The 72,089-nt window shown below is 30.7% G+C and overlaps 1 protein-coding gene across 1 annotated transcript; it reads right to left on the reverse strand.

Moving 5' to 3' along the window:
• Nucleotides 1-1,462: 1,462 nt before the first annotated feature.
• LOC148299612 (uncharacterized) lies at nt 1,463-48,720 on the reverse strand. The gene is made up of 6 exons (XM_088275886.1): nt 48,361-48,720; nt 11,090-11,295; nt 3,599-3,734; nt 2,607-2,740; nt 2,233-2,461; nt 1,463-1,750 (listed from the first exon to the last, which is right to left on the reverse strand). The coding sequence occupies exons 1-6, from the start codon at nt 48,437-48,439 to the stop codon at nt 1,668-1,670; spliced, it is 867 nt and encodes a 288-aa protein (XP_088132012.1). The 5' UTR covers nt 48,440-48,720; the 3' UTR covers nt 1,463-1,667.
• Nucleotides 48,721-72,089: the final 23,369 nt, after the last annotated feature.

The raw sequence follows: 72,089 nt of genomic DNA on the forward strand, positions 1-72,089 counted from the left end.
TTTACAAATGACAAATATGATACGTATGACGCCATTTGCAAAAATCATAACATCTTCAGAAAGGGTGATTAATTTTGCACCACCCTGTATATTTTGTATATACATGGAACAAAATCGAATAAAAATCAATAAAAAACTGATCATTCGTATGTCGGAAATTATGGGTTCATCTCCTCCCTTAGGAGTTATCTGTATTTATAATCTTAACATAGATGACGAAGAATTTGGAAGTCTTGTTTCATTTCGAATGTGTAAGACTGTACTAGGGATGAATAAAAATATTGAGAATAGTTATTTAAGGCAGTTTGGACGTGTGGAGCGAATAGATAACGAGAGAGTGACCAAGAAAGTATATTTGTCAAATGCAAAGGGGAGGACGGCCAAAAAATACTTATTACGACTAGATGCACGGTTGTAAAGAAAGCTAGGAGTGTATGTCAGGACAGACGATTGAGGTGTTCTATCCTCTCTGACTACCCCTGCAGAGAAACGGCGTGATGGTAGTAGAAGTAGGTAACAGTCAATAGTAAGTTAACGATTATAAAGTAATAACAGGTCGTCAGCCCTGTACACACCCAGACTTCCATATTCTTCTTCATATATGTTGGAATTATCGATATTTAAAAAAAAATAAACTTATGGTATTTCTTTGTGACAAATTATTAAATTATATGGTCAAATGAATGTATTTTAATAAATAATGATATGCAACGTTCATCAATTAACACAAGCCCACCCTTTAGGGATAATTCTTAAAATTTACAATTTATCTGATATCAATATTTTCACGCACATGAAAATTATTTTAATTTTCCATAACAATTTCTTCATCATATACATACATCACATTTTTTTATACAAGGGAAAATGGATAGTCATTGGCACCACCCAATTATTGGCCCTCCTGCTTACTAATAAGAATGTTATTTCATATCACATATGTAACTCAAAACATGTTGTAATTTTAAAAAATTCCTTTTTTATTGAAAAAAACACTTTTCAGCAATATTTTTTTAATAAATATTTTTGCTTATCAAATAACCACATTAATTATGTTTTTAAAATGTGGTTTTTATTGGATGTGTAACATATTTTTGAATGAAATTTTAAGTTAGAAGAAGATATTAGTAAGATAAATTTATGTTGTGGGGTTAGTGATATATCCTCGGAATTCTCCGACAAACATTTCAATCGTTAAATTCAGCAAACATTTTTAATAAAACAAATATGTCCGTGAAATCCACCAACATTTTGATTGCGACAATATTTTCGTCAATCTACTAGAACTGACAAATTTCCTAGGTACGAGTATGTATAACAATTCGCGATGGTTTATTATAAAAGGCATATTTCTTAACATACGTAGACTATGTTTGTCTGCCTTTCATCAGACACATCGCCAGAAGATATATATACATATAATGAAATGTATCTAAATGATTTTGTACTTTTAACGCCGTTGAATACCATTTGTTTGTAGAATATTAATTGCCAATATTTATCAAACTGAAGGTGCCAATAACTTTACTTTTTACCCTATATTTATATCAATATAATACATAAATAATCTACATATACCTATTTTGCACCTGACATGTCTATATCGGTGTACTCTGTAGGTCGGTTTTTTCCAATTATTCGGGAAATCGATGTGTCCGAACGAATAATTATGTTATTACCAACACTATAATTACTAACGTTGAAATTATTCCTGTTGATGTCTTGTACCGTTGTGAACATCCACTTTTTACTGTAAAAAAGAAATAAGTTAAATGTTAACTGGGAATTTATTTTCTTGAGATAATACAGGTCATCAAAAAAGAATGCCAACATTTAAAATAACAGTTATTAAAAAAAAATATTCTTCTTCGTTTAGTATGTTCATAACATACTACGCATTTTTCTATACATTTTAAGATCAAAAACCATTGAATTACTCCTAGCATTTTTTTGAGTAACAGTTTTTTTTAAATTTTGCATTATTTTTCAATGACCCGGTAGTTGACAGTACACGTGTGCGCTTTACCTCGTGAGAGTTGTGTATTAACGGGCGAAAAGCGCTTGGCGACATGCTGGGAAAGACGTGGAATCTGTGACTCAGCTGGCAGCGAGTTACAAGCTGCGTACTACGATATCCATACAAACATGAACTAGGGTCTTTCAGTATCCCCATCAGATCACGTGTAATTTTTGGATGATCACTAAGAGAAAGGTTATACGAGTGGTACAAACCTAAGATGAGGGCTTCTCTATTGTCCAGCAGCGGCGCCGCTCTTTCAAGAACTGACTCCTGCTTGGCGGACCACAGCATGGGAGAAATGTGCGCCGTGCATCGTGCGCGAAGGGGCCCACCGCTGAAGTGCTTCGGCCGCAGCTGCACGCTTAGCCCCAGCATGGACGTCAGCAGCCCGTACTGATGGACCAGTGGCCTGTATTCCACCAGGTCATCTGGATTTATGATCTAAAAAACATAGACGGCCAAAAGTATAAGCAAATCCAAGCCAATCATCGTTTTATCACGCTAACTGAAGTACCAGACGGTAATATTCCGTTTCATATCAAATTGAGACACTTAAGACACACAAACAAAAGTGCAGTGTTTGTACCTTTTCATCGTTTAGAAACCACTGTAAAATGGCTGCAGGATGAGATCGTCCTGAGGTGCAGTTTAGAAGTAGCATGTCCCCAGTTTGATATAAATCTTCTTGACCAGAGATGTGTGGTCCTTCCTTTGGTAGATCTAAATATGAACACAAAAGTATTAAGCAATATTGTAGTAAGAGAGGTACAGTTGTCAGTCTTTAAAGTTTGTATTTTTTTTTCATAAATTGATTTAGCAATCACTTTTTGGTAAAATCTATCCATTTTTAATTTAAGTTTTACTTAAAAAATACCACTCTTTCTCAAAATCTATTGTGATACGCGTTTTGATGCATTCCGCATCATTTTCTAACACCGTACGGTGCTTGAATTTATCTGTAGAGATATTCCCATTAACAGGTGAAAATACAGTTGGAATTTTTATCTGTTCATGAGAATATCTTATTAATCTCAATCAAACCCAGACAACTATATTCTTCTTCATCTGTGTTGAGATGTCAATATAAATAACTCCTAAATGAACTCACCCAGATTTGTGAACAATGATTTTGACACACTCAAAATATTTAAGTTGATATAAATATATATACTAGTATGGCGGTGTATTGAAAATTCTGTGACTTTTAATCCTAGTGCTACTATTGAGTGATTCTTAATAACAGCATAATTATAATAATTTTGGATAGTTTATATGGCGCCATTTTCATAAAAAAAACTACCTCAAGCACAGGCCACAAGGCAAACACAAACAGGCCACAAGGCTTGCAACAAGATGAAGAAGAAGAAGAAGAAGAAGACTACCTCAAGGGTGCGTCACTGTGATTGAATTGGCGGAAAAGAGATCGTGGAAATGATTTAGCAAACACATGCGTTTTTTTTTCTTTTTTCTAAGGATAATTTTATTCTCACACTAACCACTGGTAGAAGAGCATTCCGCGCCATCAGATCCGCAACAGCAAAAGCACATATTGTTAGCGTAAAAACAACTTTGACTTACATACAACTTCCAGTCTTCCTTCTTTCTGAGCTGATGCAAAACTTGGGGCTTCCGCGGATACTTCACATCGATATACTCCAGAAGACCGCAACGTCAGTCCTTTTAATGTCACCTTTTGGTCATCTGAATTATGATGCTGGAATAAAAAAAATAAATAAATAACTTAAAAAGTTCACTGGCTCTTTGTATGTGGAGACATGAAATAAAGACGGTCACGAAAAATAACTCCCACAAGTTGGACAGACAAAATAAGATCAACGAATCATTGATTCCGAAAGCACTCTAGATTGAAAGCTCTGTAAAGATAAAGAAAAATATTTATATATTTTAAAGCAGTATTTAAATATTATAGGTTTTAATTTTTCTACTGATGTTCCTTGTTACGAATTGCATATATTTAAAAGGGTCTATGATCAATAAAACTAACTTGAATCAACCATAAATACTGCCACGAACTTGTACACGTAGCGACGTATGAATCATGAGTTCCAAAAAATTTAGTAGTGTGATTGTCAATCGTGGGTAGAATGGTGAATTTACACTTGTTTAAAGTGATAACTTAACCAGCCCATGAAAGGTCATAAGCATTGTATGTACCCAGACTTCTATCTTCTTCTTCATCTTTGTTAAGATGTCGAAATGTAACTTAAGAAGATTTTCGATTTTGGACTATGAACACTAGTATTTTTATTTGTATTGGTAAGATGTGAGTTACTAAGGAGAGATAATTGATAATTTCTCAGAATTAATAATTCCTTCTTACTACATCAGGAATAAAACCAGTTTGCCAGTTGCTACCCTTAATTAATGAGTTGACAGAGTGGTCCTTTGTATTTGAAGCCACAGGGGATGTTTTGTAGGTACATTTACACAGGAGTGCAATTAAAATTTGAATCAAAGATGAGGAATGGAAAAAAACCTTTGACAGAACCACTCATAATTTGAAATGAATCAGTAAATACACATAACTAACTAACTAACTAACCAATCATCATACTGCTTCCCGAAGGGGTAGGCAGAGAGAATAGGACGCCATACCAATCTGTCTTTGAAAACTTTCGCAAAATCTCTTTCACTTTCATGCATTTTCTGATACATATCCGTCAATTATTCCGACTCCTCACCTATCATTCTCATATACATATATTTAAAATATTTGCTTTTAATTAATTTTTCACTTTGTAAATACCACTAGTGGTATTAACTAAGTGAAACATTAATTAAAAATGGATAGATTTTACCACAAAGTGACTGCCGAATCAATCAATGAAATTAAAATATTTGATTAGGGCAAGTTTTCATCGGTCTTTTTCTTTTGTTTTTAATATCATTTATGTAAAAAATATGTATTTACGAATACACAAAAAAAAAATAAAATTAAAAAACACAATTTACATACTATTTTTTTGGAGAGACCCACCAAACCACCTTATGTGTCATGTCTGTGGAGTTCATTTTACATACATTTTGTTTGTTATTATTATTTTTATCTATTTTGAAATAATACATAAATTCTGATTCTATTACTAACAACATTATTCTGAGAAACTGATTAACTTTTCCTTTTCAACTCATTTGATTCACGTGTCCAAAGTATATCAACACACCTTTCTTAATTTTATCGATAATGCTTATCTCAGCTTCCTTAAGCTCCAATATTCTTCCCTTATATCAACATTCAGCAGTGTTATATTCATTAAACGAGTGTTTCCTTGCTTACTTTTATAGATACAAACGAAATTGGAATGACTTGAGATTAAATATGTATTTTTATCGAATCTAGAAGCTTTTAGGTAATTAGAACTGGATAAGAAATCATCGTATTAAAAATAAAGGACTCTGCCAGGAACATTTTTGCATTTAATCACTCACATCCTTGCAATGATATATAATAATTAATTAGAGCAGTGTTTCTCAAAATTTTTCGGTATGGAACCATTTTAAAACACTGAATATTTTACGAAATAATTCATTTCTGGTTTGTAGTAATTATTATTATGTATGCCAAATACTTGAAAGTGGTCAGGTTAGGAGTCGTAACCATCGGCGGGTATGTATGAGGAGATGCATGAACGTGGAAGAGGCGAATAATGTTTGCAAGGACAGAGTGGTGTGGTGCTCTATTCTCTCTGCCTACCCCTGCGGGGAAGCGGTGTGATGGTTAGTTAGTTTTTTTTAGTAATTATTTAATTATAATCATTTGTTGAAAAACATTAAAAATATGCAAACTTTAAACAGTGTACAAAAAAACACGTAATAACACAATACTCAAAATAATCTGTATTACATACATCCGAATTAAAGGGTCTCTGCTTAATAAAAGCTTTCTCAGTTCAACCATAGATGACTGTTGTGAACTAAATGATAAAGCGTCATGAGATTGATGATATATATACATATGTATTCCAAAAAGTGATGTGGTTGTCAGTCATGAGCAGAATGGTGAATATTATACGTCTGTAAAGTGATCACTTAACCAACCTGACAGATTAAAATCCCTGTAAATCTCCAGACATTCGTATTCTCCTTTATCTATATTAAGATGTCAAAATGTAAAAATAACTCCTACATAAGTGGAGAAACCCAGATTTGTGAACAATTATTTGAACATACTAAAAATGTTGTAAATAAAACTGGATTGTTTCTTGAATGTTTTCGCAGATATTTTGTGGTACATTTTATAAAATTTATAAAATAAAACTACTTTGTTTTAAACCACTTTTTATTGGTACACTTTGTCCAACCGGTTTCGACAAGAAACTTGTCACCATCAGGGTTTTTGTAATTATTCTTAAACATTGAAATACTCAGAGTAAGGTTATAGTTAATAACATTTCCCTTACGATGCCAAAAACTTCCACGCACTCCGTACACCATATTATAAAACTGTATTGATTCCACTTTAAATTTATAATGCTGTTTGCATTTAATGAGAGGTATGTATGGTATACATTTTATTTATTTTTAATTTTTTATCATGGGTAGAATTGGGAATATTGCACGTGTGTGAAGTGATCACGTTACCAGCATATGAGAGGATATGTAGAATACCTGTAAATACACACACTTCCCTATTTGTATTAATCTATATTGATATGTCAAAAATGAAATTAAAGTCTATTGCGTACCTACGTATGTTAAAAAATATCATGCTTTGGAAACGATGAAACCTCTATTTTTATTTATGTAATAAATCTACTTCTAAGGGATGGAAGAATGTTGAATTCGTTAGAAATTTCATAAATATTTTCACCAAGAATTTCACCGAAATTGGAATTACATCTTACGTTATATTAAATGCTCTATCATTTCGACAAATAAGCGCGCTTTTTGAAGAAACCACATTTCAACCAAGTTTTTTTTTATTGATAACTAAACATAGACGAAGAAATCTATCGAGGTATGATATGATATGACATTAAAATTCTGCAATATTATCAATTATCTCTCCTTTGAAACGGACAAATTATCTGTACAAATAAAAACGCTTATATTCGTAATTAATACCCCGAAATCTTAAATTGCCTAATTTACATTTTGAAATATCAATTTGGATGAGGAAGAATAAAGAAATCTGAACATTTAAAGAGCTAACGACCTGACATAGGCTGGTTCAGTGATGCTACCCATGACTGACACTTTTACATTTTTTAATTAAATATCGGAAATATCATGACGCTTACGTGTGAGTTCGCTGGAGCCACCTATGGCTGGTTTGAAAAATGTTTTTTTTAGTAGAATTGCTTTTTATTTCACGAAACTATTGTCAAGAAATTTCAAGGTAGATTTTTTTTGTTTGTAAATATAAATAATATGTGGGGACTCTGGAACTGTTATTATGATCTATTTATTAAAATTAAATTTAATAAATGAAATTAAACGTAAACTCAATAAAACTTTTCCATAAATTAAATGTATTTATAATTATAATATACCTATTGTTAAAAACACAACAAGGCAGGGGTTGAAAACCATGATTTTAAATAATTTGTGCATATTGTGTATATAAATATTGTAGCATCGAGTATCGTCTAGCTTACCACCAGTATGATAATGTCAGCAATAGCAAAACCTGATCACTGGTCAAACAAAATACAAGTGAAAAAAATAAATACCGATATTTTATTTTATAAACTACAGTTCCATCAAAAAATGTTAGGAAAAAACTTAAATCTAATTAAAAGGTTGATATATTTTTTAATGGTGTTTCTTAAAACATTGATGGTAACTAACCAATAGTAATTTTCATGGATTGAAATTTCAGGATGTGTAGCATCCTTTATCTAACTAGAAAATCCTTTTTCGAGAATCTATGGGGTTATAAAGCGAAAAGGTTGAAGGAATTATTTTGGGAAAGAGAGTTCGTTCAACACCATAAACCATGGGGTAAGTCCAATTCTGGTGATCGATGTATTAGATGTCCCATTCCAATGATTCACTAAGACCCCATTGATCAAGAACTTGTCCAAGGTTTTATATTTTCCACTTTTAGAATACACCTTTGAAAGTAGTGAGAGATTTCATAATTTATAAAACTGTGTTTTTCTTAAAAGCGCTTTATTTTAAAATACGCAATTTACTGTCTTCGCAGACTATATATCACAGTCGGTTTTCTTCCTTTTGCCGGTAGTGATCTCTTCCTTTCACAAAGTTTTTCTGCAGAATTCTCATCACCAAAAGATAATTAATTTAAGTGTTCATAAAACGCAATTAATTTATCACAACGAAAGCAAAAAAAAAACAAACTAACAAGCTTTTTTATTTATTATTTTAATTTTTATAATTAAATTTCATTTTCTGAACATTTCTACGTACAATCTTAAATATTAAATACTCAGTTCTCTCCAATAAAAGGACTGAGTTCTTGTGTTTGGAGAAGGACTTATACTTTTAAGTTATGTTTGTTGGTAATAAAATTTTATTTTATTGAAATTATTATATTTTTTTCGTGTTTTTTTCTATCTTAGATTGACATATCGCTCACTCCTTTCAACAACGTCATAATTTAAAATAACTTGATTTTTCAGGAGATCTTTTTAAACCTTTAAAAATATTTAGAATGTTTTAAAAAAATAATTAAAAAATAAATTTTCTTCAAAATGAAAAACAACACTTTCTGCCCTGTAAAGGGTAAATATTTAGTTGAAAATATGCCGCTTTTGCTAGGATATAGTATATTATCTGGACATTCCGAAAGCATGCACAACTAAAAATTGATGATTTTTGATATATGACGTTGTTAAAAGGAGTGAGCTAAATATAAAATTCATTTAATTTCTTTTTTAGCATTTTAAAGTCATCAATTTTTTTTTATGTCTGTATAAGGTTATGTAAATACTTAGTTCCTAAACATTTAAAGTTCTGTTGGAATTGTTTGGTTTTGCATTTTGGTATTGTAAAAATAATGTTTTCATCTCAAAGATGAATTTTTATTTACATAGATTTAAGTAATCTTCACCCTTAAATAGTTCGAGAATAGCAATTTTTAAAAATTGTTTCTACTTTTGGGACTTTGAATATTGAAAACAATAATTCTGTTGGATTAGTTTATTTTCTTTTTAAAATTACTTTAATTATTGTTCTCTGAACTGTTTCAATAGGGTTCAAGGCGTTGTTGTAAGGTCCTTCCCATCCAATAATGCCATACTGTAGTAACGAGCGAACAATTGCATACCTACCATCTACCTAAGCTAACCTACCAACTCACCGCTTCCATGCAGGGGTAGGCAGAGAGAATAGAACGTAACAACAATCTGATCAAATCTTTGCAAACAATCTTCTTTTCTCTTACATTCATGCATCTCCTCATACATAACCGCCGATTATTCCTACTCCTGATCTGACCAAGTATTTTAAAATACTTAATCATTCCAAGCTTTCCTCGGCCTTCTTCTGATTCTATTACTAGCCATATTTGTCTGAAAATATTGTTTTTTTTAAATTCACTCAGTTTTATTCACATGGCCAAACCATCAAAATACTACTTTCTTAATTTTATCGATAAAGCTTGTCTCAGCTTTGTATTATTTCCCTAAATCACCATTCTGACACCTATCATACATCGTTTTGCCTTATATCTTCACACATTTCAGCAACAGCGAAATTGGCATTGCACAATGGAGTCCTGATTCCAACCCTTATATATGAAAGCATAGAATTAGCAAAAGAAGGATGAAAGTAACTTATAAATAAATATTCTCAGTGCATCTAGGTTGGTCTATATTTCATTATGTAATAATTAAAATTAATGAACTGTCTCTAAGGGAAATAATTAAAATTAGACTCATTTAAATATAGCCATCAATAAGGATTACAGGATAAGCGCTTTATTCTTAGCAACTTATTGAATTTAAACAGTTAACTTAATTCCTTCACATAACTCCATTTTAAGGCGTATTCGTTCTTACCATGCCTCTCTCAAGTTTCGTGGTAAATTAAATTATAAATTTCAAATGAATGAATCACTCCTTAAAGTTCAGCATGAAATGGTGCTTCAGGTACTGCGTGTTTGTAAAATATGGCCAAAATCGACTTAAAATATAGAATAAAACATAAAAAAAAACCCTGTTAATATCAAAACTTTTCCTCATATTTGTTGAGATGTCAAATAAAAAATCATTTTGTCATAAGTAAATGTTTTGGTTTCATTTAGTTTAATTGATATGCGTTATATTTTTGACATCTTAAGATCAAGAAGAATCTGAAAGTCTGGGTATTTACGAGTCTTTCGACCCGTCATAGGCTGGTTTAATTGATAACTTTATACACGCTTAATATTCACCATTCTACACATGATTGACAACCACACAATTTAAATTTTTGGAACCAATATCGAATTTACGAGATTGAACTTACACCGGCTTTGTAATATCATCATAATATTGAACTTGCAACTTCATTGAAAGATCTTTAGAAGACAACTTATATCGATTTGTAAGATCCTTTTCAAATTAAACTTACATCAACTTTATAAGATTGAACTCACATCGACTTTGTTAGCTATTTATCAGATTAAACTTACATCAAATTTGTGAGATTTATATGAGATTGAACTTACATCTACCGTAGAACGGGGCTACTTGAACTTTTATGTGTTACTTGAGCCCAGTACAAAAAAAAATGTATTTGGTTTACAATAACGTATCAACATGATTCATTATTTCCCTGACAGGTGACACTTATACGTTCATTATTGTAGACCAAATAAAGTTTTATTTTTTTTTGTACTGGGCTCAAGTAACACATCAATGTTCAAGTAGCCCCGTTTTACGGTATTTTGTTAGATGCTTGATATTTATAAGATTAAATTTACATGCAATTTGTGAGATTGAACTTATATCGACTTTATAGGATTGTACTTACATCGACTTAAAAATATTGAGCTTACATAGACTTTATAATATTAAACTTACATCGACTTTATAAGATTGTACTTACATCGACTTTATTAGATTGAACTTACATACATCGACTTTATAAGATCGAACTTACATCGACTTTGACTCCGTCCACCTTGTAGCTATGATGCGCCGGATTCAGCTTCGGTATGAACCGGTAGAACTCCACATTGTCCTTGTACCACTTGACAGAATAAAGGAAGTCCCTTTCCAGGTCGAAGCGACACGTGAGCACGGCAGACTCACCGCGCATCCTGTATCCAGGGATAGTCAGGTTTACCGCTCGCAAGCTTATGGACTCTGGAACAAGGAATATTACTTAGGTACAAATGCAGACATAGGGAATATGAGTCTACATCACTCTGCTTTGCAAACAATCTTCGCCTGTTCCACATTTATGCATCTCCTCATATATTCCTGTCGATCCTTCCGACTCCTGACCTGACCACTTATAAGTAATCATTAAACATTGTTAAATTAAACATTATTATTATTTTTAATTTTTTTTTTTTAATTTAATTAATTTTTTTTTATCTATTCGGGAATTGTACAGCTTACATGTTTAAAAAATGATATAAAACAATAGTTACATTAAAAATAATAAACATTACATTACATTAACAAAAAATAGTTACGAAAAAAAGCCAATTAAACAATTCCACATTTATGTTATAAAACTATTAAAAACATTCAGAGATTAAACAAAAAAAGGGTATTATATAAAATAATAGATTAAGCAGGAAGGAAATTAAATATTAAATATTATACTACATCTAACATTACATTAAACATTAAACATTACAAGTAAACAAGTAAACATTGGTAAACAACAAACAAATAATTATTTCAAACATTTGATCATCCCAAATCATACTCGGTTTTCCTCTTTTTTATTTCATTAATTTTATATGTACATATACACAAATTCAAACACATAATTTACACACTTGATGTAAAATTAATAAATAAATAAGTATACATATGATGATAAACCATGTGCGTCGTTTAAATTCATATAATAATGCAATGTAATATTTTATTAGTCATAAAAAATTAATAACCAAATTATTTCTTACATGGAAAAGGTGTTTTTGTTAATTAGGTCGACTGTATCGTTTTATCTATCCATTTTGACATCTTAACAAAGATGAAGAAGTATATGGAAATATAAGTATTTACATGGCTTTTGACCTGTTAACTCAGTGAGGGCTGTTGTAAATTGTTATTTATATTTATCATAATATTTTTAGGTGTGTCCAAATCCTTGTTAGCATCTTGCGTACATCTCTAAATCTAGGATATCTGCTAAATGAAGCATTCACAAACCAGCCGTAGATGGTTTCAGTGAACTCAGGCATAAGGCGTCATGAGATTTATAATACATTTTGGAGTTCCGAAAATTCAAGTAGTGTAGTTGTCAATCATGGGTAGAATGGTGAATGTTACACGTGTGTAAAATGTGTGTATGTAAAGTCAGTGTATGTGTAGGTATCACTTAACCAGCCTATGACGTTCGTAAGCCCTGTAAATGCTTAGACTTCCATTTTTTTATTATTTTTTAAAATTTTTATTTGGGTTAACAACAGCAACATATGTAAAACAAAACAATTAAATGATATTCATCAAACAAGCCGATTGTATTTTATTTATTGTTTCGGCATTAACTTTGTGGTAAGACATGTTACAATGATTAAAGAAAACACTTGTTTTTTACCACTTGAGTTTTACTATAGACTACATGTTTCAGAAGTTAAACTTCCATCATTCAGGTCTGTATAATAACATGTTATTATACAGACCTGAATGATGGAAGATATACTTCTGAAACATGTAGTCTATAATAAAACTCAAGTGGTAAAAAACAAGTGTTTTCTTTAATCATTCAAGCCAATTATAGTGGACCACAGAAACATAAAGATAAGTACAAAATATTTAGTGTAGTTCTAGCAAATGAATGAATGTGTGTGTATGTATGTGTGTGTGTGTGTGTGTGTGTGTGTGTGTGATGTTGATTCTAGTAAGGACATACGTACAATGCAGAGAAGTATAGTTTTTATTTATTTATTATAGGGATGTCAAAATGTATAAATAGCTACTAAGAGGAGAAAGCCCAGATTTGTAAACACGTATTTGGACCCACTCACAATCTGTAAATAGATGTTCGTTATAAGATCACAACATTTTTGAGGGTGTTCAAATACTTGTTTACAACTCCATGTTATCTACTTGGTAGTCAATTTTACATTTTGACATATTTTTATTTATTTATTGAAAACCTTAATAATATTTCACAAAAATAACATTATATATTTGTGTTATCCACTGACACTTCGTGATGGAATTGCATTTTAATATATTATTAGATTAAAACCAATATTTTTAGCCTTTTCACTTTATTCAATATTTACACAATAAAGTGTAAAAGCTAAAAATATTTGTTTTAATCTAATAATATATAACATAATATAATAAAATTTAAAAAAAAATACATTCCAATTAGAGGTTTTCACTTAAGTATTTCTAAAAATAAAAATAAACTGTCATGTACATAAAAGTTTAACTATATAATAAACTTACATTACATGTTTTTATAAAAAAATATAAATTTTCTTAATCAAATAGTCAAATAGACATCAACAATATATTTTTTAAACGTATTAAAAGAAACATAATGGATGTCTGTTTCACTAAGCATTACATAGCGCATATCGCAGGCTCGATTTAAAAATTAATTTTGGTGTGCATTTTAGGGATTTTAAATGAAAAAATTTGTTTCTGGTCTATGCTCCCAGGACTCTAAAATTGATGAGTGATAAGCTCTGGGCAATCTACATAATTATTTATATATTTATACAGGAAAATAAGGTCAGCATTGTTCGTACGCGTTACGAGCTTAGGTAAATTCATAAATTCATTGCTTGGAGCCATCCGTCTAAAATTACAATATAAAATAAATTTTGATTGTATAGATTCTATGCGATTAATATATTTTTTGTATTGGGGTTAACAGACGGGAGATGCAAATTCTAACTGACTACGAACATATCGCTCACTCCTTTCAAGAACGTCATAAATAAAAAATCGTCAATTTTCAGTTGTACATGTTCTCGGAATGCCCAGAAAATGTACTATATCCCAGCAAAAGAGGCATATTTTTAACTTAATATTTACCCGCTACAGGGCAGAAAGTTTTGTTTTTGCATTTTGAAGAAAAGGTATTGTTTAATTATTTTTTTTAAATACACTAAATATTTTTCAAATAGAGAAAAAACCTTCAGGTTTTACCTAAAAAGATCTGTTGCACAGTAAAAAGTTTAATAAGTGGCTTGATATTTATTTTTAACACAATGTATTATATTTTTAAACTTTAAAAACGATCTCCTGAAAAATCAAGTTTTTTGATTTATGACGTTCTTGAAAGGAGTGAGCGATATGTAAAATACGAAATTCCTTGGTATTATCATTAAATTTTTTCCTTATACGAAATAGGAAACCGAACATTTGATTTTTTTGCAATTTTATTAATGATTGCATTAACGTTACAAAGAAAAAGAAGAATAAAGAAAACATAAGTTCTATTACACAAAGTGAATGATGAATGATAAGGAGAGGGTTATTTCACAAAGTTAACAATGCTTTAATATAAAATAAAATAAAAATAATAAAGAAGTCTGAGTATTTGCAGGGCATATGACCTGACATTAAGCTGGTTAAATTATACAATGTAATTATACAAATTAAAGTGAGGTTTTATTTAATTTCAAGTTATTTCTTCCCTATAAGCGAGATAATTTAAATCATATTACGTTATATTATTTTCAGTAATCGCATATACTGTGGGTTTAATTATTCTTGTGTAATATCGTATTATCCACTAATATTCCTTTCAACAAAGGATTTAGTAACCGAGCCAGGATTCTAATTTTCCGAAGCGTTGTGTAATGTTTAGATAAATATTTAGAAACAACCGCGCGTTCATTAATATTGCTAATTTTGTGTGTTCAAATCAAACCCGGCAAACTCCATTGTAATTGAAGTCTCACTTGATCAAGCTTATTAAATGGTGGAAGATAATGTCGTATGTAGCTCGACCTAATTAATATTTATAATGAACCAAGTCATTAACTAACCATCTCGCCGTTTCCCGCAGCGGTAGGCAGAGAGATGGGACCGCCAAACCAATATTTTTTTTACAAATAATCCTCTTCTTTTCCAAATTCAGGCATCTCCTCATAAACTTTTTTTTTGTGAATATATGTTAGGTTACAATCGTTAAAAGCAATAAAAAATGGATTGAAAAAGAACTCCACCGACAAGACACACAAGGTGGCTTGGTGGCTATGCAAAAAAAATATTCTTAATATGTAAAAATTGTGATTTTAATAAATGCATACAAAAATATATATATCTTATTCTCACCCTTATCCGCACCCAATGGTGCATAGGGCACTGCATTGTATTGACGCACTGTTATCTTGATCGTTACTTGCATGAAGGTATGAAAGACCTGCGCTTCAGGGACCAGTCTAGATGGTTTATACATTTAAATCAAATAAATATAAATGTGTAAAACCATTATTATTTATATTCACTCCCCTGGGAATCATAAAACATATGTACCCAGACTTTTATATTCTTTTTCATCCATGTTGAGATGTCAAAAAATGCACTACTTTAATTAATAATTTGTTGAGAACATTATTTTTTACCTTTTTATTAATACCCCTCCTACAGCTCCTGAGAACTTTCCATACCTTTCCGTATATCTCTACATACAAAACACACATTCATTTGTAAGCAAGAGATATTTTCGTTTGAGCGAACTCTACAAAAAATTAATGAAACGAAAAACTGTAATTTATCTAAATAAACATAACTCCTTTTATGTGAGCAAACACATAAAATGTGAGCCATTAAGTACGTTGTAAGCTGAAACATATTTATGTGTACTCAAATACGTTTCAAACTTTAAAAAATATACAAATTTACAACATTTTGAGTGTGTCCAAATACTTGTTCACAAAATCTGGATTATCTCCAATTACAGGAGTTATTTTCATTTTTTTTTTTGACATCTCATCAAAGATGAAGAAGAATATGGATTAAGAATATGAATATCCAGGATTCGGATCTCACATACTAATATAAGAGTTTCTGCTTAATAAAAGCTTCTTTACATCTCACCAATAGATGTCTCTAGTGAAGTTCTAGTGATTCATGAACAAGGTTTCTAAATTGGTTCATATATATAGAACTTCCAAGAATTTGAGTAGTGTGGTTGTCAATAATGGGTGGAATTGGTGAATGTTACACGTGTGTAAAGTGATCACTTAAACCAGCCTATGACGGTCGTAAGCCCCGTAAATGCCCAGACTTCCATATTCTTTTTCATCTTTGATGAGATGTCAAAAAATAATATCCAAATTTGGTTCAAAATATAATTAATTTTTTATTATTTACTCAAATGTGGACTGTAAGAAAAAAGGACTAAAAATAGTTGTATTACTACTACTGCTACTACCATTACGCCGTTTCGGAAGGGTTAGGCAGAGAGGATAGAACGCTACACTTTGTGGTAAGCCATGATGATATTGTAAAAGGAAAACACTTTTTTTTACCATTTGAGTTTATTTTATTATGACGACTAGTTTCGGAAGCTATGCACATCTTCAGGTCTAAATATAAACCGATACTTATGTTTCGACCTGAAGATGGAAGCATATATACATTTCACAATATATTAGTAGTAAAAAAAGGTTTTTTTTTTACAATTTACACATTCACTCACCCCAATGGTGCATAGAGCACTGCATTGTATAAACGCACTGTTATCTTGATCGTTAACGCACGAAGGAAAGGTGATCAGTCCTCCGCTTCAGGTACCAGTCCAGGGAAATATTGAACGGTAGCCGAGCGTGCTGACCATTACACTACGAAGGCGGACATGCACGCCTAAAATTCTTCACAGATACCTATTCTCAAAACTCAGTACACGGCTGCTCTGGGCCCTTGGAAGTTGCCATGTTTCACAGCCTTATAAGAAAACAGGAGCAATGCAGGCATTGTATAGGCGGCATTTGGTCTTCACCGAGTATAGGTCCGATATCCAGACAGCCTTCTGCGTTTGAGACCCTGCGTGTCCTAAACGCACTCTCAGTTTCTTTTGAAGGCTGCCTGAAGGAGCTGAAGGACATCACAAAGAGTCCCAGGACTTTTTTAAATATATATATATATATATATATATATATATATATATATATATATATATATATATATATATATATATATATATATATATATATATCTATATATATATATATATATATATATATATATATATATATATATATATATATATATATATATATACATATATATATACATATATATGTATATATATATATATATATACATATATATATAAATATATATATATATATATATGTATATATATATATATATATGTATATATATATATATATATATATATATATATATATATATATATATAACATATATATATATATATATATATATATATATATATATATTTATATATATAAATATACATATATATATACATATATATATATATATATATATATATAAATAAACATATTACTCTTACACTTACATATATGTACATACGAATTATTGAAAAGAACTCGGTGTCCTCATATTTTATCGAGCACCAGATATAAATGTTGTGTTCCGTACTCGAAAAAAGCATTTGATTGCCTCTGAAAACAATTTACGTTGCGGTCTGAAACTCGCTTCGAGAGCGGTGGGGAGGAGGGGGGGGGGTCTCCCGAGTGGAAATATAATGGAAACAATACTTTTCAGGAAAATCTAACTGAATCTTCCAAGCGAGCGGCTCCTAACCGCCCGCATTAAGCTGCATGAAGTAATTTCATGTATCTAAAGTGACGCAACTTTCGGGGGAAATCAAATTATCGTCGGATCGAGCTTGCTTTTTATTACGCGAGCTTTTATTTGATTCTCCCTTCGCGACTCGCGCTCTAGCGAGTAAAGTACTCACCTAATTGTGAGGCAAGTCTGCGTGTGTCCTCGTCGAAATTATAATAACATACACACACAAGTACATTAATATATCTTCTATCTTCAAACCTTTATCAGCATCCCAATCGTGCATAGGAAACTGCAACTTCTGTTATCTAGATTGTTAACACATGAAGGAAGGGTGATCAGCCTTCCACTTGAGGTACCAGTCCAGGGTAAAATTTAATTAATATTTATATAACTTATATTTGAAGCACTAACTTAGTGATTTCCCATTTCTCAATTAAAATGTAACATTGTTTTAAAATCACTATAAATTTAATATTTATTTTAAAACAATGTTACATTTTAATTAAATCAATAATATTTATTTTCACCCCCCTGGGAATCGAAATAAATTTTGAGTTGGAAACATTGGAAAAATCAAAGAGGCAAGAGAATCAGAAAAGCGAATCCAGAGGGTGGAGGGCTAAAGAAGATGTTCAAAAGAAAAGCTAAATTAATTAATTTCTAACCTATTTTTTTAACTGATGGCTTTATGGTCATACGTATTTCTAAACATATCGTTTTTACCGATATGTGAAGGGACCTGAGAAAATTGCATATACTCGTTCATGTCGGTAGTGTAATGACAAAAGGGTATATCTGTCAAGTTTGTTTCACAAAATGTCTAAAATAGTGTATTTCATAATCTAGAAAAGGATATAGTTGTAGTTACATTACTTATTTCAATTTAGTAAGATATATACAAAAAAAATGCATAAAACAAATGAGTTATTTAATTTCACAAGTTTGTTTTTGCTCTCCTGTAAAATTTGGTCTGAGACAGATATACCCCTTTGCCTTTACACTACCGATATACAGATTTTAATAATAAACGCAATATATGTGCAATAATGGGTAGAATGGTGAACACAAGTGTATGCTCAGACCATCTTATTTTATATAACACAGGAACCATTGATATTAAGTTGAGATATCTATAACATTGATAATATTTATGTATTTTTTATATTATTTTTTATATTAGATGACAGTTGCATTAATTACTTACCTTGTTTATATACAAGGTTTATAGATCATTAAGTAGATTTTCGTTTCTTCTATCTTAAAAAATATGTTTTATTTTAATCTGTGTTGGGAACAGGAGGGATAATCTAGTGTGGTCCAATCAGCAACTTCTCAGCATTTGCTCATTGCTGGGAGGAAACCACGTAAAACTTCTCAGGAAAAGCCGGACTGTTGGCTCATCACTAGGCCTTCCATTCCACTAGAAAAAGGTTCGAAATTTTGTAGCCTAGCTTGGTTTACGGCATTGTTGCCGCGGTACGCTGGTGTGCCATGGTCATTAGTTGGTGTGCCGCGGAAAAAATACTAGTTTTGTGAAAATAACACAATTGGTCCCAAATTTGATTGCGTGTGCTCAGTTAAGTAGGCTTACATTTCGCATTTAACATAATATGTTAAATATGTTACCTTAATATGTAAATATGCACCGCTGAAATTTCTTAATTTGGTAGGTGTACCTTGAAGAGAAAAATTTTGCGGAAAACAGGTTTAAGGTACCCATGTCCTTCCCTATTTTAATCATGTATGATACCGCCTCTCGACAGTTCCTTATAAACTACCAAGGATCCGATGTCGGATGATATTGATAATAATTTAATATTGATAATGTTTCAAAGCATAGCAAATTGATGAAAAAATAAAATAAAAATCGTCAGATTTGTATTATGTCTACTAGGGGTAGGTTGTTTGCTTTATCACCACGTGTCTGCCTCCCTCTTGGTATCCATGGTAACGGGTGACGCTCCCACGATTCCTTTGTCATGTTTTCGGCTTTGGAAATAACCAATGATGCTGGGAAGTAATTGGAAACCACATCAAGCAAATATATCGCTCACTCCTTTCAACAACGTCATAAATAAAACAAAAACTTGATTTTTCAGGAGATCGTTTTCGAAGTTTAAAAATATAATAAAAATAAATATCAAGCCTTTTACTGAACTTTTCACTGTTTAACTGATCTTTTAAGGTAAAACCATAATGTTTTTTCTCAATTTGAAAAATATTTAGGATATTTAAAAAAAATAATAAAACAATACCTTTTCTTCAAAATGCAAAAATAACACTTTCTGCCCTGTAGCGGGTAAATATTAAGTTAAAGATATGCCGCTTTTGCTGGGATAAAGTTCATTTTCTGGACATTCCGAAAACATGAACAACTGAAAATTGACGATATTTAATAGGTATATGACGTTGTTGAGAGTAGTGAGCGATATGAGAAAGTAAAGGAAGAAAGTTATGTGGATTACACTACGATCTCGAAATTTGAGGAATATTTATTTATTGATTTATATTTCATCATACACATAATTACAAACCTCTATTATCCATTCCATTCACCTCCATTATCAATTAATGAAAAACTTTTTGTATAGTAACGTAGTTTTTTTATTACTCAAAGGATAATGGAAGCAGTTTGCGCAATTATATTTCATTCTTATATAAAAATATATTTAAAAAAATATGTGTATGTTTTTAATAGATTTATATTATCCACTGACACTTCGTGATGGAATTGCGTTTTTAATATATTATTAGATTAAAACCAATATTCTTAGCTTTTCCATATTATTTTTATTTGACTAGCGACCGGGTTTCGTCGTTACCGACATCATCAGACTGGACATGCATATGTACGGATTGTTTGGGAAATTGTTTTAACTGATTTTTTTGCAAAAATAATACGAATTAATAATACATTGCTCATGCTGCCCTAACCAATAATCCCATACTGTAGAATGCACTGTCATAAAGCGTACTAACTTTTCAATAATTCTTTATATTTTTTCATACGAGAAATTAAACAATATTTCAATATGTTTTTCAGAAACGAAAAGATTCTTAAAGGATATTTACTGTGAACAGAGTACACACACACACACACATACACACATATATGTATATTCGAACCCTTATCCGCACCACAATGGTGCATAGGGCACTGCATCATATAAACGCAATATTATCATGATTGTAAACACACGAAGGCAAGGTGATCAGCCCTCCACTTCAGGTACCAGACCAGGGTAATACTGAATAAATACTGAAGTGAAAAAATCACTTCTATTTATAAGACACCCTCTGGAAATCGAACCCGAGACCTCCAGAACGGTAGCCGAGCGTGCTGACCATTACACTACGGAGGCGGACATATATATATATATATATATATATATATATATATATATATATATATATATATATATATATATATATATATATATATATATATATATATATATATATATATATATATATATATATATATATATATATATATATATATATATATATATATATATATATATATATATATATATATATATATATATATATATATATATATATATATATATATATATATATATATATATATATATATATATATATATATATATATATATATTTACTTATATAATTCTTCGAACTTATTATGGATTTGCTCTCAATTTTTTGTATTGTGGCCTTGTTGAATGTTGAATTTCTCTTTTCCAATATTATTTATCCGTTTACGTAGAATTTGTGAAACCCCATCCCTTTGAAGATCAAACAATCATTATTGATTATGTCTAATGAATGAGGCCTAGAGAGTCTTCCTTCACGATTCCTCGACCGCAATTTCTTATAAAATGAACATTATAGTCAAAGTACTACACGTATTATATAAAAATATAATGAGAATCAAACTAAACATATTTTAGATGTGTTCTTTGAAAATTAAACAAAAACAAACAACAAAAAACGAAGAGATAAGAAAGGAATGTAAGGTTGAACGAGGAGTAATTGAAAAGATTAAGAAGAGTTCTTTACGGTTCTATGGACATTTTTTTCACTTTTAACAATTTAAATTTATTACCAACCACGTATTTATACAAATGAAAACATATACGGACTTTAGATGTAAATATCCGGGGGAATCTATTTAAACTATGGAACAGCTTCGGCTGGCAGTTGTGCTGCGCCAGGTCAAATGCGAAAGGTGTCGGGTTCCAATCTCAGAGGGGTCATAATAAATATAAGTGGTTTTTCAGCAAACTTAAGAAAAATACTGTCGGGGACTGGTCATCCTTAGGTCATTTATTTTTCAGTTAAATTTTTCTAGGTTTTTTTCCGTGAGTTACTCTCTTTCTATCGTTTATTGCATTCAGTGGTGCATAATGCACTGTATCATATATAACCATTGTTATCTAAATTATTTACATAAATGAAAAGTGATAACCCATATGCTCTACTTATGGAGATTTATTAGATTTCTTTTCGATTTATTCATATGGAAAAACTTGTTTCACTCAACGAATTTGCTCGAGAAACGAATTAAGTACGTTATGCGATACATCACTCTATATAGTAATATTGTTAGAGCTAATACGAGTACCTACATTGATTCTGATCTAATGTGCATGTTTGCCCGACCACTTATCCCAAATAAAATAAAACTTCTTGCCAAACTTGACGCGTTTCCCGAGCGCTGTTTGCCGTAAATATTAGACTTACAATCTGCTAACTGCCGAGGGCTCTCCTCTAGCCCTATCACGGAAGGTCTGACGTAATCAGTCTCCGATTGGTGGGAAAAAACTTCCTAAGTCGAGTTAGGAGCTATTTAACCGAAATTACTCGACTCTTAACTTCCTAAGCCCCATAGGTCCGTATGGCAGAATTGATTTTGGAAGAGAGGCGAGCATTTTATTTTTATTTTACATTTTTTTTATTTTTTATTTTAATTGGAAATTTCATGGTTACATAAATATATTTACATTAATGCGTAAGAAAAAATAGGTATTTGAAACATTCCATTGTTTCAAATACCTCTTTTTTTATTACTCCTTGTTTACTGTTAATCTTTGTTTACAAATAAGGATTTTGCAAATCTTTGACCGGGCATTATTTTTTTTCGCCAAGGCAAGGTAACATTTTGGACTGTGATCAACAGAATAGTTCAGTATTGTAAAGCATAAATTATTATACTAAAATATGAAAAACCTAAAAAGTTACACTTAATAAAAAACTGATCTAAGGCGTAGATATTCGGAAAATTCATAAAAGTGGAAATATCTCGAAAACTGAGGCACTTTTACAAAGCTCATTTTTTCATTTTTTGGTGAGTCATAAGCTGGCCTAACACCCCTTAAAAGGAAAACGTTGGATTATGGGACACCCTGTATACATGCTTTAATAAGTATAAAGATGTTAATTTCATAAAATCTTGAAATATTTTTTTATGTTAATAACGAGAAAAAAAATCAAGTACTCTTAAAAGGAATCAACTTGAAGGAAGTCATAATCACAGTATGTAAAAAAGTTTGAAATGAATTTTAAGATATCACAAATGTACATTTTGCGTAGGAAAATATATATGGATGAATAATTACATAAAATCAACTTAAAATAAAAAAATCATGAATCTATAATATAATTTAAACAAAACATTCAAATTTGATGTATAATTTAATAAAACAAATACTGCCTTACTAAATAAAACGAGCAAAAAATATTAATTTGACATTTTACTGTCTCAATCATAAAAAATACAATAATATAAGTCTCAATCAGATGTTTTGTATTAGTTTGTAAATAATATTTGATATTTTTTTGAAAAATAATATTATTTTCTTTTATAAAACAAATTTTGTTTTAAAAAATATAACCTCAATACTTTTGTATTACATTGAAATAATATATAATGAAATAAAAATCATTATCGATATTTTTAAAAACATTTTCAGGAGGAATGTTTTCATCTCTACTGAAAATAGTATTATTTTTTTCTAACTCTCAAATATTCCGTTATTAAATAACCGTGATCAATTTTCAAAATAAGAGAAGAGTCATTTTCACGATACATTGTATAAAAATAATTATATTTAAAAAAAATATAACAGCGTATTTTTTAATGAAATTATTATAATTATGTATACTTTTAGGCAAGCTATTGAGGCGATTGCACCTAGTTTGTGAAATGAGGAATCAGGTTGATGCAGAGTAGGGTTAACCATGGTAAATAATCATAATTTCGTATGGAATCCTGCTTTAAACCATTACTTTATTTCATATGTTAATACTACATATTATAATACAATACTCAAATTTGTTCAATCCAAATTCATTTTGTCAGAAAAATGATATAAAATCATGTTTTTCAACCCCTGTCTTGCTGTGTATATAAAATAGAATTATATCAAGCCTCCCACCAGTCTGATGATGTTGGCAAAGACAAAACTCAGTCACTGAAAAAAATTAAAGGGGAAAAAAACTACATTAATATTGCTCTGAAAAAATCCTAAAGGATTTTAAACTTGGAAGTATAAAAAATTGACTTGTTTAAAATGATTAACTGCATTGATGTTTATTTTCTTGCCAAGTAAAAGTGACTTAAATGACCCTAATGAACATTTTACGTTTTGGTAGTTGGTCACTATCTCCTGTACGACCACGATATATTCATTTATTTTTTCATACACATAATAACAAATAAGGATAATGTATGCCCATTTGGCTTTCCCGTGCCGATGGCACATTTTGTAATTGTTTTATTATATCTGAAAGAAATGACAAGGCACACACAGAATGCTTTCATCAATAACACTCTCTTTATCATTCATAATCATTTATTTTAACTTTCATTAATATTTACTAAGCTAATAATTTAATGTCAAATCGCAATACCATACCATACACTGAAAGCGGTGCCCGAATCACCATAGGATGGGAATGAAGAGGGAAGATGGATAAGTGGTTTTTATTATGTAACTTATAATACTTGATTGGAGGCTTTCCAAAGTTTGACGCATGTCGCATTAAAGTGTCAAGTGTCACTTCTCTTCTCTTGATATTTCAAGCATTTCAAAGTTTCGTTCATCTTGCGGATTAGATAAATTTGTCGTTTTATTTTTAACAAAATTTGTGTGATCTTTTAAATAAATTTAAAACCAGAAAAAAACATGTTTTTTTAAAGTTGATTTGGGAGACGCCTTTTGATAAAATCTATCCATATTTTATTTGAATATAATTGAATATATTACAAATCGTATAAAATAACTAAAAATTTTCCTAATGTATCATAACACAATAGATTTTTATGTTCAATGAAATTAACCAAGTAAATTTTTGATAATATAATAAACGAAAACATTTATTCAACTTCCTTTAGGGGTTTATATGTAGCTTACTAACTCGCATTCGTTCAATATGGTATTTTTAGAATTTATAGAAATAAATTACAAATCACATACCAGTAACGAATAACGAAATCAATACTTAGCTATTATCAAAACGTACGGCCATAATTTCAAGAATACATATATATATATATATATATATATATATATATATATATATATATATATATATATATATATATATATATATATATATATATATATATATATATATATATATATATATATATATATATATATATATATATATATATATATATATATATATATATATATATATATATATATATATATATATATATATATATATATATATATGTATATATATTTGTATATATACATATATATATATATATATATATTTATATATATATATATATATATATATATATATATATATATATATATATATATATATACATATATATTCTTTTAATATGAATGTTTCTTGGTAATTACTAAAATTTATTAAAATCGTGATTTTCGGTGCCAAAGTTAAGAGTTTAACTCTGAAGGCGTTGAGGATGAAAAGGGGGTAAAAGCTTATTTCTATTTTTGATCAGTGGGACCATGGATAATAAGCTGTAGTCATAAACATAAAAATGTCATGTATTGCAAACGAATTTATCAAAACAAGTGTCACAATATATTTTACTAAATCTGAGTATTTACCAAGTAACATTGAAATTAAAAACTAATATGCACAGTTTTTTTTATAAAATGCAAGTAATATTTAAATCCGTCATTGTAAAAATCGAAAAAGGTGTTTCAAACGCATTTTTAATAAATTGTAAATAAAAATACTTGTTTTTTACCCCTTGAGTATTTTATTGATTTTTCAATCAATTTCGTAAGCAAGGTACTTCCATCTAGAGGTTTGAATATACTTAAACTGTGTTTCCAATATTTGAACAAAAAAAAATTAAAACAAAATAATTTACATTTCTTACTAACTAACAATCACGCTGCTTTCCCACAGAAGTAAAATGACACAGCATTCTGTTTTTGAAAATGATTTTCGTCTTTTCAACATCCATGCATCTCCTTGAAATGGTGGATGGCGTTATCCAGAAAAGAGCCAGAAAATATTGAAAACATCTAATTGAATTGACAGGATTTAATGTTTTATGAATTCCAAACCATCCGTTTTAAGGGTTGAGATCCAGAAAAAAGTTTTAAACCTTAACCTAGAAGTTTAGACCAATATCATTTTAGAAGCAAGTTTACAAAGCTTCAAAACTTTTTAGTCACATTAAAATAAGCTTATTTTAAAATTACACAGATTTGTGGCGGTATCCTGTAAAAAGTGAAGCTTTAAAGCTTGACCCTGGAAGGTTGAGTTCCCAAATAAGAGATTAATCATATTGACATCTCAACGTAGATGAAGAAGAATGTGGATGTATGGGTTATTACAGATTGGATTGATAACTACACTTTGGAAATAAACAAGTATTTGGATACACTTAAAATTTGTGACTTGACATTCTTTCCTAATTCTATTAATTTTTTGATTATATCCAATTAGGAGTTATGAAGAAAAATATAGTCTAGGCATGTACTAAGCTTATGATAGTCATTGGCTTAGTTAAGTGATCGCTTAACATCCGTGTAATATTCACCAATTATACGCATAATCATACATAGAATCAGTGAATGTTACACATATATGGTGAATGATGGTCGTTAATTATGCAAATGACCAGATTTCCATACTCTTACATTTTAAATATTGAAAGTATTAACTTTGTGGATCATTGTAATATATTTTGGAGAAGTAAAAGACTTTGTTTTTGATCCACTCACATTTTTATTAAAAACCAACTAGTTTCGGCAACAACCTGTTGCCCTCTTCAGGGTTTGTTTTATGACTTTGTTTGGTCATATTTATGACTTTGTTTGCTATGACCTGTGTTTGGTTTTTACTGAAAATGTGAGTGGAAAAAAAATAAACTATTTTATTTCTCCAAAATACATTCCATATTCTTCTTCATCCGTGTTGAGATATCAAAAAATCATGTTTTAATGGTGTTTAACGAACATTAGATATTCGTCATTCATTTAGTTACAGAAAAACGAGGATGTGAGTTGATTAAAAGTAGAGTATGAATAAAGCATGATGCTGTTACTACAATCGAGTACAGGTTATTCGCAAAATGTCGAAGCATGCACAGACCTGGGCTTCTCTCAACCTTTCCGCACTCAGAATTCCCAATCATGACGGAAATTGGATTTCATACACACATCGCTGTACATTGTACTACACCGTGCGCGGTATAATCTGACTTGCCCGGTTTTAGGGATGCTGAATTGAAAATATAACAATGCCCAATTGATTAATATTGGATTTAAGAGTTTTAGCTAGACCGACCGCCATGTGTGGATATATCCTAATTGAAATGTACCTTTTGTAATGCGTTATTCGTTTACAACATTTCATTTATATACACATATACATAAGCATATACATATATGTATATATATATATATATATATATATATATATATATATATATATATATATATATATATATATATATATATATATATATATATATATATATATATATATATATATATATATATATATATATATATATATATATATATATATATATATATATATATATATATATATATAAATATATATACACATATATATATTTATAACCCTTATCCGCACCTAATGGTGCATAGGGCACTGCATGAAGAAGACCGAGGAAAACCTGGCACAATCAGGTATGTCAAATACTTAAAAGCGGCCGGATCAGGAGTCGTAATAGTCGTCGGGTATGTATGATGAGATGCATGAATGTAGAAGAGGCTAAGAATGTTTGCAAGGACAGAGTGGTATGGCGTTTGATTCTCTCTGCCTACCCCTGCGGGGAAGCGGCGTGATGGTTAGTTAGTTAGTTAGTTAAAAATAAATTAATAATTCTCTTCGCACGCCACTGTGTACCCTGGACTGGAACCTGAAGCGGAAGGCTGATCACTTTTCCTTCGTGTATTTAACGATCAAGAGAGAACACTGCTTCTATAAGATGCAGTGCCCTATGCACCATTAGATGCGAATAAGGGTTAAAAGAAGACTACTACTACTACTGTTACATCAACCAGTGTTTGATATTGTCTTAATAAGACGAAACGCGTCACATATCATATATGTAAATAAAAGTAGAATTCAATCCAATAACCGTGTTTAATTTTGGATATATTACCCAACAATTCAATATGGAACTCTACCAACTGTCTGCAGTTACAATTAATCATGTTTTTCTTTGAAAATTAAAACATAAATGCTGAAATAGTACGAGAATAAACATAATACATTAGGGAAATGCGACAGAAACAATTTTGTGTGTGTTTTTTTTATTCATTTGTGTGCTTCCAGTACACTTTACTCTTAATAAGTGGTTAAAGAGATTCGTTTCTGTCGTATATATAATTCGAAATGTTACTCTTAACCATCACCTTGTACAGGGGTCGGCAACATGTGGCACTAAAAGCAATTTTTATGGCTCTTTCTTTGTCAAATCAAAATAACATTATTTATAGAAATTTAGATTTAAAAAAATATATTATATGCATATTCATTTTTAGTTCGGTTGCGTAGGAATGGAAGGGACCGTTAAACCACATATGAGCCATTATGAATCCTTTTTCTTGTTAAAAATGTAAGCATTTAAAAGAAAACAACCTTTGAAAAACCACACTGAACGCATGTATGACTAGATGTTTGGATGTGAAGGAAGCTAGGAGTGTATGTCAGCACAGAAAAGTGTGGCGTTCCATCCTATCTGTCTATCCTTGCACGGAAAAGGCGTGATGGTAGTAACAGTATTGTAGAGAAACGTAAATGGTACGACGTAGTATTGATGCTTTCAAAACAGTAGTATTATTTAAGGATGTCCTAAATCAATAAAACATTTAATTTCAGGACCGTACATATAAAATAAATACGGATTGAAAATGAAGTTAAATGAAATTTCCATCGATGGGACGATAACTCTCCATGTAGCGAGGATCGATGGAATGTTTGCAATTAATGTTTACAAATTTCCTCCAAGATGCTGGGGTCTTTCAAACAGATTAAACGTTTTCTGAAATTTCCAGGACTTCCTTGATTAAGGATTTGGTTACGCACTGAAATTAATCGCCGGATGCTTCGGCCCATTTTATGCCCGATCATAAAACTTTCTCGCAAGTTACATCTTAAAATCCTAACAGGTTTTGCAAATGGATTGCTAGATTATGTTGCGGAATTATCCATACTAACTTTTGAAACAAAATTCAATCGAATACTCAAATTTTGTCCTGTAAATATTTATTTTGTCAAATTTATAATAGGATCGATCTGCGGAACTAATTAAAATTTATATATTTTGAATATTAAAAGCGTTGTTCATATTATTTTTCTACATCTCATCAAAGATAAAGAAGAATATAGAAGTCTGGGCATTTACGAGCTGACGACCGTCATAGGCTAGTTTAAGTGATCACTTTACACACGTTTAACATTCACTAATTCTACCCATTATTGACAACCACACCACTCAAATTCTTGAATGTTCTATAGATACGATCCAATTTCGAAACATTTTTCTTGAATCACATTTTCATCTCATCTATTGGTGAGATGAAAATTGTTAACATGTTCTTCTTCATCTTCGATGAGATGTTAAAAAATAAGATATAAATTAACTCCTATAATTGGAGATAATCCAGATTGATGAACAAGTATTTGGACACACTCAAAATGTTGTAAAAGCATTGTTTACTTAACACTCTCCTTATTATTTATCATTTCACTTTAAAAAACACTACTTCGTGAATACCGGTTTCGGAATAATCATTACATCATCAGGTCAAATGTAGACTTAAGTGAAATTTTTGCAAAACATTTATACAAAACTCAAATTTGAAAAAGAGAGAAAAGGTTTGAATTACAGTTAAATTTCATACATATATTATGAGTAAGTCATTATTTATCGCTTTACTTATGACTATTTTTTCTACAAAAATATAACCAAATCTTTCTCACTTCTTCTTTCTTCGTTCTTTCCTCACTTTATATATTTATATATAAAGTGAGGAAAGAACGGTAAAACAAATTTATGATGCGAATGTTAGCGGGAAAAGAAGCAGAGGAAGACCGAGAAAAACATGGCACGATCAGGTATGCCAAATACTTGAAAGTGGTCAGGTTAGGAGTCGTAACAATCGGCGGGTATGTATGAGGAGATGCATGAACGTGGAAGAGGCGAAGAATGTTTGCAAGGACAGAGTGGTGTGGCGCTCTATTCTCTCTGCCTACCCCTGCGGGGAAGCGGCGTGATGGTTAGTTAGTTATTTTTTTTTCTATGTTTTTCATGTATAAAATATATTACTAACTTTATTAACATATGTATTAAAGACCATGGCTCTGACAAAAAAATGCAAAGAAGTTCAAATGCACACAGCGATTTATGGAAAGATCCACGCTTAATAAAAGCCTAAGAGATAAAATTAGAAGTGAAGAAATTAGGAGTTAAACTAGAATAGCAGATTTATGTATTAATTATAAATCAAACACAGATTTTTTGATTCTACCAAGTTGTATTTTATTAACAAAAACACATAAAAATTATATTGTGACAATTGTTTCGCCTTGTTAGGGCATGATATTCGTTTGACATTCGTTTGATAATGCCCTAACAAGGCGAAACAATTGTCACAACATAATTTTTGTGTTTTTGTTAATAAAATACAACTTTGTAGACTCAAAAAATCTGTGTTTGATTTATAATTAATACATAAATTAAAATGGAGTTCTACAAATTAAACGCCAAATCAATAAATAGAAAAGCAGATTATGTTTTACTCTAAATGCAGTCGAAATGCGATCTCTCAAACGAATTTGCGGTAAAACGATTTATGATAGATGTTCAAATGGTGTTAAAAGGGTAAAATGCAAGGCAGACATAAGCATTATCGATAAAATTAAGAAAGGTGTATTGAGATAGTTTGAGCATATTAATCGAATGTGTGAAGATATAACAGTAAAACAAATTGATTTAGCAAATATTTATTGAAAATAGTAGCAGAGGAAGATCAAATAATTTTGGCATGATTAAGTATTTCTAATATTTGGGCGTGGTCAAGTCAAAAGTAGAAATAATCAGCAGGTATGTACGAGGAGATGCATGAATGTGAAAGCGGCAAAGATTGTTTGCAAATATAGATTAGTGTGGCATTCTATTCTCTCTGTCCAACCCAGCGGGAAAGCGGCGTTATATTTGGTTTGCTCATATTTTTTATATTTTTTATTACGTTTATCATCCGAACAAATATCGGAGCAAATATACAATCGTTTTTTGCAACGCAAAACTTTATTATTTCTACATTTGAATTCCAAAAAAATATTCATTTTACAATCAGACAAAAAAATCACAGATTATTTGATAAAATTTATTTATTTCCCAGAATTGCCTGAGGGTAGTTTTTGACAGTTTAAATAATATATTTGAGAGTCTAAACTCCTTTTTTCATATTTAAAGGAACATTAAAAACGAAATAGCCTTGAGCGAATTTCTCCGAGAGAGAGAGAGAGAGAGAGATAGAACGATACCGAATAATAAAAATCTCTTCTCCGAACGGATACAATAAGTGAATATTATTTGAGTGAAATACGGTAACAAAAAATATTATGTCAAAAAAATTATTATTATCGAGATTCATCTTGTCAAATGATTTGCTTTTGTAGGTAAAACGGACTGCATAAAAATTAAATTATCAAATCAATAAACTATGCTTTAATATATGTGTCACCTACTTTCAAAATCCACCAGATCCATGTAAGTCGATTTCCCAAAAAATGCAAAATTCTTTGGGTAACATTTATGTTTGAAAGATTTGTCTATGTTTAAATAAAATATTATGTTATAGAGAATTTTATTTTTTTTAAAGGTTTTTTTCAGTGACATATTCCAGATATCGATATGGTCCGCGAAATACTTGCCGAGGTTTTGCATTCGGTGTACAGGAGTATTGAATCCAGACACGGAATCCAGCCGGACACGGCTGTTATTACAATAAAATATACGACGGTATCTCGTGTTTCTAGTTATCATTTGCAATAACAAGGGACTGTCTAAATTATTATTAAAAATTTGATATTTTATAAATAAGTATTGTAAAATGTACCCTCAGCATTGGAGAATTCAGTAAAAGCACATTATTGTAAATTGTAATTAAATGTATGATGAAAAATATAAAAATATAATAAGTTTTACCGAAAAATGTTTAATACTCTTGTATGTAAAAAAAAACGTGATAACTGTCTCATACTTATGAGACTAAAGTAGTGTGAAATATGAAAATGTAACGAAGTAATAAATTTAATTTAAGGAACGTAATTTCACGTGGTACAAGTCTGGCAGTATTTGACATACACCCCTTAAAAGTTTGGGCCCATTCATCGCCAAGGGAGTAGCTCCGAAAAACAAATAATACCTCGTAAGTGCTGAAGCATGTTAAAGAATAAACCTTTTTTACATCTCTTTGCAAACCAAATCAAAAGGAGCCGAGATCAATATTTGAACAGCACATAATCAAATAGGTAAGCTCTTTGTGAGGCAATTTCATTACTCCAAAAGTGTTAAATCGAATTAGGCAATACCACAGAGTACCACCATCGAGCTTTATGCCTACTCAAAGTTTGGTGAATAATCGTAATTTAGAATTTATTCTGTAACAAATGGAGATATAGCACATATAGAAATGGGGTTCATTGTTATCCCTCTTGTTTAAAACCATTGTGGGGTTTCTTTGTTTCAAATGTTTATAAGTTTCATTCGAATGTAATGCGACCTTAATACGCGACTGGTACGAAAGGGTTCAGTTCGTATTGAATAAAAATATAAGGGCATTGATTACTTAAGTTTAAGTTTTACCTAGACGATATTTTATAATTTCATTAATTGATTCGGCAGTCACTTTGTGGTAAAATCCATCCATCTTTTTTTTTAAGGTTTTATAAGATTTAAGTTTAGCACTGACATTTCTTGGTGGAATTGCATTTTAAAGAATAAAATAACAACTATGTCATTTTTTCCAGATGAATTATATCAAATCATGCATTAAACTTTTACCATAACTTACATGTTATTATTATTATGATGCAATACTTAAACTCATTATATTTAAATTAATTTTTTCAGAAAAATTAAATAAAATCACGGTTTTCAACTCCTGCCTTGTTGTGTTTATAACATGGAGTTTTGTCTAGCCTCACACCAGTCTGATGATGTCGGTTACGATAAACCCGGTTGCTTGCCAAATAAAATTCATGTGGAAAAAATTAAAAAGTTGTTATTCTATTCTACTTAAAGTTTTACTTAGTAAATACGACTATTTCTTAAAATGTATTGTGACATGTGTTTCGATGAATTGAACGTCATTTTTATGTTCAATAGAGTGTTGTAAATTATGTGGAATGCATTGAAACACGTGTCAAAATAGATTTTGAGAAATAGTGAAATTTACTTAATATGGATAACTTAAATGTCAAATGGATCTTTCCTAATTTGGAAGGTTATTTTATGTTCAAAATTATATCCAGTCGAGACAAAACCCTGCTTCAAAGCCTGCATCATACCTCTTACGTCTTATATGGCTGTGGAACAATCACTTTACCATATTTTGCTTGGAAGATAGGCGTCTGCAATGAATTTAAGGTATGAGGTGATATTACTTGGTTACGAACATATAATAAAGCAGGGAACGGACGCAGCAATCCAAGATCACGAGTGTTGCCAAGAAAAGGCAATTTTGATCTCCAGGGCAGATTCCCAAACCTCGGGCCGCGGAGCAAATATATTGCCATATGGATCAAACCAATGGAAAGAAAGGGAAAAGCCCTATATCCAGCAGTGAAGGACAGAAGTCTCATAACGAAGAAAAAGAAGATGGATCGAACGGTAATAGGGTGTAAAAACTATTTTCGAGACAACATTTTTGCAGTTTTCAGGATTTAATATTCAATAATAATTGGATAACCAGTCCATGATGGGACGTATGGCCCATCATATGCTGGTGAATTGATCGCTTTATACACGTGTTACATTTACGATTTTGCCCATGATTGACAGCAACATAATTATATTTTTGTATCTCTTACATTTATCCTAAATATTATGTTTGTGTCCGCGGCTGTAACTATGGTTGATTTAAGAATGTTTTTATTTAGCAGAGACTCTTTTATTTAAATGTATCCAGGATATAAACCGGATTATTTTATATATTAGGAGATTGTTTCATATTTTCAATAAATTTTCAATAACTTAGTTTAAAAAAAAATTGCTTAGCAAGAGCAGATCTGTCAGGAAGCCAAGATGCTTCTGTATCAGATCTGGGCATGCGGTGGGACAGCTTTCAATAAAATATACTAAAAGATACCCGAAAATATACTCGCATATGTAATAAGGTCTGCAAATACCCAAACTTCAATAATCTTCATATTATTTTTTGACATCTCATCAAAGATGAATAAGAATATGGAAGTCTGGGCATTTACGGGGCTGACGACCGTCATAGGCTGGTTTAAGTCACACACGTGTAACATTCACTAATTCTACCCATTATTGACAACCACACTACTCAAATTCTTGGAAGTTCTATAAGTATATATGTGAACCAATTTTGAAACATCATTCTTGAATCACTAGAACTTCACTAGAGACATCTATTGGTGAGATGAAGTATTTATCTTAATTTAAATAAAATACAATTTATATTGAGATATCAAAAGTATAGAAATTACTCACAAAAAAAACAGATTTGTGAACAAAGATTTTTACACACCCAAAATGAAGTAATAAATTAAAACACTCTAAAATATGAACAGTCAACTTCCCCATCAGCGGGCCTCGGTAAAATTACCACCACTTTGACCTGTTCGCGGCGATAAAAAGGTTGACGACCACTGATCTAGGTCATGTACTTCGCATGCCTCTCGAGGGAATTAATCAAGATTGCCTCTTTTACAAGGCATCAGGTTCCTGCTACACATGACGTCTACTTTTGACAATTCGTAGGACAATTCTCCTAACAGCTGGGGGGAAAACCGGATAGCTGACAAACTAAAGGAAGACCAGGGCCTCGACTTAATATGAAATTTAGCCAAGTATGTAATAAAAAAAAAAAACATTAACATCTTTTCAAAATATACAACAATATCAGACAAAATAGGCACATATAAATTTAAATGTGACTGTGGAAGTCCTTACATCAATATGACTTATAGGTATTTTTTTTCTGTATATATAATGAATATGTAGATGTATGTAAATGTATATATATATATATGTGTGTATGTATGCGTATGTATGTATGTATGTATATTTATAAATATATTTTTAAACTTCTTACATAGAAAAAAAATCCTTTAACCACCCTTATTAATTCCTCTCCTTTCCTTCTCCTTCCTGCTAGATCTATTATTTTATATGATACCCTTTTTTGTTTTATGTTTAATCTCTGAATGTTTTTTAATAGTTTTATAACATAAATGTGGAATTTTTTAAACGTAACTATTTTTTGTTAATGTAATGTAATGTTTATTATTGTTAATGTAACTATTGTTAAATATAATTTTTTTATATGTAAGCTGTACAATTTTCGAATAAATAAAAAAAAAAATAATAAAAAAAAATGTAAAACGTATGTATTAATTTTGAATCAAACACAGATTTTTTGAGTCTATTAAGTAGTAGACTTAGTAGACTCCAAAAATCTGTGTTTGATTTAAAATTAATACATTAATTAAAATAGAGTTCTACAAATTAAACGCCAAATCAATAAATGTTTAACGAATATTGTCATCTGAACATAGATGAAGAGGAATATACAAGTCTGGGTATTTTAAGGATAAATGACCTGTCTTGCTGGTTTAAGTGTTCACTTTAAACCTTTGTAATATTTACCATTCTACTCATGACTGAGAGCACACTACAAAATTTTTAAGAGACACTTATATGATCGTTTATCCTATAATTGACACGTTCTTTCATATTTGAGTTTTTTGCAGCATCTATGGTTGAGTTGAGTAAGCTTTTTATCCAGGAGAGAAAGAAAATATATATTTTATTTCCGAATTATTTTACATACTAGAAGACGCATGAAACATGATTTAAAACCTTTATTTTAAACTATTTATTTTACCACTAAATTTAAAGAATATGTTAATCCAAGACAAATCTTTAGTGTTAAAAAATAGATTCTAGAAAAGTGGTATTTACCAAGTAAAACTTAAATAAAAAATAAAGAGATAATTACCACAAAGTGACTGCCGAATCAATTAATGAAAATGTTAGTTTTATTTTACTCCTTTAATTGGAGATAATCCAGATTTTTTAACAAGTATTTGGACACACTAAATTGTAATTTTAGATATATAATTTGGGAATTTTGAAACTCAAACCAGCCGTATACCAAGTCGTATGACCCGTAAATACCCAAGCTTCCATATTCTTCTTCATCTATGTCGAGATTTAAAAATGTAGAAAATAATTACTTAAAAATATATAATTTTGTTTGTCGGTAAATTAAACAGCAATTAAAAAATCATGAACATTAAAATAATTTAGAAACCTTGGATTATTTTGCTTAAAATTTTATCCAAACATTTATGTATATATGCAGTCTTTTGAATGTCCCGTTTTTATCGGATCACGTTTTCGGGTGTTTGCAGGAAGGTTCTAAAGAATATTTAATTCGTTCGCCTAATTTGCATACACAAGATAAAAGCCAAACAATTTTAAATATCAATAAAGGCGAAATTACGAATTCGCAGTTGACAAACTGCGACGGTTGTGTAAGTCTGAGCTTTCGGAAAGCTCCGGGGTGAATAGAAAAGGCCTCTTGTAACAATTCAGTCACGTGCGTATAACAGACATTGATACTGATGGGGCTTGAGACGTGCTCTCCTTAGCCGCGGAATATATCCGTAATAGCTAATATAATTGGGGCATGTCACGCAGAAACCATCTAACCAACATTTTTTTGTTGTTGATGGAAATTGCATTCATTATTTATCTTGCTTATTATATAAAAAGTAATAGATCATTAAGGTCCAGTATTCGTTTATTTTCTCCAGATAACATTTTACGTAATTGGTTGTTTTCTCTAAACACCGTTTTTTAATTGAAAAAATAAATAATTCTTCGAAATAATTATATGGTTTTGAAAAGAAAAAAGTTATTGAAATGTAAGGAGTTGAATAAATTATAAAAATAAATTTTCTACATATATTCTGAAAAAACAAAAAAGTAGCCAATATATCGTAGTCGTAAAGGAGAAAATGACTGCATTTTTTTACAAAAAAAATCATTGACTTTTTGATATATTGCTTGCTAATTATTGCCCTGAAAAAAAATACAAAGGATATTAATCTTGGAATTATGATATATTGAAATGTTAAGAATTACTAACTGCATTGATGTTTATTTTATTGTCAAGCAAAAGTGACTAAATATTTCAATGTTCTAGAATTCAGTACATAAACCCTGATGATGACAAGTTTCTTGTCGAAACCGGTTGGATAAAATGTACCAATAAAAAGTGGTAAAAACTAAGTTGTTTTATTTTATAAAGTTTAAAAAAAATACTATTGATGAATTAACATTCTCAAAAAGGAAAATTTGACAAATTGTGTGTTGGATGGTTTCTGTATACCACGGTCCAATTTACTATCATCGCTCTGCCATGAGCGATACGAGCATAACGACTTGACGGAATATTCAATCAAAAATTATTTTCCAGTGACTTGGGAAAAGCATGAAATAGCTTTTTTTTACGGCGTAAAATATTACGACTTATCTGAAAACGACTGGGTTTTAAATAACTTCTTTCAATTATTAAATGCAAACCACCCCTTACATTATATATGAGAACGAAGCAAATATATGGAAGGTAAAAGAAGAATGAAAGTAGATGGCGTGCAGTCGAAACGCGATCTCTCAGTCGAATGTGCAGTAAAACGATGTATAATACAATAGATGTTTGATGAAATTGGCGTGATATATATTATGATTTATATTTGAAGCACTAACTTTGTGATTTTCCATTTTATAATTAAAATGTAACTTTGTTTTAAATTCAGTATAAATATTGTATTATAACTTAATTATAGTGTCTACCGGTTTCGAAGCTAACCGCTTCTGGTTAGTATTAATCATTCTTAATACTAACATTATAATTAAGGAAAATAAATTATTTATAGTGATTTTAAAACAAAGCTACATTTTAACTATAATTATGATATTTATTAATTATATCATTTCTACCATTCAAATGTTGTCCGCCTCCGTAGTGTCATAATGGTCACCATGCTCGGTGACCGTACTGGAAATCCCGGGTTCGATTCCCAGGGGGAAGTTCAAATAAATATAAAGTGATTTTTTCACTCAAAAACTTATGCAATATTACTCTGGACCTGGTACCTGAAGCGGAAGGTAGATCACATTTCCATCATATGTTACGATCGAGATAACACTACGTTTATATAATGCAGTGCCCTATGCACCATTGGGTGCGCGGATGAGGGTTTGATGAAAAAGTTTTGATTGTTAAAGTTTATCACTTAATATTTTTGCAACACATTTTGTTTATAATTAAAATATAACTTTGTTTTAAAATCACTTTAAACTATAGAGATTTTAAAGCAAAGCTCTGATTTAATTATAAAAAGAAAAATCACAAAGTAATTTTCGAATATGAATTACATAATTTTTTTATTCATGAGAATTAATTGATTTTTTCATAAGAAATTTTATTATCTAGATTCTTTCAAACTAAAACTAACTTCTTTCAAAGTTTGAGAAAAACATTTATTTATTTATTTCGTTGTATGTAGTGCTGATCGTGTTCAAAGCCACCAAATATTAAAGTGCTTTCATTTCACGGATGTTTCAATTTACACATTTCAGACGCGAAATAATATAAAAAGTGACTGGAATTCGTAACGAATTTCAACTTCACAGTTTTCCCAAAAGTGTGGAGGAGATCAAAATAGTTTAATCAACAATTTCTACCGATATGCCGGGGAAAAAAACACAATAGAAACCGGATCTATACGATCCACGTTTGCCTAAAGAAAATAATAAGGACTTCCCAAACTTGAATATGAAGACGCTAGAATCGTGTGATGATGATGATCATACTACAAAAATGATACAGAGAAAAACTGTTACTTTTTTGGCTTCTCGATAAAGATAGAATTCGTTATTTTCTGAATTTAAACTCCTTGGAAAAAGATTCGATAATCGATAATTGGACGTGATTGGGAGTGAAATTTCAAGGACGGGTCACGTTTACTAGGCACATTTCGTTACATGAGACAGAAGAAAGAAATTACCACCTGTAAAAAGCTCGTCAGAGTGATCACTGAATACACGTCTAAAATTACTATTCTATCCATGATTCACATCCACACTACTCGAATTCGGATGTTATGTATATCTTTTGATAAACAAATTTCTTTTACATGTCGCTCACACATAATAAAAATATATTTAAAAAATCATCAATACTCAGTTGCATCCCAGCAAAAGCGGCATATTTTTAACTTAAAATTTACCCGCTACAGGACAAAAAGTGTTGTATTGCATTTAGAAGAAAAGGTATTGTTTAATTAATTTGAGAAAAAACCTTCAGGTTTTACCTAACTTTTTAGCCAAAACCTGTAGGTTTTTAAAAGTTAAATGTTCAATAAGTATTTGATATTTGCTTGGCTTGATATTTATTTTTAATACATTTCATTATGTTCTTAAACTTTAAAAACGATTTTCTAAAAAATTAAGTTTTTTGATATATGACGTTGTTGAAAGGAGTGAGCAATGTGAGTTTTTGGCACCACCTATGGTTGACTTAAAAAAAATATGTAAATTTTTGATTGTTGATAGTTGAGAATGAAATTTCAAGGATGCGTCACGTTTATAAGTTATATATTTTCATATGATAGAGAAAAAAGATATTACGTAGAGAGAAAGCAAAAGAAAGCTACCATATACAATTTGGCGTAACAGGAGTGATGCAGAGAGGATGGAACGCCACACTCTTCTGTCCTGAAATATGCTCTTAGCTTCCTTCACATCTATACATCTAGTCATACATGCCCTCTGATTACGCAGACTTTTGACACCACCAGATTTTAGGGTGTGACTGATCTGATCGTGTAAGTCTTTTTGGCCGGCCTAGTTCACTCACGTTAATCACACAATCTCATTGAAAATTCTAAGAATCTGTACCGATGAAATGACACTTATCAAAGTACAGTTATTTCATTTCTGAAATAAAATACATTCGAAAAAATTCACTTTTACTGAATTTAAAAAAGGTTTTTTAAAATCTGTCACTTTTAAAAATTCAAAGCATGCTCTCAGGTGTTCGCTGTATTGTCATAAATAATTTTCCTTTTTTTTAATGAAAAATATGTATGTACACGAATTAAATTGCCCAAACGTTGAAGGAATCCCAAATATTGCTAATATTTTACTTAATAAAGTAAATTTCCCTATATTTCAGTTCATTCTCAATCTTTATTTAATTCATATTGATATCTTTACATAGATGAAGATAAATATAATATTTATAAATAAGTCTGGGTATTTACAAGGTTTACGACCTGTTGTAGACTGGTTCAAGTGATCACTTAATATTAATTTTATTTTATTTTTGAATGAAAAAAGAAAAATATTTGTGTTTTATTATTAACAAACAAACTTAAATTTCATACTTTTTCTGTGAGCTTAAGCGGCTCCTTTTTAGAAATAGGTATCAAATTGTGGTAGAGTGGGTTCGAACCGAAAATCTCTGACTCAAGAGTCCGCGAAACTACCCACGGGACTACAACCCAAGTACAATTTGAACAAATATTTATCTACTTTCATTAATATGTGAGCATTCTCGGCAACATCTGTGGTTGATTTTAGTAAGCTTTTTATTTTTCTAAAGCCCTTATTTTTGACGTATTCGAAATCTTCACCAAATTATTTTACAAACCGGGAGACGCGTGAAAATATGTTTTTTTATGAAGCTTCAAATTTGACCAGTTATTTTACTTAAAACATTTTGAATGTGTCCAAATCCTTGTCCACAAATTTGGGTTCCCTCATCAGATTGTCGAAAATGTAAAAATAACTCTTAAGGGAGAAAGCCAGATCTGCGAACAAGTATTTGGACACATTCAAAATGCTGTGAATAAACTTTCTTTGATGACAATTGGTACATTTTTGTCCTTACTATATGTACTAATAATTGTTTGAATTTCTTTCATCCTTATGACATTTTTAAAATTGTTTTATATATTGTTTTAAATAAATTTTTGATTGAATGTCGGATTGGATATGTTCGCAAATTGATTTTAAAATATCAATTTGACGTAATTCACACAATGCTCGCGGGCCTAATTTCAAAAGCAGACATGTAATGAGTTTGAAATTGTAATCATCATTTCGATAATCTGACCAACAGGTAGTAATTTATTATAATTTCAATTATTTATGCTTTCCTAGAAGCCCAGATTTGTGAACAAGGACAGTGTAACCTCGATATAACGGACTAATTGGAGGAAAGGGTTGTCCGTTAAAGCCGAAAGTTTTATAAATTTCTTTTTAAAAATAAATCAAAAAACTTTTTTGCTATTAAATCCATAAATAATGTATTTAAATATAAATAAACAATACAAAATGCACACAACAAACTATTGATTGTCTTCGAAAACTCATCATTTCTGTTTGATTTCGACGCGCTTGCTTTCGGTAATCCTGATTTGAAAAAGGTATCAAGTTTTGTTTGCACTTTTGAAGTTTGCTTTTTTTTTTTAAAAATAATCAGCTTCATAAAATAACGGAAATGTTTTTAATATAGAGCTACATACAAAGACGTGAGACGTGATTATCATGGCCACTAAAAAATATTTACACGCGGTGACACTTGAATTAAAGCCTGTACGAGTACTACATAACATTAACGGGACGTTTTGATTTTTGTTATATTTGACCGGATTTTTGTCCGTTATATCCGAAGTTCGTTAAATAGAAGTCCGTTTTATCGAGGTTTTACTGTATTTGAATACACTCAAAATCTTGTGAAAAAAATAGCTGGTCGAATTATAAGCTTCATAAAAATTGTAAATCATATTTTCAGAGGTCTTCCAGTATGTAAAATAAAGATCTTACATACGTTTAATATAAGTAAAAAAGACCAAAAATTATAAATTAGGTATTTCAAATTGAGAAAAACGTTGTCATCAGATTCGTTTAATAAAAGCTCCTATGATAAAAAGACTAACAAGCTTTTATTCGCTCCTAATTATTACCTATTTCCTTTGACATTATCGAGGAAATTCAATTTCTTTTAGCTCTTTCAGCGAGTTATATATTAATATGTAACGTTCAGCAGGCGTCAAGGATTTTTTCAGAATATCAAGATCTTTAATTTAACAACAGTTTTTAAGAAAATTAAAATCAAATAATAAAGTAATTGAAAGTTTTATTGGAATCGTTTATTATATTTCTTTAAAATAAATTGTTAGATTTTATTATTATTCGTTGTACAAAAAGTTGCAGCCCTTACATTTTTTTGTATTGGATTGATACAAAAAATCTTGATTTAAAATGAATTTTGTATTAAGCACTTTTTAACAAAAAATTGAACCTACTCAAAATACTAAAAATAAAATAACTGTCTTAAAATAAGTAAAATAAAATGATATTTGTAAAATTATTAGAAGCAGTTATTTCGTAATGGTAGTTTTATTTGATTTTTAATTTTTTATAGCTCACAGATTCGTTCTGACCATACATACTGCATACTGTGGATGATCTGCACCTCTTACATAAGGCTTTTTGCCATAGTAATAATACCTTTCTGAGCAAAGCACAAATTAAAATCAACTCACTTTATGGAAACGTACAAAGAACTACCAGATCCAAAATACAAAAACATTTCAAAGAAAACCTTACTCATACCTCTTTTGGTCAAAATAATTTTTGATTATTACGCTATATGACGCTACATATATATAAATATATATATATATATATATATATATATATATATATATATATATATATATATATATATATATATATATATATATATATATATATATATATAAATAAATATATATATATATATTTATATATTTATATATATATATATATATATATATATATATATATATATATATATATATATATATATATATATATATATATATATATATATATATATATATATATATATATATATATATATATATATATATATATATATATATATATATATATATATATATATATATATATATATATATATATATATATATATATATATATATATATATATATATATATATATATAAACATATAATAAGCATCCTTTTGTACAATCACCGCACGTTACTGTGATAGCTTACGGTATTACAAAATATATATGAAAATCCTTTTATAATATGATATTCATAATACCATTGATGTCCTTGATTCTCGACGAAGAGAAGGTTTGATTATGGTGTCATCCCTTGAACATGTCTAAATAACCATCTTTCATCTATGGCAGGGCTGTCCAAACCAGATACAATCCTGGACCAATCCAAATATCTTTTAATAGATTGAAGGACAGCAGAAAAAGATAAACACATTAAAAAAATTACTAACATGGATACTTTTATTTTTATATAAAAGATTTTTTTTTACAATTTGCTCAATATGAACATAAATAAAATATGAATACAATATAATATAAATTTTAATATTATATTATATTAATATCACAAGGGATGGAAAAGTGGATAAGGATATTGAGAGAAGAGTGATTAACTTTAACCTAACTATGAGTATTTCAATGCTTTAGAACTAGTACATAAACCCTAAGGATGACAAGGTTCTTGTCAAAAGCGGTTGGCAAAAGTGTACCCTTAAAAGCGGTTAAAACAAAGTTGTTTTATTTTATAAAGTTTATGTACTTTTATTTATTTGTTATATTATGTTTTCAATAACACGTTGCTGTCCGCTCAAATATAAGCCGCGGGGCTTGCGTTGGACCGCCCTCACCTACGGCGGTTTTCCAAAACTCATACGCGCCCTTTTCATCAACCACTAACTATACACGCAAGATGGGTACAAAACACAAGACGAGGTTAGAAAACGGGTTTCGGTGAGCTCCAAAAATGAAATAAGAGAAGTTTTTACCGCGTGACTTGGAAATTAAAATTGTTATATATTACAGGCGTCTCTTCTTAAATACGTATCATTTTTATACGAGGGAAGATGGAAGTCTCAGCATCTCAGGAATGACGACCAGGCAACCGGTTAAAGTTATCACTTTAAGCATTATGTACCATTCACTATTTTAATATTAAATGAATAAAAACTTGACATAAAGATATTTTTATTTATTTAAACTTAATGAAATAAAACATTGCTCTTTTGGCCGTACACGCCTATGTAATTTCTTGGATGTTTTGTAGCACATTAAAAAACTTTGTAAAATAAAACATAGTTCAAGTTTAACCCTGATGTTGACAAGGTTCTTGTCGAAACTGATTAGAGAAAAAATGTACCAATAAAAAATTGGTTAAAAACAATTTTTTAAAATTTTATATAAAGAAATATTTTAAACTGTAAATAAACCACGAAAACAAAAAAATGTTTGTAATTTTCATTTACGTACATATATTGATACACACATACATATACACATTTCCTCTCGCATATAAATACAAAAACATATACAATTGAGTGCATAGAATTGTATAGCTGTATAAGGACCAACAGTCCATTTAAACTTCAAATTCGTTTGAAAATGGCATAACAAGGCGAAATAAATGTCACAAAATTTATTTTTATGTGTTTTTAAACCATAAAATACAATTAAGTAAACTCAAAAAATAAGTGTTTGATTTTAACATTTAAAATATAAATGTTTTTTGTATAGATTTTTTTTACTGACAATTTAGAAAAATCGGTTAAGTTAGATTTTAGAACACATCGCAGACACCTTATATGCTTCAAGAAGACTAATTCTGAAAAATCGTCGGCGAATCTTTCATATGAAGATTTATAGGAGAAGGATTTGGTAAGACAAATGGAGAACATCCCCTTTCGGTTGCGGAAGGGTGGAACGAGGGGATGAGAGTGATCGTGATAGATACCTGTTCCGCCGGAAACGTGAAAGGAAAATCTCCAGACGTTGTTTCTTAATAATTTTATCATTTATTTGTAACGCAATACCTCGTATCATGGACTCAAATGTTTAATTTCTATAGAGAATTTTTATCGTTTTAGAGATGTCTATTATAATTTTTTTACATGTATGAAGAAGAATATAGAATAATATTAATATCGTATTTTTTATATTCATTTATTTGTTAGAAAACCGAACAGAATATTTACAAAAAAAGGTTTTCACTTAAAAGTGATCTAAAAAAGCTGTCATGTACTTAAGCAAAATAAAAAAAAAAAAAATAAAACCCTTATCCGCACCCCAATAGTGCATAGGGCACCGTCTCATATAAACACAGTGTTATCTTGTTCGTTTACATATGAAGGAAAGGTGATCAGCCCTCCGCTTCAGGTACCAGTCCAGGGTAATATTAAATAAATATTACAGTGTAAAAATTAATAATAATAAAAAATAATAAAACCCTTATCTGCACCCCAATAGTGCATAGGGCACTGCCTCATATAAACACAGTGTTATCTTGATCGTTTACACATGAAGGAAAGGTGATCAGCCCTCCGCTTCAGGTACCAGTCCAGGGTAGTATTAAATAAATATTACAGTGTTAAAATCACTTATATTTATTTGACCCCCCCCTGGGAATCGAACCCGAGACCTCCAAAACGGTAGCCGAGAGTGCTGACCATTACACTACGGAGGCGGACAACTACTTAAGTATAACTTTATAATATTATAACTATATTAAATAATCAAATAGTCAAATATACATTACCAATATTTCTCTTAAAAGTTTTGAAAGAAACATTTTTGATGTCGATTTCATTAAGCACATCTCATCTCAAGAGTATGAAAGTCTGGGCATTTACGGGGCTTACGAACGTCAAAGGCTGGTTTAAGTGATCAATTTATATGCGTGTAGCATTCACTAATGATTGACAACCACACTACTCAAATTCTTGGAACTTCTATAAACATATTATTCAAATTTGAAACAAAGTGCTTGAATCACTAGAATTTCACTATTGTGAGATCGAAAAATTATATGAAGTAACTCATAATTGGAGATGATTCAGATTTGTGAACAAGTATTTGGACGCACTCAAAATGTTGTAAATGACAGGTGCCATGGCGTAGTTGGGTCGACGTTCGATGCTTAGTGCAAAATAAATTAAAAAACGATTTATTTTCAACTGGTCTGGGTATTTGTGGTGTATTTTTTACATTTTCTTTCCCTATCCTTACTATCCTACCTCTGCAGGTATTTATTTTTTACATTTACCTCTGTAATTGTCTGCACAAGCCTCTTAAAATATTAAAAAAAAAACCACTAGGGGATCCAAAATAAATGATCTGAAAAAGTACTTTATGGAAGTATGTAGTGTTTAGTGACATTTTTTTTTTTAAATTTTGTTTTTACCTTTTTTAAATATATTTTCTCATTTGTTATACTTTCTCATTTTTTATATTTTCTCATTTGTTTATTTTAAATATGCCTATTACCTTATGTTTTTCTATTTTTTTTCTTTTAAATATGCCTATTTATTATACCTATTTATTGTTTTTATATTTTCCACGTATTACTTTTGCTTATTTAAAAAAAATGTTACTTTTTTATTTGTGTACCAGTCTTGCTAACCTTAATCCCATGTCCCAAAATGAGAAATATAAATTACTCGTCGGGAATATTATATATATGACTCATGTATGTAATATGTTATGAAAAATAAATAAATTAATAAATAAATAAAATTTAGGCTTTGCGGGTTATTCCTTTAAAAATATATATATATATTAATTATATCGGTCACTGAATTATTGACTCTACGGATGAGATGTAAATTTTAAAGGAGTCTCAACTTGATATGAAATATGAATCGTTCTTCCTTTTTATCAAAGAAGATGAAAATCTGAATAATCCAGGGCTTTCGACCTGGCATTTGACTGGTTAAATAATAAAAATAGTTATCTCTCAATAGAAATTTACTTTTCTCGTGACCAAGAAGTGGCCGAAAATAAAATTAGAGAGGTATTTAAAAAATAAATAAAGAACTCTGTCACCAAAACCCATGATTTTTTTTGTGTAAGGAGGCACCCACTAAATTTAAAGTGAATTTAAGATAACACGAATAAATTGTATATGATAATTAAAATAAAACATGGTATAAATTTATTGGTAATGTGACCACAGAGTACGAATAAAAACCAAGATTTATTAAGTCTTATCGAATTTATATAAATCATATGGCACGCTACATAAACACGAATGTCTCACATAAATAACTGATTTTAAAATAAATAAATTTTTATGAATAAATATGTAAATTAGAAAACATTATTTTTTTTTTAAATTGTAATGAGTGACCGGTTTATTTTATTATATATACAAATGTTGAAAAATATATCGTAAAAATAGTATAATAAGAAATTAAAACTGATGTAAACTGACTGTGGTATGATAATACGTAAAGGACTTGAAATACTTACAAATGGACTGGCTAAGGAGTCGTAAAAATTGGCGGAGAATGAACGTGAAAGAGGCGAAGAATATTTATAAATATGAAATGCGGTGAAAAAAAATATGATGTAGCTTCTATTTTCTCTGATTACTCCCACGGGAAAGCTATGTATGTGTTGCTTAGTTAGTAATACAAACAAAATATTTAATTTATTTTTTAAATGTTATCAAAACTAAAATTTTGTTTGATTCAGATAATTTTAAAACTAAGTCTCAAATCAAAATCATAGAAAAAAGTGTAAATTTATTTTTAATATAATTATTTTAAAAATATTTAGTAATTATTACAATTCATTTTAAAATATGTAGAAAATAACTTAAAAGTAATAAATTTAATGTAATATATATGAGAATGGTATAAGCACTTACCTTGCATTAACACCAACAATAACGTGATAACAATTTTAAAGACGTGCATATTAACTTTTAATTTTGGTAATTCTTTCATTGCATCGAAAGAAATACTTATTTTCCATTCAAAAGTTTTCAAAGTGTTCGCGAATCGACATCAAGTACGCTTAAAGTTTACAATTTTAAATTGGCACACGCACCCCGACTAACACACGTCCCGACTACACACGAAGCGCTAATGAAACTTTATTAGCTGGCATTAGGGTGGATTGACGACTCTTAGGCACGTGGGCTATCGAGAGACTGCGAGATCGCGACTCGACGCAGGATCACTACCGCCGCGACGCTGCGCCGAATGGACGTCGGGACGTTCGCACTCGAAAGCGGTCGCAGGCCGACTGAAACTGAAATACTGAAACACTGAAATACTGAAAACCCAGAGGGAAGGAGCACAGCGCATTTAAAAAATGGTAAAGCAATCGACACGCAGACGTAAACGCTAAATTCATATTTTTTCTCGTCTTGTGTCAGCATTACGATTTCGATGATTCTCCAAGTTGAGGGAAGCTATCTCTAGTCAGCAGAATCGAATAATATGATATTTTTCACTTTGAAGTAAGGATTTTATGTTTTTTTAGGGGTTTTTTTTCCGTTTGGCTTGGGATGGCTTATTATAAGGGACATTTAATATAAATTTTACATGAAAAATTATGAGAAAGGTAAAAAGGGTAATTATAATTCACAACGTTTTATTTTAAGGTATTGGAATTTACTTTGAAGTAGGGATTTTATGTTTTTTAAGGGGTTTTCCGTTTGGCTTGTGATGGTTAATTATCGGGGACATTTAATAAAAAAATTACATGTAAAATTATGAGAAAGCTTAAAGCGCACTAATTGTTATTCACAGTGTTTTATTATTTCTTCAGACACTGGATTATCCACCCTTCGAATAATATAAAACATACTTACAAATATATTTAAAAACTACCCGCCTTTCAAAGAACTTTGTAAGACCATTGCATAATTCATTCAATCAATATCTCAACAAAGATAAAAATATGTATTATTGAAGTCTCAGTATTTACAGGGCTTTGTATACGAGTATATGTAAAATTCTCAATTCCACCCATGATTGACCACCATATGTATTGGCCAGTTCACACCTTCATTTATATGCGAGTTATCGGCGACATCGATGGTTGAGTTGAAAAAGTTGTTTCGAATAGCAGGAATCTCTATGAAATGTTTTTACATACAAATATCTTCCCATTTTTTTTTACATACAAAGAGATGCATCGAAAACATGATTTAAAATTTTTATCAAATTGCGACCAATTATTTTATTCATAATATTTTGAAATTTGAGTTATGGGTTTGAATGGTAAACATAACACATATGTAAAGTGATCACTCAAAACAGCCTTTGATAGTTCATTAACTCTGTAAATACCCAGACAATCGTATGATATATTTTGAAAATTAAACGCATTGTAATTTTTGTGGTTCTTCATCATTCATCGTTCACATTGTGTAATACCACAAACAAAAAATGACAATCATATCATAATTTGTCTATGTATATTGGGATATCAGTGTAAAAAAAAACGATGTATTTTATTAAAAAAAATATACATATGTATTATCATACTGGGAATCGGCACAACAATCTGCGGGTTTTTAATTAATTGACGACTAATACTACTTTTGAAAGCGTTTCTGCTCAATAAAATGATTCTTTTCATCTCACCAATAGATGTTTATAGTGAAGTTCTAGTGATTCAAGAACAATGTTTCAAAATTAGTTCATATATATAGAACTTCCAAGAATTTGAGTAATGTGGTGTTAATAATGGGTAGAATCAATTAATTGATATATAATTAATTATTTTTTAAAAAAATAACAAATTATTAAACTAAAATTTTAACCACCAATTACAAAATCGATAAGGAACTGCGAAATATTATCGCAATCAATTGCGACAAACCTTGAATGTTAATTCGACTGTCAGCTCTGTGCTTTATGGTAGGCTATTACCGAGCTTAATCTAAGACTTTTACCTTCCCCGCCGTAAAGGCTTTGACTAATAAAAATGTAAGCTGTATAAAGTCCCACATAAAGCTCGCTACAATTGCCATGGAATATTCACCATTCTATGTTTAACAGAGCATGGGGAATGCCTAAAGCCAAAAAACAAATTGTAAGGTAGGCATACGTAAAATGGTTAAAGGCTTTCCAGGTATCTGCGAATAATATTACCATAATATAATAAAACGATATTTTGTTTGCCTTTCCCGTGATGTATGGAGGTTTTATGCACATAATTTATTTATATATATTTATATTTCATCATACACATAATGACAAATTACAATAATATGCCCTCACTGAGTTTTCTTATGGTTTTTCAACATATTCAGGTGATAACACAAAAAGAGAATCAATGTCATTGTTGGTGTTATGTGAATATTATTTCTTTAATTTTTGGGATGGTTAGGATATTAATACATAATTTGTAATACAAGAGACACGTTCTGATTGTTTAAAGAGGTGCTTTGAATATATCAATATAAATAAAAATATATCAATATATATATATATATATATATATATATATATATATATATATATATATATATATATATATATATATATATATATATATATATATATATATATATATATATATATATATATATATATATAATATATATATGTATTTATATATATATTTATATATTTATTTATATATATATATACATATATATATATATATATATATATATATATATATATATATATATATATATATATATATATATATACATATATATATATATATATATATATATATATATATATATATATATATATATATATATATATATATATATATATATATATATATATATATATATATATATATATATATATATATATATATATATATATATATATATATATATGTATATATATATATATATATATATATATATTTATATATATATATATATATATATATATATATATATATATATATATATCTTTATGTACAGCCCTGGCCACAGGTGTCAGGCATCCCCTACAGTATTGGTTAATGTCTTTAAATACTACAATTAATTTTTTAAGTATTTTTTACACTCCTAGCCCTTGTGTGCATCTAATGGTACATAAGGCACTGCATCGTTTAAAAACATTGTTCTTTTGATTGATATGTATTTATATATATATTTATATATTTATTTATATATATATATATACATATATATATATATATATATATATATATATATATATATATATATATATATATATATATATATATATTTTTTTTTTTTAAATTTATTTCTTAAGTTAGCTTATATTAAAACTAATATAAACTATTATATACATTTACATCATCTTTATATATTTACATTTCCTTACAGTAACTTAGACATTTATTTTTAAATTCTTTCAGACATTTTTCATTCTTCATACATTCAGGCATCTCATCATACATTTTTAAACCCTTATACATCAAGCAATTTTGCTATACATCAAGCAATTTTGCGACTCAGCTCTTTATATATATATATATATATATAAATATATATATATATATATATATATATATATATATATATATATATATATATATATATATATATATATATATATATATATATATATATATATATATATATATATATATATATATATATATATATATATATATATATATATATATATATATATATATATATATATATATATATATATATATATATATATATATATATATATATATATATATATATATATATATATATATATATATATATATATATATATATATATATATATATATATATATATATATATATATATATATATATATATATATATATATATATATATATATATATATATATATATATGTATATATATATCTATATATATATATTTATATATATATATATATATATATATATATATATATATATATATATATATATATATATATATATATATATATATATATATATATATATATATATATATATATATATATATATATATATATATATATATATGTACAGCCCTGGCCACAGGTGTCAGGCATCCCCTACAGTATTGGTTAATGTCTTTAAATACTACAATTAATTTTTTAAGTATTATTTACACTCCTAGCCCTTGTGTGCATCTAATGGTACATAAGGCACTGCATCGTTTAAAAACATTGTTCTTTTGATCATTAAATACACGAACGAATATTAATCAGTCCTGTGCTTAAGCTACCCAGTCCAGGGTAATATTACATAAATATCACAGGGGAAAAACACTTATATTTATTTCGTCCTCCCTGAAATCAAACCCGGAACCTCCACCTTGATAAAGAACCCAGATTTGTATTACCCTATATCTCAAGATAACACTGATTCTAAACGATACTGTACGGATGAGTATTACGTATGAATAAGGGTTTAAAAAAAGTCTAATATACGATAGTAAAAATTGTATTTTCAGCTTCGCTATCTGAGAAGGTAGCCACTTTTGTCTAGGTAGCTTCATATAATAGATTGTTCATCTCTAGTATCCCTCACTATGAAAGCATTATTCAGACTCATTGTTAGAAAAACACCCTTGTCGTTCCTCGTATGTATGACCAAGCTATTTTTATATTGAAACTATTGAGCTCCTAAATTAACCATAAGGTGGAAAAACAGTACTCTTTATAAAAAATTCTAGGGTATTTTATATTATTTAGAGATTTTGCATTAACGTGTTTATTATTTAAAATTAAAGACTTGTATTAGACCACTAATTGCATTTTATTTTCATTCCACTAATTGAGTAGTTAGTTTCCAAAATAAGATTCTCAAACTCTGAAAAATAATGACTAGTTTATGTAATTTATCATATAATGCACCCTTTTTGAATTTTAGAAACAACTAACTACATTTTATATTATTTATTTACAAAATTATAATGAAAGAAAACTGTTTTTACATTCGTCTGAGAGATCGCACTTCGACTACATTCAATATAATTTCAATATTCTTTTTCAAGTTTGAAAGGTTTTTCTTGCATTTCATTTAAGAAACATTTTTTATAAGCATATATAATATTAAATTCTTAATTTTATTGAAAATGCTTAGCATTGATTCGTTATTTCACCAGTAAAACATATATTTTGCCTCGCTACATGATCGCATTTCGACTGCATTCAGTCTATTTTAACCTTTATTCTGCCAATTCCATAATTCACTTCTAAATATAAGGGTTGATACCAGGACTCCATTGTGCACTGCCAGTTTTTGCATTTATTTAGTTTAGTTATAAATGATAAACAGTTATTAATAGAGCATTTGTATATTTCAGGTTAATTTGACTTTTTTTCAAGTAAATATTTTATGGTGTAAAGAATGGGGTTTATTGATCGGTTGAGACCTAAATACCATAAACAATCAAGGAAATAACGAGGAAACGGAATGAAGTCTTTGGGTGGGCTGAAACACCGTCATGTTAACAGGCACTTTTCAAAAAAATAGATACTTTGTACGGGTTATTCAATATTATTATGCGCGGATCGCAGGAAATGTTTGTAGTACGTACGCATTTACCACTGTAATATTCTGTTCGCCTGGTACGCATTGTACCGAATACCACATTATCCACCATTTTATTCAAATCAAATTTGAATTGGTTTTATAACAAAACGCCTTGAAACATATTAAAATTATTTTATCTTCCGGCTTCTGTACATTTCACAGGGTCGTTTTTATAAAAGCTCGTAATTTTTATTCCTTAATATTGTGTTCTTTATCATAAAAACAAGTTCCTATATAATTTTTCACACTTTTATTTTATTATTTGACTTTTCAAAATAGATGATGAAGAATATGAAACTCTTGATATTTACAGCCTTATGATCTGTCACCTTGATATTTATTCCCATAATATTGCATTCTTTATAATAAACTAGTTTTGCCCACATTTCGATCAATTTTTAATTTTTTTTTGCATTTACATAACGTGTGTTTGACATCTAAACATACACGAAGGAGAATATGAGAATATTCACCATTCTACCCATAATTGAAAACCACGCTACTCAATTTTTTTGAACACATTGATATATCAATTCTCACTACGCTTCATGTATGAGTATGCGTCGGTATCTATGGTTGATAAGAATAATATTTGATTTAGTAGAGACCCTTATTTTGAATGTATGCAAGATCCTAACTGGATTATTTTACATACCAAAAGACGCCTAAAAACAAGTTTTAAGATGTTTTATTCACGACATTTTTGTTGTGTACAAGTCCTTATTTACAAGTCAGAATTTATCTCGAAACAATTGTCAGGCCCGCTCTACTCTATTGCTCCGAATACTGAACGATGTATAGCACCTACTCTAGGCAACAAGAAACTACTTAAATACTTAAATGGTCAGCTGGAGTGTCCATAAGAAATAGGTGCCTGTTGCAACCCGAACATATTGGAAATCAGACAATCGCCATGGATCTTCCTCGAAAGACATTTAAAGGAAGACACAAAATATTCATGGATGCTATAGAAAGATAACACGATTTAAAGGCATGACTTAGGTGACGATGCCCATGGTAGAAAGAACTTGAGGACGAAAAGAGCTGATAACATAGACGTTGGGGTGGAGCCTGGAAGAAGAATATATAGCTTATTTATTTTTTTTACAAAAATGTAAATAATATTAGTAGATAACCACTCACCGAGATATTTATGTCTACCGGTTTCGAGACGTACCCGTCTCTTCGTCAGGACAATCACTCTCACAGCATGCAAACAATACCACCTTTCACCACCATAGCACCATTTACACACTCAAAACTACACAAAATGTCTAACACATGCGATTTTTGGTCGACCCGAAGACCAACATGCACTACAGTTTTCAACACAGACGTGCGTTACGAGCCGCATGATAAATTAATTAAATATTAATAATATTGAGAATATATAGCATTTAAAATAAAATAAAAATATATTTCTGTTCAAATAAATATGTGAAACAGTTCAAATACCTGTGTGGTCAAACAGATCTGCGATGTGAAGTGATGAGGCAAGTAAACAAGGCTGCAGCCATCTCAGAATACCTGATTTTTTTATGGAAAAATCCTGAGATGAAGATCGGCAGCGACCCATCATGACGTATGGGATTGAAAGTAGAGCCGACACCGTTGTTGGCGTTGGCATAAAAAACGCACTTAGAGTGTCAGAAATGAAGACTCTATGAAGCATATCAGGCAAGAGTCTACAAGACAGAATAAGAAACGCCAGGATAAGGGAGATATGCGAGATCATAGATGTCGTTGGGAAGGCAACGAAGGAGACAATGGTATGCGCATGTGAGGAGAATGGAACCATCCAGACTCCCTTACACCACACTGTACAGAGATGGATCGACAGCTGGGAATCGACCTCGAAGAAGGCTAATCCCTTTTAAAAAACAGGCCACAAGGTCTACACCAAGAAGAAGAAGAAGAAGAAGATATTTCAGTTATGTACATTTGTACTTTGAAAAGGAATCCTAATGAGAAGATTCACAGTATAGTATTATACTTCATAAATATTGTACGAAGTTTTTGTTATAACTTTTACTTCCCTTTATATACTACCGCATTTCTTATGCCTTCCACAAAAAATCAGACGAAACAAAAAAATATATTAATCTTCTCTCTTTTTCTTTTGACAGTCCACGGGGTAGATACTGAATAATAATAAAGTGTCTACGTCTGGATCGTAAATTACGTTAGTAACATGTGAACAAAGGTTGCATGATCTCCTAGTACATGATATGGTGTTTCGTATAGTAACTCCATGAATTACGTAAATTAGCTGTATAGTATGAAAGGTTTTTAAACATCATTGTTTTGAAAACTATTGAGTCTTCAGTTTGCTAACTAACTTACTACCACACCGCTTTACTGCAGGGGTAGGCAGAGAGAATAAAATTCACACCACTCTGTCCTTGCAAACATTATACGTCTTTTGCACAATCATGCATCTTCTGATATTTACATACATACCTGACCTGACCAAGTTTTCTTCGGTTTATCTTTGCTCCTATTTACAAGTATATTTGCCTCATGAATTCGTATTGCCGTTCTTTCTTCACTCATTGTTTCCACGTGTCCAAACCATCTCAACGCACTTTTCTTAGTTTCATTGATAATGATTACTTCTGCCCTGCATTCTTTACTTACTCGTATCACACAACGTTTTGTCGCAATGAGTTCGCGAGGGGTTCGAACCGAGAAACTCAGAGTCCGCGACACTAACCACGGGACTACAACCCGACACAAAAATGTTAATATTAATATTTCAAATGTTGCATATCTCAAAAAATAGATCTTATGGACTTCAGACAAATTCTGATGGCTATTTCGGACTCTGTATCCAAAAATTAACCGGAAACATTTGAAAAATCACAGGCACCAAAATATCTTTATAAAATAAAAATAAACCTTGTTTTAACCCCTTTTTTATTATTAGCACAATTTAACCTACCGGTTTCGACAAGAACCTTGTCATCATCAGGTTTAAATTCTAAAACATTAAGAACATTAAAATACTTATAACTAATTTACATTCCCTTACAAAAACTTCCACACACTCCGTAGGTTAAAGTGTGCTAATAAAAAAGAAGTGGTGCAAACAAAGTTTTTTTATTTTATAAAGATTATAAAAGTATCTGCAAAAAACATCCAAGAAACTAAAATAACATGTTTTTAAAAAATATCTCTTGCATGTTTTTATTTTCGGTGTGAAGTAAAACCACAATTTACTGACGTTCTGCTGCGTTTGTGCCCTCACATGCATAGGTGTGTAGGTTAATGTAAACTTGATGCATACTCGTAAGTTAAAAGCATATTTAGACACTTCGTGAGTCCCAACTCCTGGCCCACACTCGTCGCGTGATTTCTGTTGATTGCTTGCTTGAAAACACATAACGGCATCCCTCATGCCTCTGAAAATAAGACTGCGTGTTCATATAAGAAGTGAAATATTAATAATTCCCCCTTAACACGGAAGGGCATAAGAAATTAAACAATACATCCTGTATCCGTTCGTGGGGCACCTAATTTAGGGGTAATTAAATGTTCTCTACTCACTTATTAGTATTATCAACATATTAAATTATTCAATTAACGCGACTATGAACGCGATGTCTTCTTAAAGACCACTTTCGATTATTTGAAATACTTACAAATTTTGAGTGTTTTCAAAAACTTCTTCACAAATCTGGATTATCTCTATGTATAGGAGTTACTTTTATTATTATTCATTGCATTTACGGGACTTATGACCATCATAGGCTGGTTTAAGTGATTTGCACACATGTTACATTCGTCAATTCTACCCATGATTGACAACCACACTACTCAAATTCTCGGAAGTTTTATATACTTATATGATCAAATTTTCGAAACATTGTGATTGAATCACTAGAATTTTTACTGGAGGCATCTATTGGTGAGATGAAAAAGCTTTTTTTAACATTGATTAATGTTACACGTGTGTAAAGTGATAGCTGAAACCAGTCTATGACAGTCATAAGCCCTGTATGCCGTAAATGCCCAGAATCCATATTCTTCCTCATCCGTGTTGAGATATCAAAAAAATAATTTTCTTAAAGAACAATCTCAAGTTTTAGAAATAGTTTATCTATCCAAATTTAACACGATTTTCCTTCAGCTGATATTCCAACTATTACATATTTGCCACATAAATTATTGTCTTTTAAAATGTTTTGTCGATACTAGAGAAGACTTGAAGACGCTGGTATCAAGGGCGTATGATGTGTGCTAAGAAATTGCATTGCTGAAGAATGTGCAGCAAATCCAATGTAATTTTTTTACAGAGAATGTAGATCTGTGTATAAAATATTAGTAAATGGGAAAATTATGGAACAGGTAGATGATTTTGGAAATATATTTGAGAAGTATATTTAACAGAAATGGAAAGATTGATAGAGTGTCAGAAATGAATAGTCTGAGAAGCATAACAGGCAAGAGTCTTCGAGATAGATTGAGAAATGCCAAGATCATTGAAATATGCGAGATCGAAGATGTCGTTAGGTGGGGAAGGCAACGAAGAAGACAATGGTATGCGCATGTGAGGAGAATGGAACCATCCAGACTCCACCACATCGCACTGTACCGCCAACCCCATGTTAGACGACTCCCGGGAAGACCACCAAAGAGATGGGCCGATAGCTGGGAATCGACGTCGCAGGAGGCTAATCCCTCTTAAAAACAGGCCGTAAGGCATATAATAATAAGAAGAAGAAGAAGAAGGAAAGATTGATTTAGATCTAGAAAGGAAAATGAATACTGGGAACAGAGTGAATAGTGCAGCAAATAAAAACCTACCACCAAAAGTTGAACTAGAGTCCTGGTACCAACTCAAATGTATGGAATTAAAGCATGGAGTTGGAAAAATAAGTATGAAAGTAGGCTGAGTGTAGTCGAACTTCATTCATTCTTTCAATGAGATTAACGATGATATTTAAATGGTCGAATAATGAATGAATACAATGCTTTGAAAGACTAAACAAGGGATTGAATGCAATTTCCCTAGATAAACTAACTTACCAGTAGGCCATATCTCCGCAGAAGTATTTTTTGCCTCTTCCGTATTAATCTTAACATCTCCTCATACATACCCGCCGGTTATTCCGACTCCTGGCCTGGCGAGTGTTTTTGCCTAGGATTTTCACTCATGAATTACATGAAATTAAAGTAACTTTAAACATAAAGAGTAAATCCACTCACGAGTAGGCATAGGCTATAAAACTTAAAAAGTTGAAGCCTAAATAGGGTCATGATATGCGGTGTTGCATAAGCCGTAGCTAGATTGCAGTAGCTAGATTGCAGAGTCACTTGGACGTTAGGTAATTCAAAAGATTCCTGACCATTTGAATACTTGATTGACTTACTTATTTGTGACCATTGAAAATACTTGATCATACTTAGTTTTCATCGGTTCTTCCTCTCTTCTATATCCAAGTACGTTCAGCTCAAAAATATCAGAAAAATTATATAAATTCATGGTTTCCAACTCCTGCCTTGTTTTGTATATAACATAGAATATTGTCTAGCCTCACACCGGTCTGATGATGTCGGTTACGTCGAAACCCGGTTGTTGGTCAAATAAAATTCGCGAGGAAAAAATTACATAGCTGTAATTTTATTCCAATATATTATACATTTCTTTCTTCACTCATTCATTCCACATTTCCAAAGCATCTCAACACACCTTTCTTAATCTTTCCATGTATGTGTATTTTCAGCACATAACTAGTTTGTTAGCTCATATGAGTGAGATACAGCATGTCTCGTACATTACTAAATACTTCCTTTGAGTATATTAAAGCGCTCATCGTGGTATAAAATACTTCACGTGTGTAAGGATATCCTTGCATTGTGCCAGAGCCCCGCCCTTCCAGGTGTCAGATGCACAATGTATTCGTTTGACCTATATCACGTGGAATTACAATGAAATTTACCGTGGAAATTCGTTAAAATTTCATACACGTGTGTAAATATTTTCCGTTATCAGATGACGATTTAAAATAAAACTAAGTAAATGACAATTTCTAAGAATTTATTAGTCGAATATCATGAAATATATATAATTTTTGTTGACACGTTATGACCACTTAGGGGTTATGAACATTAATATCGTAGTCGTACAGGAGAAAGTGACCAACTGACAAAACGTAAAATGTTCAGGAGGACCATTCAAATCACTTTTGCTTGGCAAGAAAATAAACATCAATGCAGTTAGTCATTTTTAACAAGTCAATATATTATACTTACAAGTTTAAAATCCTTTGGCATTATTTCAGGGCAATATTAAGCTAGTAAGGTGTCAAATAGTCAATGATCACGTTTTTGTAAAAAATGCACTTGGTCACTTTCTCCTGTATGACTACGATATCTCAACATAGATTTTTTAAATTTTATAGAAGTCTATATATTTACAGTCCTAAGCTAGTTTGAATGATTATTATTACAAGATACGCTATATAGAAAAGTATTTTTTAAATATCTCAACATAGATGAAGATATGTGTTAATCTATGTTACACGTGTGTAAGTGATCACTTAACCAAGCCAATGACGGTCGTAAGCCCTATTTATCTTCAGACTGTTTTTCTTCATCTTTGTTGAGATGTCAAAAAATAATAAAAATTAATTTATTAAATCTCGTTTATGATTGATGATTCCAAGGATATATGGCGATTTAGCTGAAATCCGCGTCAAGAGGGGATATTAATTTGTTTTAAAAACTTTTTCCAAACAAATTAATTACGCTTTTTGGTGACATTTGTTCCTGTTCCCATTATACGCCCTTAAAAACGCCCCTCTCACCCTGCTCTTTTAGGGTGCTTCATTCATATTTAACGCAAAACTTGAATTTAAGTCCTGATTTTACATCGTACGGTATGCGTATTTGTAAAGTATACCATTCCCCGGCGTAGGGCCTGTCCTGACTGTGTTACGGTTCGTAAAACTCAATCTAATCTACTCGTTTACCAAAATACTTTTTAAAACAACATTATGGGTGTGTCTAAATCCTTGTTCACAAATATGGGTGAGTTTTCTTTTAATTTATCTCTAAAAATGTTACATTGGGAGAGTTCTCTTTTCTTTTTCTCTAAAAATGTTATATTTGGTGAGTTCTCTTTTCTTTTTTTTTCTAAAAAGTATTATATTGGGTGAGTTGTATTTTCGTTTTTCTCTAAAAATGTAATATTGGGTGATTTCTATTTTCTTTTTTCTCCATTTAGAAATTATTTTTACATTTTGATGCCTCAAAGTGTTAAAATGAAAAGATTATGAAATGACATTTCAGAAATGTGTAACTAGACAGAGTTGAAATGTAGAAATGTAAAAAGTAGAGATATCTGGAAAATGAATAAAAAATACAAAATATACTTTTGTAAACATTTTAAATATTATATATATATATATATATATATATATATATATATATATATATATATATATATATATATATATATATATATATATATATATATATATATATATATATATATATATATATATATATATATATATATATATATATATATATATATATATATATATATATATATATATATATATATATATATATATATATATATATATATATATATATATATATATATATATATATATATATATATATATATATATATATATATATATATATATATATATATATATATATATATATATATCATTTTATTCCACAAAGTTAACGTTCAATTAATCAATAAACGAATTGAATAAATTGTAAGGATGGGTGAGCAAAATATTTTAAAAAAATATTATACCCACGCAATATTGCTATGCCTCATTATCGGAAAATTGAAAAAAAGTCGGATGGAGTGAGGTATTTTACAATATTACATTACTTAAGAATTCAATTCTTCACACAAACAAAGGACGAACGAGATTGATGAAAATTGAAAGAGAACTGAAATCTTATTATGATATTTTTGAAAATCTCAAATGGGATCTTATTGATAAAGGAGGATAACCACCGCCGATTCCCTACCCCCTACCCTTACAGCGAGACAATGTCGACTGAGGAAGCATTTTTCTTCCTCCCTTAAAAGAAAGATTTCCAAATCCCTGCTCTATGCCGCCTCCCCGAGCAGTGGAATGGTCACCCCACAGGAATATATTTCCGACTAAACACATAAACATTCCAGTAAAATTACCTGACTTGGTTTCCTCGCCCCTAACGGGATTCGTTAATTGATACACGAGTCAAAAATACTGTATTTGCTGATTAGGTTATCATATCAATTATATATGGAAAAAAATGTTTTAATTACCTTATATAGGTAATTTACTTATTAACTAACCAACTAAACGTCACACTGCTTCTCGTAGGGGTAGGCAGAGAGAATAGAAAGCCACACCAATTTTTCTTTGCAAACAATCTTCGTTCATGCATCTCTTAATACATACCGATTATTCCGAATCCCGACCCTGACAGCTGTCAAGTATTTGAAATACTTATATCATACCTAGTGCTCTTGATCTTCTACTGCTCCTATTTCCAACTACACTCATACAATAAATTTGTTTTATTGTTCTTTTATCGAAACCATCTCAAAACACCTTGGTTAATTTGATCGATTTTGTTAATCTCAGCATTATATTCATTGTAATTCTTATATTCTCAATATTATTAATATTTAAAGCATTTACTTTGTGGTTAGTAATTTTTACTGTTTATTTTTTTACAAAAATGTTAATAAAATTAGTATATAACCACTCACCGAGATTTTTATGTCTACCGGTTTCGAGACGTACCCGTCTCTTCGTCAGAACAATCACTAACACAGCATGCAAATAGAGTGTGTGACAAGAGTGTGAGAATGGTGCTATGGTGGTGAAGAGTAGTATTGTTTGCATGCTGTGTTAGTGATTGTCCTGACGAAGAGACGGGTACGTCTTGAAACCGGTAGACATAAAAATCTCGGTGACTGGTTAAATACTAATTTTATTAACACATTTGTAATTTTAATTTCATATACGGTAAGATATAATAAGTGTATAAGGAGGATTTTAATACAGAAATTGAAGTTTGCTGGTATAACTAAATTGTATGAATGTGAAAGAGGAAAAGATTATTCGCAAAGATCCATTGATGTGACATTATATTCTCTCTGTCTACGTGACGATAAGAAAGCTAGAAAAACTTATCACGATCAAGTTTATCGAATTAAAAGCGGTCAGGTCCGGAGTCGGAATAATTAGGGAGTATCCATAAGGAGATTTATGAAAGTGAAAGGATCGAAGATTGTTTGCAATGACAGAGTGGTGTGGCTTTCTAATCTCTCTGCCTAACTCTGCAGTTAAACAGTTACTTATCTAAACATGTCATGATCAAATTTGTCAAAAACTTGAAAACTTATTTATTGTAACTGCAGACAGTTGGTAGAATTCCATATTGAATTGTTGGGTAATATATCCAAAATAAAACAAGGTTTTTGTTGGATTGAATTCTACATTTATTTATGTATATCTTAATACGTGACACGTATTTGACAAACAAGTATTTGATAATGTCCTAAGAAGTTGAAACGCGTCACGTATTAAGATATACATAAATAAATGTAGAATTCAATCCAACAAAAACCTTGTTTTATTTTGGATATATTACCCAACAACTTGAAAACTGTTAGATCAGTAGTTGAAACAATCAGAGGGTATCTGATGCATAAATATTGAAGAGGCGACGAGTGATTTGGCCTTCTATTCTCCATTTTACTATCCAGTTAGCATCTTCAAATGGACTTGAGTTTTGACAGTTGTGTTTGTCAGTTCATATATTACATAGCTCCAATAATTTTGTCATATTTTGAGTTTTTTTCGATATTACATAAGTTGTTTATAGTTTAAATGGTTGCTGATTAAGGATTACTTCTCAGATAAGCCAAATCTATCGTTATTTTATTATTTTAATTCTTAAATTTCGTACTTTATTATTTTCCTAGTTGTAATAGTAAATTGCAACAATAATATTTTTTAGTTGCATATAATATTTTTCGTTTATATATATATATATATATTTTTCTTTCTATACACTCATTGGATTATTTCTGAATAAGTATGGAAAGAATTAAAACACGTCGTAAGGAGCCTCCCGACATCCCATCTACATCTTCTTCCAACTCTTCATTACCCACGTCTCCAATCCTCCCCAACAAAATCAGAAAAATTTCTAAAACTGATTCTGCCAAAGATATTCATAATGCAACTCCGAAAACCTTATCCCCTTCAACATCTAATGATCCTTCTTCCTTACAGTCAGAATATATCAAAAACAAATACACAGAAAGAGACAGTGGACCTTTCTGCGTTTTTGTCCAAAAAAACGTTGTCCCCAATTCTTCTTTCTCTTTGAATATCATCGATTTTGGCAAACTTTTGCAATCCCTAAATATTCCTGGTATTGTTCCTCGTGCAGGAATAAAATCTATCGGCCGAAACCGGATTTCTGTACAATTTTTGACATACTCAGCGGCAAATAGTTTTATTGATGATAATGCTTTGGAAACATATGACTATAAAGTATTTATCCCGTACCATATGGTCTCTCGCATGGGCCTGGTCAGGGGTATCCCTTTAGAGTGGACCCATGAAGAGATTGTAAAAAATATCGAGGTTCCAAATGAATGTGGTATGATTACAAAATCTCGAAGACTGTCGAGAAAAGTCACTTCGCCTGTAGACCAAAAATTCTCGTGGGTACCCACCCAAACTGTTATTCTTACTTTTCAAGGGCAGATTCTCCCTAAAAAGATATTTTCATTCTATTCGGTAATAGACGTTGAGCTATACATCTATCCTACAATTCTTTGTTTCGCATGCTGTCGTTATGGACACGCCAAGACAATTTGCAGGTCCAAACCTAGATGTTTCAAGTGTGGATTGGAGCATATGGGTGAGACTTGCGAAGTTGAAATTCAGAATGCTACATGCGTAAATTGTTCAGGTAATCATTTAGCTACCAATAGAATATGTCCTGAATATTTGAGGCAAAATTTAATAAAGAGGAGCATGACTGAACAAAATATTTCATATAACGAGGCTGCCAAGTCCACATTTAGCAAGGGAAAATCATACGCAGATATAACAAAGTCTACCACTTCCTCACAATCCCGTAATATCCAACAATCTTCTCATTCACAACCTTTGTCGTATAACAAGACGGTTTATAAAGAATCCGCTCCGAGGTCATTGTTTCTTCCTAACATTAGCAAATCAACTCTTGATAAATTAAAGTCCATTTCCTTTTTACCGTATACGAATTCTCCCGATGGTTGTGCTCTTCAGTCTGGCAATAAAGAGGCCAGTGTTACAACACCGGATAATTTATCACACGTACTTTCTCAATTAATCATACTTATTACCTCAATTTTCGAAAACTCCCCCCAAAAACCGTACAACGCTGCCAAAACCACTTCCAATTCAACTCTCCAAAATCACAATGCCTCACAAAATTCCAATCTCCTCTAATAACATAATCACCCCTATTACACAAGACTCTCATCTTAACGAGATGGAGTCAAAATTATCTATCTTACAGTGGAATTGCCGTAGTGCTATTTCGAATAAAATAGATTTATGTTCCCTTCTAAAGGAATACAAAATTGACATAGCTGCTTTATCAGAAACCTGGTTCAAGCCAGGATACAACTTTGTTATCCCAGGTTATATTTGCCTGCGTGATGACCGACCCGATGGTAGAGGAGGAGCAGCCCTTCTTATTAAAAACCATCTTCACTATTCCCACATCCTAGTCCCAAACTCCTCATCTTTCCAAATTGTTGCAGCCTCTATAAACAATGTATCCTATATTTCAGTATATATTCCCCCTAACATCCCTTTTGATCTGTCTGGCTGGAATAATATAGTAAAATTGTTGCCCAAATCATTTTTCATACTAGGTGATTTCAACGCACATTCTCTCAGCTGGGGGAGTGCTTATACAGACCGCTCAGGTAGGAACATCTTAAGTTTCATTGATGATAACGATATATGTATACTTAACGACGGCTCTCCTACCAGATTAAGTTCTCCATCTCATAGACATAGCGCTGTTGATATCTCATTATGCTCTAACGATTTAGCATCTAGGGTAACCTGGAGTATCTTAGACGACCCTCATTCGAGTGACCATTTCCCAATCACTATTCACATACCTCTTAAGTCTCGCATCACCCCTAGAACTCAAAACACCATTTATAATTTTAAAAAAACTGACTGGACTAACTTTGTTAGTATTTTGGGAAAAAATAATTCCAAATCTCATCCTGCGAGCGACTTCGATATCCCACTGGAGTATTCTAAATTTATAGACACAATTATGTCCGCAGTTAATTCTACCACCCCTAAAATAAATCCAAAGACTCGGAGGAATCCGTCGCCATGCCCTTGGTGGGATTCCGAGTGCAGTCTAGCTGTTAAAAATAGAAAAAATTGTATGTCCAAATATAAAAATGATATGAGTGAATTAAATTTTTTGGAGTTTAAAAGAGTTCAAGCTGAGACAAAAAAAATATTAAAACAGAAAAAACGAATAGGATGGAAATCTTTCTGTTGCGCTCTCTCACCTCAAACCCCATTGACTGATGTTTGGACAGCCATAAGAAAATTTAAGTCCCCATCTTCTTCGTCACTCAAAAAAATTTCCGATGATTCAGCTTGGATCTACGATTTCGTTGACAAATTGGCACCTTCTCATGTTCCAACAATCCAAGAACTCCCATCCCACTCTTCAGTCATTCTCAATCAAGAATCTTGGTTTGACTCACCTTTCCAGATTGAGGAGTTATTACTTCCCCTAGAATATGTTAAAATCTCATCCCCCGGCTTAGACATGATCCCATACTCATTGATTCAAAAATTTCCACAACAAATTTTACTTAAATATATTAATATACTAAATAAAATATTTGAAACTGGAATAATTCCAGCTGATTGGAAAATTCAGCGGATAATCCCTATTCTAAAACCTGATAAAGACCCAATGAAGGGAGATTCATACCGCCCCATAGCGTTATCTTCGTGTATGCTAAAGCTTTTTGAACATATGATAAAAAATAGAGTAGACTGGTTTGTGGAGAGCAATTCCTTACTGTCTGCTTCACAATTTGGTTTCCGTAAAAACAAATCAACCACCGATAATCTCTCTATTTTCTCAACAGATATTCGTGTAGCGTTTTCTCAAAATGAATGCACCGCTGCAGCTTTTATCGATATTTGTGGAGCTTATGATAATGTGGACCTTAATGTCCTCAAAGTTAAACTATGCTCGTTAAACTTTCCTTTTAAGATTGTTCAGGTGATTCTAAATATATTAAAAGAAAGAACTATTATTGTAAATGGGACGTATAAAAAAATAGAAAGAAAAATCTGGAAGGGCCTCCCTCAAGGATCTGTACTTAGTCCTTTACTATATAATATCTATACTTTCGATCTGGAATCAACAGTCTCGGGAAAATGCAAAATCTTGCAGTATGCGGATGACATTGTAATATATATTTCACATAAAGATATGAAAACTGCTATTAATAAACTTGAATCAGCCTTGACTTCTCTCAATACTTGGTTCACTTCTAATTGCCTTCAACTATCTCCTTCAAAAAGCCAAATAGTATTGTTCTCGAAAAAACATAAAATCCCATTTAACTCTATAAAATTTGACAATATCTCCATTCCTATAAGTAATCAGGCTAAATTTTTAGGAATTATTTTTGACAGGAAATTGTCATGGGCCCCTCACATAAATTCTGTAATCACAAAATGTGAAAGAAAAATTAACCCTCTCCGAGCTCTAGCAGGAGTTTGGTGGGGCTCTCATCCTCTTACTCTAAAACTATTTTACAACGCTTTTGTTAGAAGCCAATTAGACTATGGCAGTATCATAATTGACCCCCTCCCAATATACTTATTGAATAAACTGTCTGTTATTCAATACAAATGCTTAAGAATCATCCTGGGTGCGATGAAGTCTTCCCCCACAAATGCCCTCCAATTAGAAGCTATGGATCCTCCTCTAGACATTAGAAGACAATATCTATCTGACAGATACATGATAAAATGTTTAGCTTTTGAAAATCACCCATCTCTTTTGGCATCTAAGAAATTACTAAACTCTGTAACATCTAACCGTGTGTTACATAATAGGCCTTATCCAGCACTCGCAAAAAGTTTTGAAAAACTGTCAAAATTTATCCCAGAAATATTCCGATCTCCCACCCCCTCCCTTTATAACTTCCCTTACTCTCATCATATTTTTTCCCCAAACATTATAACCCACATTGGAGTAGGGACTAAATCCCCTAGTCCGATTTCCCTTTTCAACTCCATAATTGAATCAAAATGGAAAGACTGGTCTTTATTCTTCACAGACGGATCCAAATTGGAAATATCTGGCTATTCAGGAGCTTCTTTTTACAGTCTCGATGATGGTTACTGTGCCCAATTCCAACTTCCTCAACCTTCGTCAGTTTTTACTGCGGAATGCTTGGCTTTAAGAGAAACTCTTTCCTACATTATGACCAAAAAGTTTGAAAGGTGCCTCATTTTATCCGACTCTCTAAGCTCTCTTCAAAAAATTAGCAGCAATCCCTTCAAACAAGCCCAATCCCATTTAATATTCCAAATCCGTGAGAAATTATATTTACTCAAAGAAAAAAACGTTCAGGTTTCTCTCGCCTGGATTCCAAGCCACCATGGCATTCCGGGAAATGAAAAAGCCGACTCTCTAGCTAAGGAAGCCGTTTTAAATGGAAGTACGAATTTCTCTAACTACCCATCTGATGACCTTTTGACAATTCCAAATATTGATATGTCTTCCAGCTGGTCCCTCAAATGGAACTCCTCCAAAATTTCAAAGGGTAAACATTACTCTCTCATTCAGCCTACTGTCCCGTCCCGTCTTTGGTTTAGGAAAATCTCGATGAACAAGAAAGATACATCCACCATTTGTCGAATGAGGATGGGTCATTGCTGTACGAGAGAGCACCTTGCGAGGATTGGTGTCTTTGACTCCCCCATTTGCGAGTGTCGTTGCGAAGAGGAAAACCTTAACCATATATTCTTTGTTTGCCCAATAAATGACCAAATGCCAAATTTCTTTAAATCTCTGGCCCCGCTTATTCCCCTCCCTACAGATATCCATCTCATCCTGGCGAGCAGGAACCCAAATTTGTACAGACTGTTGATTGTTTTTCTAAAATTAAATAAAATAAATTTATAGTTTATCTTTATAATTTTTATCATATCATATTTTATAATTAAGAATTCAAGTAACTTGACATTGGCAAATGCATTGTTTTACATGTGCAACGCCATTCCATATTTAAAAAAAAAAAAAGCATCTTCAAATATCACAATTTAAATGAATATGAATTATTGGTAGGAGATGTGAGCGGGAATACAGTTGGTGCGATTCTATTCATTATGCACGTGTGTAGAGTGTAGAGCTTCCATAAATGTAGCCCCATCTGGGCTCTGCCAGCCGGGCAATTATTCCATTATGGCTCCACGCCAGCCTTCTGGAATTGCAGCTTTTTTCCAGTTTATTGAAAACTCGATAACAATTAAGGCAAGTCGTATCTGGTAACTAAAGCCATAACAGATGTCGACCCATTAAAAATAAATTAATGAGTGCCCGAATTGGAGTCGGTCTTTAACTAGGATAAGCGATGTACGACAGAATTTTTTTTTTGGTGGTATTGAAAAACACAATATGTGTGATGAATAAATAAGCACAGCTTTTTGTGTGTCCAAATCCTTGTTCACAACTCTACGAGTGTCCACTAATGGGATTTATCTATATTGACATCTCACAAAACTCTCTCAAAAACACAATATATGTGATGAATAAATAAGCACAGCTCTTTGTGTGTCCAAATCCTTGTTCACAACTCTACGGGTGTCCACTAATGAGATTTTTCTATATTGACATCTCAACGTAGTTGAAAAAGTACATGGAAGTCTGTGTATTTACAGGGCTAATGACCTATCATAGGGTGATCATATGGTGGATGGTATACATGGGTAGAATGGTGAATGTTACACGTGTATTAAGTGATTTTTTAAACCAACCTAGGATAGGTAGTAAGCTTTACAAAATACCCAGACTTCCACATTCTTCTTCATCAATACTGAGATTGTCAATATAAATAACTGGAAATAAATCGAAAAATTCAGGATTTGGTGACATTATAAGTATAATAAAAATTGAAAATCATGTTTTTCGGAGTTTTCTACTATGTAAAATAATTATAAAAGTATCTTGCATACGTCAAAAATAAGGATTTTCGCTAAATGTAAGCTTAAACAAATAGATGCTGCAGTAAATTCACGCATAAAACGACGAATAATATGATGTAATTTATTTATGTTTATTTTATTTATTGTTTCGGCATTCACTTTATGGTAAGACATGATGAAATCGTAAAAGGAAAACACTTGTTTTTCTACCACTGGAGATTATTTTATTATGACGACTAGTTTCGTAAGCTACGCTTCCAAAATTAGTCGTCATAATAAAATAATCTCCTACAAATCTACAATAATCTACAACTAGTCGTCATAATAAGTGCGGTTGGAAAACATGGGTAGAATGGTAAACGTTACAAATATACTTATAAAGTGATCACATAAATCAGTCTACGAGGGATCGTAAGCCAAATTAAATAAAAATGCTACATTTTCTTCATTTATTTTACTTTTGATTGTAGGTAAAAATGTAAACGTTATTTCAATCTAATCTAACTATTACTTCAACAATGGCTTCCGTTTCCGTGAATCTTAAAGCAGCATTCTAAATATGTAAACACATTTCACATACCACAAGAAAATTGTGTGAAAGCCTCAAAGAACTCTCGGCCGTTAAAATTGATTCCTTTTGACGATTTTCTAGAAAAAGACTATGTTTTATGCACATTCCAAAAATGTCTTATTAAGTATATTGTATTGTATTGATATGGTATACATAATTTAACTTAAAAGTTTGTCAATTTATTTTTTATTATATCGGACACTGGATTTTTTACCCTACGGATGAGATGTCAATTAAAAAGTCGATATGAAAAATGTATCGTTCTTCCCTGGTATTTGAAAGAAGATAGAAATCTCAGCATCCCAGGGCTTATGACGTAGCCTTTGGTTGGATTAAGCGATCACTTTGTACACTTATGTAACGTTTACCAATCTGTGCATTATTGAATATCCAAATTGCATTAATTCTTCAATAATATCAATTTTAGATACCCACAATATTGACACGATATCCGTAGGGTGGATAACCCAGTATCAAAAAGAATGAACAGTATGAATATCGATTAAATACTAAAATTAAACTAATAAATAAAAGTTTTTTTTTTCACTCTGATATTTATTATTTTAAAATTACCCTGGACTGGTACCTGAAGCGGAGGAATGATCACCGTTTCTTAATATGTTAACTAACAAAGAAACATTGCGTTTATATGATGCAGTGCCCTATGAACCATTTGGGTTCAGATAAGGTTTGAAGAAGATGAAAATAACTCCTTAGTGGAGAAACTAAGAATTATGAACAAGATTTGAACAGAATCAAGATGTCATAAAAAATTTATAAATATAATTGATGAAATAGATTGTGTCGGGTTGTGGTCCCGTGGTTAGTGTCGCGGACTTTTATCGGTTTGAACCCACTTTGCCACAATTTGATACCTATTTCTAATAATGAGCCGCTTAGGCTCACAGAAATAGTATGAAATAGAAGTATTTTTGTAAATCATAAAATCACAAATAAAAATAATAAGAATTGAATTGGTAAATGTCATTCGTCCATATTTTTAAACAAATAAAAGCCGTGTAGAGGTAGCTTCAAAGTATTTTTCCAGCATTATTTTGCAAGTGTGGGGAAAATTGAATAAAGTGAGTCTCTTCAGTAGTATTTTTCTCCCCACTGTCGCTCGTCGGGTGGAACGATAGATGCTTGCGCTGCAGTTTTATGCTCGCCTGGTTCATATACTCCAGGATTTCACTCACTAGTCACATGATTATAGGCCTTGGGATGATTTCTCCAGCCCCCTGGAACCTTCTGGAAGAAGAATAATGTTCCCTACCCAAAACTCGAGACGAGTGTTCCTCAGATTGATCGAATATTATTTTGAGGAAGCGTTTCAT

The sequence above is a fragment of the Brachycentrus maculatus genome, unplaced genomic scaffold (genome assembly GCF_059751285.1).
Source record: "Brachycentrus maculatus isolate JH-2025_06_01 unplaced genomic scaffold, ASM5975128v1 h1tg001052l, whole genome shotgun sequence".
Taxonomy (NCBI): domain Eukaryota; kingdom Metazoa; phylum Arthropoda; class Insecta; order Trichoptera; family Brachycentridae; genus Brachycentrus; species Brachycentrus maculatus.

What these genes read in the sequence shown, in the direction of transcription:
- LOC148299612 (XM_088275886.1), bottom strand. Translation starts at nt 48,439, where the DNA reads ATGAAAGAATTACCAAAATTAAAAGTTAATATGCACGTCTTTAAAATT. An exon ending in GGTTTCTAAACGATGAAAAG is followed by an intron (nt 2,462 to 2,606) that starts GTACAAACACTG and finishes TATGTTTTTTAG; the next exon opens with ATCATAAATCCAGATGACCT. An exon ending in TAGAGAAGCCCTCATCTTAG is followed by an intron (nt 1,751 to 2,232) that starts GTTTGTACCACT and finishes TCTTTTTTACAG; the next exon opens with TAAAAAGTGGATGTTCACAA.